Source organism: Ochlerotatus camptorhynchus, unplaced genomic scaffold, assembly GCF_037179485.1.
Source record: "Ochlerotatus camptorhynchus isolate MF236.1 unplaced genomic scaffold, CSIRO-AGI_Acam_v1.1 ptg000002l, whole genome shotgun sequence".
Lineage (NCBI taxonomy): Eukaryota > Metazoa > Arthropoda > Insecta > Diptera > Culicidae > Ochlerotatus > Ochlerotatus camptorhynchus.
In genome coordinates, this window is record NW_027040494.1 from 5,069,936 (window position 1) to 5,142,024 (window position 72,089).

At 38.7% G+C, this 72,089-nt stretch overlaps 2 protein-coding genes across 3 annotated transcripts in view; one reads left to right on the forward strand and one right to left on the reverse strand.

Annotated features, from left to right (window-relative positions):
• Nucleotides 1–9,758, forward strand: part of Srrm1 (Serine-arginine repetitive matrix 1) — a 25,631-nt gene extending 15,873 nt beyond the window's left edge. For both annotated transcript variants that reach the window (XM_065222182.1, XM_065222258.1), the window contains exon 6: nt 7,544–9,758. In XM_065222182.1, coding sequence (XP_065078254.1) covers nt 7,544–9,167 — 1,624 coding nt within the window. In that variant the 3' untranslated portion in view covers nt 9,168–9,758. The remainder of the gene's footprint in view (nt 1–7,543) is intronic.
• A 9,934-nt stretch (nt 9,759–19,692) lies between these two features.
• Nucleotides 19,693–38,996, reverse strand: Cpr76Bd (Cuticular protein 76Bd). Its single transcript, XM_065221015.1, has 3 exons — nt 38,801–38,996; nt 20,540–22,930; nt 19,693–20,465 (listed from the first exon to the last, which is right to left on the reverse strand). Exons 1-3 carry the CDS (start codon nt 38,804–38,806, stop codon nt 20,214–20,216), a joined length of 2,649 nt encoding a protein of 882 aa, XP_065077087.1. The 5' UTR covers nt 38,807–38,996; the 3' UTR covers nt 19,693–20,213.
• Nucleotides 38,997–72,089: the final 33,093 nt, after the last annotated feature.

A 72,089-nucleotide genomic window follows, 5' to 3' on the forward strand; every position in this document is an offset into this window, starting at 1 on the left:
GCATCCTCAGGTTCGGTTGCCAAAGCAAAAATAATCACTGCTCTGTTATTTTACAATAATTTATATGTTAAGAGAAAGGATTTTCTCCGGGTTGATTTTTATTTGGCTGTTAAATTATGAACACAAATTGAGAGCTTGGTGACATTTATTAAATATTCTTATTAATACTTAGTAATGAATAGTGAGTCTAGTTGTGAACAGTAGTTATTCATTATTATATTATAATATGTATTTATAGCCCTAGGCCTATTCACATCCTTTGTAGGTAGTCGGTCATATGTTCTGTAAAAATTGTATTAGTATCAAGTTCTGTTGAACGTGCCATGAGTATGCTATTCTTGATATTTTCGATAGCTTACCCTGCTGTTCATTTTAAACTAACCTTAATTTACACTACAGTATAATAAAGCACATCACTTTGTAGCTTCTTAGGTTAAAATAACGAAGTTTTGTGGACTGGAATTTTTCTGAAAACCGACTGGAAAGTCAGGGAATTTTATTTTCGACTTTGAGTCGACACCCTGTAAAAGAATTCTGGGGTGATTTCTGAAGATACTTCCAAAAGAATTTTTACGGGTCGAAATAAATTCCGACAAGAATTCCAATGGAATCGAATTTTGAGGGTTTATTTGTTTATTTGTTATAGTTGCATCAACAGACTAGAAATAGTCCCAATGATGTGTTGTAAAAAAGTACAGATTATACAGACGACATACATATACTACAGTTACTACAGTTACAAACGAAAATAACTTGGAAAGCATTGTCAAGTTACTAAAAATTTATAAGTCTTAAATTTTACACTTAGCTGTTGGGTATCAATCTCAAAGGAATTCTGAGATGATTTTCAAAGTTACTCTGTGATGGATTTTTTTTTTTGAGAATTCCGAGGAAATACTATGGGAATTATAAGGAGAATACGAATTGAATTTCCAATTGAATGCAGTGGAGAAATCCAAGATTATTTTAAGCAGAAATTTATGACATTTCTGAGGTTAATTGCATGGAAATTCTAAAGAGAATTCAAATAAATTTAAAATGGATCTATGGAAGGAACCTTTCAGGGAGTTCCTAGAAGAATCAAGAATAAACGAAAATAATCTACTTTAACTAATCATGTGTTATTACTTCATGCGACTTAAAGTGGAGATTTTACGATAGATGAGGAGATTAAATTATAGAGTTGATAGTTCCGGTATAGTACGGCAGTAAGAAATTTGTTTATAGAAAATAGAAAGCGAACAAAGGATAATTTTGAGGAAGGTACGAATCGGGTAGAGCATCTCCTTTACCAAGCTCATCCGTTAATAAGAGATAGTGAGGGGTGTTTCCCCCTGCCACCACTGGCAAAAGGGATGATCACCAATTTGCTCATGTACCTCCGATGTGCGGAAACAGTTCTATCGATTGTTTCACACTCAAGTCGCCATCTGACGTAAACATCTACCCGTTTCGTTCGCTCTCAGACAGCCAATGGAAATTGTTCGTCAAATGGTTGCGATAGTAGGACTTTAATCGAAATGATACATTTGCTGCAATGTTGTTGCCTTGGTGGTTGGATTCAGCTGAAGTCACGTCTAATGGTGGTATAGCACCGACAAACCGACATGAATGACCAATAGGAATCACATTCTTCTTTCGCATGCACACTGCGTCGACAAGTACAAGGTTCTAACAGTGCGCATAGCAGTGAACAAACAGTATATTGCTCTTGATCAATCCAATCTTGATCAGTGGTGTTGAGTACTTGGCACTGATGAAGTCTGCAAGTAGTAGACGATATATGCGTATCAGTCAAAAGATAAGCAATTATAGCGGAATTAAAAGGATTATCCAGAAATTATTCCCGGAATGAGCCTTACAGGAATTGGTACTCCCTTGAAATTTTTCTCAAATTCCAAAGGGATATTTCACTCAAAATCTAATTTTTTTCGGTATTCTTTTCGGAATTATCTTGGAACTATTCACTGGATTCACTAGAAATTATTCGCAAGATTTTCTTGGAATACTCCCCAGAAATCCTTTAGAACTGTCATCAGAATTCCATATTCTTGAAGTTCTTCTCGCGATTTTTTTTATAGAACTCTCCTAAGAGCTCTTTTGAAATTCTTCTCAGAAGTCCACTGGAATTACATTTAGAACTCTTCATGATTTTTTTCTCAGAACACCTGAGAAAATGAAATTTCTTTAGAGTTTTAGAAATTTTTCCCGGAATGAGCTAGAAACTATCCTCGGAATTCGCTTGAAATTTTGCTTAAAATCTTTTTGGAATTTCACTCAAAATTTGATTTTCTCGGTATTGTTTTCGAAATTATCTAGAAAATATCTGCAACATGCACAAGAAATTATCCGCCGAAATTTCTTTGAATTTTCCCAGAAATATTTTGGTACTTTCCTAAGAATTCAATATCCTTGAGGTTCGTCTCGGAATATTTTAGAACTTTTTTTTCTCTGAACACCTTGGAACTGAAATTCCCCGAAAGTTTCAGAAGGCTTTCCTCTGTATTCTCCAGAAATTCTTCCCAGAATGAGCTTGAACTTATCCTTGGAATTCTCTTGAAGTTTTCCTCAACATCCCTTTGGAATTTCATTCAAAATTTGATTCTCATCCCCAGAAATCTTTTCTTTTGGAACTGTGCGCAGAATTCAATACCCTTAAGGTTCTTCTCGTAAGTCAAGTTTCAGTTGTCCGTCCATTCACCATAACGTTGTAGTTTTTCTACCAGAAAGGTTCAATAAAGCTTGCCCCTCCATTCACCAGAGCTGTGCAATTTTTACATCATGAATTTTTAATTCAGCTTGCCCCTCCATGCAGTAGATTGTTGAAAATCACAGGGTGGCAAGTGAACCAGGAAAACCAGAAAAACCGGGAAAAAGCCGGGAATTTATTTTCATCAGGAAAAACCGGGAAAAACCAGGAATTTCATAAGTCCACCAGGAAAATAATCTTGTTTGTATAATTTAAATAGGTTTTAATTTTTATGTATGTCAAAGTTTCTTTTTATAATCAGGTCAAAACTAACCATTTTGTTCAAGCTAAATCTTTCACACAGCTAAACATTAATGAACAAAATTTACCCTGAGAATTTAGTAAATATTTTTTGTATTTATTTTTAATTTAATTTTTTTCTCGAATCAATTGCATTTATGATTTGTGCTTAATTGATAGCAGACTTAAGCAGTGCCGACGCGTAACTACTTTGAAGTATCTGTTCAACATGTTCAATAAAAAAGTTCTATTTCTAAAAACTTCAGATAAGGCCTTCGAACTTCATGCAAGTTCTACAAAATTCGGGAAAGTCTTACAACTTTCAGGAAAAGCCTGTGAACTACTGTGATGACGGTTAGGAAATCTCTCCGAACCTTCAGAGAAGTTCTACAAATTTCAGAGAAGTCTTACGAACTTCAGGGAAGTCCTTTAATCTTTCGGGAATAACTACGAATTTTACAGAATTTTCTACAGATTTAATGTAACTTCTACGACATTTAGGCATTTCTTAAGCCTTAAGGATAATCCTATGACACTTATAGATTTTTTTCCGAGCGACAAAGAAGTCTTCAATACTCTTGGGAAGTCCTCTGAACTTAACATAGTTCTCCAAGCTCAAAAAAGTTCCTAGAACTTCCGAGAAGTCGATTGAACTATAGGTAGTCCTACAAAATTCATGGGAGCTCTCCAAACTTCAGGGAATTTCCAAGAAATTGAGGAAAGACCCACAAACTTTTGGAAAACCCTTCGATATTTAAAGTCTTATAAACTTCAGGGAAGCTCTTCTAAATTTAGGGACCTCATATATTCAATTAAGTCCTTCAAACTTCAGGGAAGTCCTCAGATCTTCGAGAAAGTTCTTCGAACTTGAAGGAAGTCTTACGAACTTCTGAGAATTTCTACGAACTTCGTGGTACTTCTACGATATTTAAGAAATTCCTATGAATTTCAAAAAACTCCGAACTTTAGCGAAATCTTTAAAAAAGTCCTTCGAACTTCGGGAAAGTCCCATGAAATTCAGAAAATACAAATTTCAATAAACCCTTCAGGAAAGACCTTAACGCTTCAGGGAAGTTCTATGAACTTTAGGGAGTTTCTATGAACTTCAGCAGTCAGTCTTTTTAATAATAAGAGTTATTCAACCAACGTTGTTTATGAAATCTTTTAATCATATGATTTGAAATCATGTTGTAATCAAAATTCCGCTAAATAAGATCCTTAATCGTTGACAATTTGCGGAAAATTTAAACAAACTGGAAATCCGTAAAATGGTTAGAAGCAAAGGTTTATTTAAAGACTCCTCATTCATATCACACTTCGCAATTTCACCGTGAGATAAACTAAAAATCTCAATAATAAAGTTAAAAAAAAAATCGCAGTTTCAAAAACAGAAATCTCAAGATTTGGGGACATATAGATCTCTAAATTTTAGACATTAGACAATTCGTTGTATCTCAGCTTTTCTTCGTCATACACCCCTAAAATCGCTCATTTTACGGGTTATCACAAATGTTTCAGTGTCAATCGTAATTAATCTTGTAAGCAAAGATGTTTTTGCAAAAAACCTGAGTGAAAACGCTTTGCTATTATATTTTTAGCACATAGAACGGAAATAGGCGTCATGATACGACGAACTAGCGCGACTCCCTACTAGCTTCTTTACAGCAAACAATCAGATAAAGATTTCATGGGCATTCACAAGAACCTTAATACATATTTTGCTTTGTGAAATTCTGCATTGCGCGAAGAATGATGGTACAAGGATTCACTTTATTTTTTTATTAAAAATTGTTTTTTAAATACACGGTTTTTAAAACCAGGAAATTTTTAAATCATTGACCAGGAAAACCAGGAAAAAACCAGGAATTTTAAAATGGAAATTCACTTGCCACCCTGAAATCTTACACCAGCAATTTTCAATAAAACTTGCCCCCAAGTAATTTTACACCAGAAAATTTCAATTGACCGAAAAGATGCAAAGTTTCCACCGTTAATGTTAAATAAAAATTGTTTCTCCAATCTTCTGATTGGTGCAGATTTCCTTTTTTTCATTTTCCACCAGACATTTTCAGCTGGCTTCACTTATCATCAGGATGTTGCAGTTTTTCCACCAAATAAAGCTTACCTCTATTTTCAGATTTTTCATCATAAATTTTCAGTAAAGCAGCTTCCCTCCAATCATCAGAATGGTGAAAATTTTACACCAGAAATTATTATTAAAATGTTTCGAAAAGCTTGCCCATCCGTTTGCCAGAACGGTGCAGATTTTCCACCAGAAATTTTCACTATAGCTTAAATATAAATAAAGCTTGTGCCTTCATTTACCAGACCAGTGCAAGTTTTCCACCAGAAATTTTCTGTTCATTTCATTTATCAGAGCTAGGCAAATTTTGCACCAGAAATTTTCAATAAAGCATGCTCCTCCATTCACCAGAACAGTGCACCATGTTTCACCATACACCTTTGTGGTGCAATTTCCAGGCTTTGCCTCTTCATGAATTTTCAAAGAAGCTTGCATTCATCAGAACAATGCAAATTATGCACCAGAAAAATTAATAAACCCTTGCTTCTACATTCACCACAGTGTTGCGAACTCTCCACCTGAAATTTTCAGTTAAATGTGCACCTCTTAATTTTTAGCATGATTCAATTTTTTCCACCAGAGTTACTCATTTTGATTAGTCCCTCTATGCACCATCTTGACGATATTTTTACACCTGAAAAATTCAATAAAAAGCTTTTTCTTTGATTTACCACCACGAAGGTGAATTTTTCAACCTTAAATTCAGGCGTAACATTTGATAACGGCACAAAAGCAATTGTAAACAAACTTTCTAAGGCCCTTTACACGCTAACCAAAGTACGCCCACGCAAACCAATACCACTTTCGGAAAGGTGATAGTTGCCCCTATCCACTGATGTTGTTGGTTTGCGTGGGCGTACTTTGGTTCACGTGTAAAGGGCCTTAGAAAGTTTGTTTACAAAAGCTTTTGTGCCGTTATCAAATGTTACGCCTGAATTTACCCTCTTCTTTTAACTCTCCATGAAACCTTGAAAAGTGGAATCGATTGTAAACTACCGGAATTTTATACTGTACATGTTTTGTGAAAAATGCTAAAACTAGGTTGTCCTATCCATAAGAGCCTACGGAGAAATACATTTTCAACAGATTTTTCTCGGTTTGCTGTTTTCCCAGATGGGACTGATATGCGTTTATAGACAGTGTATGGGTCTTGAGACCAGACATTTTCTAAATCGTTCCAAACTCACCATACGATAAATCAAATCACATGAGAATTCGAAAATAAGATCAATAAGATTCATGATGTGTAACCAGCACCACGTTGGCCGCACCCGGATATGTTCCGCCGGGGAAGTGGTATCCCCATTTTAAATTAAACTCATCATGCGGTCATATTGAGGGTCGTAAGAACTATATTGACCACATCCGGACATGTTCCAGATACCCTAGAGGAAGTGTCTTGAGTTAAATCTCATTCTCAACATTCTTGATTCTATAGAAGCAAGCCTAAAAACATAGATGTTACGTTGGTTTATAGTTTATTTAATGAAATCATATTTTTTTCTCCATGGGACTGACTGTCTTGTTTTTAATTTTTCTTGAACAAAACACCTTTTTTCAATAGCACAGCTCAAAATACATCAAGAGATAAACTGAATAATGATGCTAACTCAAAATTGATAAAAATGCAGATGGGACTTACTTGCGCTTACCGGCAGTATACGGAGCATTTCAGTGATGTGCCCATTTTTTAAGAGAGGTGTGACGACTCGGTCTATAAAGAAAAAGAGAAGGATAATACTAATTTCCATTTAATTGTATAATAATTCACAATGCGCAGACTTCTTCTACAGTTTCTTGAATTAAGACACTGACGAAATCTGTACATTGTAGACTAAATAAGCGTATCTGGGTATCTGTAAAGTATATGCAATTAAGGTAATGGAAATTACTAATCCTTCTCTTTTTCTTTATATAGGAATACTATAGTACAATACAATAGTATAAATAATACTATTATAGTAATATACCCCGTACTGTATGTACCCGAAAGCATTCATCAGGACTTTGTCTAGCTGAGGAAGTTAAGTTGATATTTTTTTTTCAATGTGTGCAAACGTGCTGGTCCACTTTGGTGAGCAAACCGCAATAGAATCTGCTGCACATGACACGACTTCTTCCTTTAGCTGAAATTCATGTTTTCTCTGCTAACAATGATTTGTGACAACCGGCTGGTAAAGTCTGGGGTTGATAATCTTTCATACGTTATATGCAACGAATTTTAAATGTAGTTTAAAATAGATTCGCAAAAAAAAATCACCGAAAGGTTCTCAGTTTACTAACCAATTTAAACATAGTATCATAGCCTAATTTTCGACTCGTTTCCAGGTCAATCGGTGTCATACTGAAACACGGTAAACTCCTAATGCTGAACATAATCTCTGAGCCGTCAATCTTCATTAAAAGAAAAAAAAAAACGTGTATTCTACCACCTTGCTTACTGTTTCCATTTGTCTGTATTCTCTTTGCAGCGGTAAATTTAGTGGTGGCGGAAGAAGCGCCAGTGGGGCTGATGGCGGGTCAAATCGGCGCCGTTCGCCCATGCGCGGTGGCGGACGTGGCGGAGGTGGTGGTGGCAACTTTGCTCCATCAAGACGCGGCGAAAGCTCTCCACAACGCGAGTACAACCAAGGGAATCGGCGACCTTCGCGAGAGCAAGCCAACCAATGGCGTCGGTCGGATGAGCAGCAGCAAGCTCCACCGAGGGCACCGATGGGACCACCGGCCTCGAGGTTCGACGAAAGACGAGGAAATAATAGTCGACCTAATAATACTAATAATATCAGCAGTAATAATCGGGAAAATAATCGCGAACAACCGCCGGATCCTAGAAGGCGATCAGGAGAAACGCGTCCCAATTGGGACGAGGAGAAAAAAGGACCGCCGTCAAAGACGGGAGATAACACTTTGGATTCGGGTGAATTCTGGGATGATGGTGGAAGTGCTCCAATAATCTTGGAGACAAAACCGGAGAAAAAGGAGAAGAAACCGGCTGTTGATGTTGATGTTGCTGAAGAAAGTAGGAAACCATCTAAGAAGCACGAAGCGTCCAAACGGATTGAACCGGCTAAAAAGGATGTTGTCAAGGTGGAGGAGAAAAAGCCAATTGTTAAAGCCAGGTATAGTAAGAGTTTATCTAGGACGCCGTCTCCTTTCCTTAAATCGCACGAACGAGTTGTTGCTGTCGTCAGTACAGTTAGCGTTCCAACTACTACCACCGTTGTCGCCAATACTGTAGTACAGAAAGAGGAGAGGCCTGTATCGAAACCAGTGGCGGCGAACAAGGTAAAACAAGTAAAAGCTAGTGGTGGCAAAAAAGATACTAGCGATAGCGAAAGCTCTGAAAGTAGCAGTGAATCCGAAGAGGAGGAGAAAGTCTCTCGCAAGAAGAAAATTAAGAAGAAGCAATCGAAGAAGCGTAGACGGTCGTCATCTTCAAGCGAGGATGACTCTTCCGATGATAGTGAGAAAGAGGAAGAGCAACAAAAGAAGCCCCCCAAACAGGACGTGGCTGCTGCGGCTCTCCAGGAAGAACGTAGGAAGAATGCCTTGAGGCTGGAAAAAGAAAAAGAAGCTGCTGTGGCGGCAGCAGCAGCAGCAGCAGCCGCAGCCGCAGCCGCAGCAGCGGCAGCTGCAGCAAAAGCCAGAGAAGAAAACAACAAAAAACGCAAACGCACGATCAGTGCCGAATCGAAACATACAGAAGAGAAAAAGGTAGTAGCACTAAAGGAAATCAAAGCTAAGAAAGTAGAAAAACCTTCCTCGTCGTCGTCAAGCGATTCGGAAACAGAGCGTTCAAAGAAGAAACGACGCAAGGAGAAGAAAAAGCGCGATGCATCGGACGGTAGCTCATCCGATTCGGACAGCACGAAGAAGAAAAAGCATAAGAAACACAAGAAACACTCCAAAAAGCACAAGAAACATAAGAAACACAAGAAGAACAAGAGCAAACAGCGTGACAGTAGCTCCTCCTCGGATGACGATGACGGTGATCTGCGCGGTCCCGGAGGACCTGTTATAAATGATGATTTGGAAAAGCAGCTACGCGAACGAGCTCTCAAATCGATGAAGAAACAGCAGAGTATCTCGGATTGAGATACAGACGTGTACGGTTAGCATACACAGTTAGAGGTAGCATGATGGTAAGGTAAAGTTACTATTGAGCAGATTGCGTAGTGTTAAGGTGTAAAAGAATAGTGCAGTTGTTTCTTATTATTTTCGAAATTGTGTGAGTTACATTCAACTCTCGATTCAAACAGTCTTACAAATCACATAATTGTAATATTCTTCGCCAGAGATAACAATTTGCATCAATTCACTAGGAATTGTTGTTAGATTTGTTTTTATCAGATATTTCCCTGTAAAAGGTATGAATAGGTTTTTTTTTTACTGATGACGAATATTAATATCAGCTTTGATATTGATTCTAGCTATCCTTCTGTTACTATTTAAATACTGCTTAGTTCCTCCTTTTTATTTCATTAGGTTTTACTTTACAAGTTTGAGAAGTAAGATAAACATACTAGAACATCAACAACTGATAACAACATTTTCCTAATTTAGGATAATATTAATAGCAGTCATGAAATATAAAACAACAATATAAATTATACTACCGTAAAGTGTATGCATAACATAACATATTGAGGAGTCAAATAAAATCTTGCTAAGTGTAACATTCACATTTCATAGTATCCAAAACAATCATGATGACCTTTATATTTCAATACATGTATCTGAAACAATCCTGATAACTTTCTTGTCTGCATTCGTTCTATTATGGGTCCTATTATGTAAGTCGAGTCGAGCGTCACTTCTGGTCACTGGTCAGAAGTAATTGTAGTAATAGGGTCCTATTTTAAGCTCTAGAACTCTTCACCGGTATTCCTTTATTTCACGGAGAGCGTAGAGTAGCAAAAGTCGTAATTAAACTGGTGATAACCAGTGTAGGCTGTAATCTTCCAATCTTGCAAACTTTTTTTTTGTTTCAGATGACCTTTATTTTTTCGCCATTTCCAAATCCGGTTGTTGTTCGGAAGGCTGAACAGCAGTATCACAAACGAAGTGACGTGACAGAAGGAGCGGCTCGAAAACTTTGGTGACGAACCTGCTATTGCAATTTTTTTCAGTTTACTACATGGCAACACTACTACCACAAACGAAGTGACAGACGACTAACTGGCGAAGAAATCAATTAAAATGATGTGGTTCACTGTAACAGAATTTTCTTAGAAGCTTGTGCCATCATCCACCAGATGGGATAGTATTTTTGTTTTGGTTTTGCACAAAGTTGATTTTGTGTACAATGATTCTTTGACAGTGTGCAAAGAGTGTATCATTTTGTCATTTTTTATGCATTGTAGTTTTGAGTAGAGTGAAAAAGATAGAACCAAAACATTCTAGTACATTTGGTGAAAATGCTAGTTCAATCCAGTAGTAGTGTTGCCATGTGGTACAATCCAGTAGTAGTGGTGTTGCCATATGGTACACTGAAAAATTGCAATAGCAGGTTAGTCACCAAAGTTTTCGAGCCGCTCCGTCTGTCACTTCGTTTGTGCTCCTACCATAGAGGTAACTCTAAGACTAGTAGGTCCCGAAGGAAGGTGCTCAAATGTATGGCTCAGCTCTGGTCCTATCTTCGGTCCCAAGCTAATCGATGCACCCCTCGAAACATAGGAAAATCCACGAACCCCTCATTTAACCAATCAAACTTTCATAGCTAATCAAAACAAACATTGTGTAGTATTAGAATTTCGACTAGAATGGGGTACGTTAATCGATTTGCTTGGGAACAATAGGCTAGTCAAGTAGTGAGCCAATTTAAAATCTTTACTTTCCACCGGTTGCTACTACTGAATTGTACTAGCATTTTCACCAAATGTACTAGAATGTTTTGCTTCTATCTCTTTGGAAAATTAGCGCAAAGCACGATCACAAACGAAGCGACAGACGGAGCGGCTCGAAAACTTTGGTGACTAACCTGCTATTGCAATTTTTCAGTGTACCACATGGCAACACCACTACTACTGGATTGTACCACATGGCAACACTACTAATGGATTGTACCACATGGCAACACTAAATGTACTAGAATGTTTTGGTTCTATCTCTTTCACTCGACTCTAAACTGAAATGCATAAAAAAATGACAAAATGATACACTCTTTGCACACTGTCCAAGATCATATTGCACACAAAATCAACTATGTTCAAATCAAAACAAAAATACTAGCCCATCTGGTGGCTGATGGCACAAGCTTCTAAGAAAATTCTATTACAGCGAACCACATTATTTTAATTGATTTCTTCGTCATCGTCGATCAGTGGATTATTGGCAAGAGGTGGCTAACAATTGAAGCGAGTTTAAATCAGCCACGACAAGATTGTCCACTGAAATGGTGGAATCAGAATACGAAGACTCGGAAGATACTCTCATGACGGTAAGCTCCAACTCGGATTAATTTTCAATACCGTCCCTGTTTGGATTATGTGCAAAATATATGCATAAAGTCACGTTGATTAACTCTAATGTCGACATCAAAGCAGCCGGACATTCTTGATCGGGATTTAATTCGAGGATAATACCATAGAGGTAACTCTAAGACCACTGTGTCCCGAAGAAAATCATTATTATTTTTGGCTCACTCAGTACCAGAACAACGGTCCCAAGCAGTCCCAAGCTATTTCACTTACCCCTGCATGTTCTGCATGAATCCACACACCCCTGATGTGATCTGTCAAACTTTCATAGCGAATCAAAACAAACATAGTGTAGTAATAGAATTTCAACTAGAATAGGGTACGTTAATCGTTTGCTTGGGACCAATAGGCTACTAAAGTGGTGAGCCAATTTAAAATCGTTAGTTTCGTATTGATTGTTGATAATACCATAGAGGTAACTCCAAGACTAGAAGGTCCAGAAATAATATTGGCTCAGCTCTGGTACTCTCTTCGGTCCCAAGCTAATCGATTCACCCCTCGAAACATAGGAAAAACCAATAACCCCTCATTTTATCTGTCAAACTTTCATAGCTAATCAAAACAAATATTGCGTAGTACTAGAATTTCGACTAGAATGGTGTACGTTAATCGTTTGCTTGGGACCAGAGGTGGCAACAGTACATTTTTTGAAAAACGATCGTCCAGAGCGAAACAAAACAGGCAGCACACGGGCGGCCGTTTTTAACTACATTCCAAGCGAACAGCGGAGATAGAGAATAAATAAAATCTCGGAGCCTGATTTTTCCAAACAGTTTATTGTAATGAAATTTTAGGTGCAGGCTTGCGTGTGACAGTAAATTACCAACTCCCTTATTTACGCATAATTTTAACATCAATGCTTACACGCAGAAAAATGGATTTTTGTTTCAGGGCCTAATGTATTTTGTTATTGATTCAAACATATTGTATCACTATTTCAACGAAACATATTTTTGAATCAACAAAATGGTTTTTAGAACCAACAAACAGATTATTGACTCTACAACCGGTTTGTTGATTCAAAAATATTTTTCTTTGAATTAACCGAATAATATATTTGAATCAATACCAAAAATATATTAGGCCCTGAGCCAAAAATATATCCATTTGAATTTAAAAATCATTTCTCTGTGTGTATGAGTGGTCAGTCTTCATTCTTATCTTTTAATTCCATGCAATAAACATCAAATAAATGCAGTAATTAGCCAGAAATCAGCAAAATTCTACACGACAAATTTATGTCGCGCGTGCCGCCGGTCTTGTCTGCTTCTTTGTGCGAAAATGTTCTGTCGCTGGCAGAAAACAGTTTAGAAATGTCATGACATTTTTGCCGCTTGCCAGTTTGTTTTTGTGTGTCGTCAAAATGGTTATCGCAAAAAGTATCAAATGTTAAGGAAAAAATGTTAAACTCCAGGACTCGTGCCACCACTGCTTGGGACCAATAGGCTAGTCAAGTAGTGAGCCAATTTAAAATCGTTAGTTTTGTATTGATTGTTGATAATACCGGTTGGAGCTTACCACCATCAGTGATTCAAGTAGCGATGATCAAATGAACATTCCGGTTTTCAGAGGTTTCTCTAACGTCTAATCAGCATCATAACAATATACCACTGCGCTATTGTCAAACGCGGTGATAGTAAAATCAACTAACAACTTCCCTTACTTTTCTCCAATCTCGATCATAATTACAGGTAAATACTCATTTTATTCAATTAGTATATTATACTTAGGCTTTGTTCAAATCAAAGCAAAAATACTAGCCCATCTGGTCGATGATGGCACAAGCTTTTAAGAAAATTCTCTTACAGTGAACCACGTTGGCAAATCAAAGTTGGCACTCGTGGAAAATAGAATAACTATGAAAGTGATGATGCTTTCAAAATTTTACACGAATGCAACCTTAAAATGCTTTTATTTTGCAAATGGAGTATTTTATTTAAATCTGGTTGATGCTATGTTAGTAGAAAACTTAAGGACTACTAAATAGACATATAATACAGAAAAAAATAATATCTTTTCAAATTTTTAGGTGTACACATAGATTTAAGCTTTTCTACCACTGTAGCAGCAACCAGATTAAAATAAAATGCTCCATTTGCAAAATAAAAGCATTTTAAGATTGCACTCGTATACTTTTCCGTGGAAAATTTGGAAACCATCATCACTTTCATAGTTCTTCTATTCTCCACGAGTGCCAACTTTGATTTGCCAATACCTCGCCGTGTAAAATTTTGAAACCATCATCACACTCATAGTTCTTCTATTCTCCACGGGGGCCAACTTTGATTTGCCAATACGAGTGCAATCTTAAAATCACAAACGAAGTGACGGACGGAGCGGCTCGAAAACTTTGGTGACTAACCTGCAATTTTTCAGTGTACCACATGGCAGCACCACTACCATAGAGGTAACTCTAAGACCAGAAGGTCCCGAAGAAACGTGCTCAACTTTTTGGCTCAGCTCTGGTAGTCTCTTCGGTCCCAAGCTAATCGATTCACCCCTCGAAACATAGGAAAATCCACTAACCCCTCATTTTATCTGTTAACTCCAAACGGAAAAGTGCAGTGATCCCAACGAATGTCTACCTGAACGAAACGACTGCAGCGTCAGCTACAGAGTCATGCCAGTTGTTCGCCAAGCATTTTTCATCCGTATTCGCGACGAATCCCGCCTCAAACTTGGAAATCGATGAAGCCATCAGTGATGTTCCCGCTGATTTTGTTGAGTTTGGACTGTTTGCTGTAAATCCAGAAATAGTTTCATTGGCTGCAAATAAACTGAAACGTTCGGTTGTCCCTGGTCCTGATGGTTTGCCTGCAGTTATAATATGCCGTTGTATTGGCGCTTTAGCACAACCGTTGTGTGATATCTTCAATCGCTCACTTCAGCAAGCAAAATTCCCTCGCATTTGGAAGCAATCGTTTATGACACCCATTTTCAAACGTGGTGATCGTTACAATGTTGTTAACTATCGGGGAATCACGAGTCTCTCAGCTGTCTCAAAATTGTTTGAGATTATAGTGGGTGGAGTTATTCTCGATGCCACAAAAGTTACATATCCACTGATCAACACGGATTCATGCCCGGACGATCGGTTACCACCAATTTGTTGAATTTTACGTCGAAATGCATAAAAAGTATGGAGGAAAAAGCGCAAGTCGATGTAATTTATACCGACCTGAAGGCGGCGTTCGATAAAAATGATCATAACATACTGCTACACAAGTAATCTCGTCTTGGAGTTTCTATGCAATTGGTTTTTTGGTTGGAATCCTACCTTACAGAGCGTGTACTTCGAGTGAAGGTTGAGGGTTTTGTATCTTCGCCGTTTTCAAACAAGTCTGGAGTTCCACAAGGTAGTAATCTCGGACCGTTGCTGTTTATTCTGTTCTTCAACGATGCTGCTTTCCCAGACAACCAGAATGCACGTATATGCAAAGTTGTTTTCGTGATATACAAACATATATACAAACAAACAATTCGTATATAATGCAAAGAAATGGCTTATACGTACAAAAGTGGAGGCCATATACGTGCATATTTTAATTTAATTTTAAACGAGTTGATTTAACATCATATACGTTTTAATCTGTAATAACAAATTCATTTCGAAAAGTCTTACGATGTAATCCGATTTAATGTGTGATACAGTACGACGGAAAAATGAATCATCGCATGTAAGTCGGAAATGTGCATTCTATACGATTTAACTGAAACATAATGCGAGGTATGCCATTCTTATATGCGATTTTGACTTAAACTGTAGAAATTTACGATACTATCTGTACATTGTTAAACGACTTCTGGTTGTCTGGGTTGGTTTTGGGCGAAGGATTCAAACTGGTCTATGCAGATGATTTAAAGCTGTACATTGTGGTGCGCACACAAGAAGATTGTTGGCTTCTGCAAAACTCGCTGACTTTGTTTGCCGATTGGTGCCAGAGAAACAAACTGACTATTAGTGTGGAAGAATGTCAGATAATCACGTTTCACCGCATGGTACATCCAATTTTGTTTGACTATCATATCGACGGCGATACTCTTATCAGAGTTACCAGTGTGACTGATCTAGGGGTTCAACTAGACACAAAAATGACTTTTGATTTACACCGTTCAGCGCTCATATCGAAAGCAACGCGACAGTTGGGTTGCTTATTGCTAAGCTGTTGAATGGTGAAACTGATGCCCCCGACCTGCTTGCGATGTTGAACTTTCGTGTGCCAAGCAGATCTCTTCGGAATACAACGCTACTGCAACCAAGTTTTCACCGAACCATGTTTGGAAACAACGAACCAATCTCAGCGTGTATTCGTGCGTTTACGGCTGTCGAAGAGTTTTTCGAGTTCAATGAACCAACCGAACGTTTTGCAAATCGGATTAGGTCTGTGTTAAATTAGCTCTAATTTATTCATTAAGACTAAATTGTCAGATGAATTATTTAAATACAAATAATCCTTTTCCCTTTGTCCTACTTTCCTTTCTCTCTTCTCTTTTCAGAAAGCGAGTAATGGCGCTATAGCCATAAGGCATAAAAGTCTAGGACATGAGTTAGTGCTCATGCCCCAACCGTCAGAAGAAAATGGAGCATCACTTAACCTTTCTAGCTTTGATGCTTCCAACGACCAACCAATCATATAATTACCTAAATCGGAACGTACGGTACGAGATGTCCACGTATCATCCAATTATTGGATTCTGAAGCACAGGGTGCCTTCCATTCATTTTGCCTAGAAAATGTTTTAATAAATTATAGAATAATAAGATATTATAATGATATTTTGTATGTGTACGTAACAAGAAAAGATTGTAATGTTTGTGTTTGACGCCTAAAACCTGCAAATTTAGCTTTGGCAGAGTCACAATGAGCGATTTTCTAATCGCCGCTGCGCGAAGAGTGAAGAGCGAAGGGTGGGTGAGATAAATGACAAAATCGCTTATTGCGACACTCGTGTAGCAAAATTGGCAGGTATTATGTGTCAAACACAAACTTCACAGTCTTTTCTTGTTGCTTACACAAACAAAATACTACTATAATATCTTATTATTCCATAATTTAATAAAACATTTTTTTATCCAAAATGAATGGAAGGCACCCTGCTGAAGCATCGTGTTTAAATCTTCGATTTAAACAGGCCCGATATTTTCTGAATCATCTTGCCCCTTAAATGCAACAGTAGGCCTGGCCGTTTTGATTATGACGCATCTTTGATGTGAAACATATATCAAATAGACAAGAAAACTGATGTAGGTATATATATCATTTTCCAGGATGCTTTCAAGAACTGGCTGTGTTGGTGTTAGATTAGATTAGATTAGATTAGAGAGAAATGTGCAAAATACTGCGATGCAATCAATTATTATTTAGCGTAAATCGAATCAAAAATAAAAGTCATGTGAAATTCTAGCTTCTAGCAAGGGTTGCAAGATATTTTAGGTACAAATCCCTGCTGCCGAATTGTATTTTGTTTTCTCCGCCTATCTCTCCCTCTGAGTATTTCTAATATAAATGTAATTAAATATCGTTATAATTTATTTATCATGGTCTCAGTGTTAATTTACCTAAATCTTCATTGAGTTCATTCATAGTTTAGAAGGAGTTTGTTCAATGTTTAGAATCTTACAAAAAGACAAAAGTTTGGTTTCTAAAGAATTTGTCTTTTTTAAATCTAGATATCCTACAATCTTGATTTTTTTTTAAAGTGATTTGTATCTTTTCTACAAGTCTGAAAATACAAATCATTAAGTTCCGGTAGTAGTGAGAGACAAATCTGCTTCCGACTGAAAATTTCCTGGGTTTGCTAAAATGGTTTGCAAAAAAATATTGTTAATTAAATATCGCATCTGTCACCATGTGACATGGTTAATTAAACAAAAAGAAAGAGAAATCAGAACATGTGAACATCAGAAGTCCATTAAAAAGATTCTAAGTCAATTCAAAGATAATACAATCATATTTTATTTAGTGAAAAATACGTTTTGGTTTTGATGCTCATAGATTGAATTCAAGTTGCTCAAAAGGAAGAAAACCAAAGTCGGCGATAATTTCTAAGTGTGTTCATCGATTAGCTTTTGACCGAAGAGAGTACCAGAGCTGAGTGAAAAAGTTGAGCACGTTTCTTCGGGACCTTCTGGTCTTAGAGTTACCTCTATGATAATACCGATACAAATGATTTACTGTTTCGGACAGGAATTAGGATGTGCGCTGTTGATTCCATGGAGGAAGTTAGCCGGAAATTCATAGTTGCAATTATGAAATCAAAAGCTGGATTGTAGCAACAACAATGATTAAAATTTTGACAGATATAGTACAGGGTTGCCAGTAACTTTGAAGATCATAAACATTTATACACATGAGCGGCAAACAGTGTCAATGAGGGTGCCCAGCTGCGCCCAACTGTATTTTTGGCACACTGTGCGGAGTGACCACTCCCTTGACATTGACTCTACGGATATTCCTAGGGAAGTGACCAGTTTATGATTTTAACCAAAACATAGGTGCGACTGTTTAATCGCAGTAAATCATAAATCACGGTTGGATCACAGTAATCATTGGATCACTATGTAACCAAATAACACACACAATCCAATCACAGTTACCATTCGTCACCCGACGATTCATTCCTAGTTATACCCCGTACAGACTATGGCTTATATTATGTAATATAAGCTGTCTTGCAATGAGCACTCATACATCTAGTTTTCACTGGAAATCCTATATATGAGAGCTCATTGCAAGCCAGCCTATATTACATGATATAAGCCATAGTCTGTACGGGGTATTAAACTTCCAGTAAAGATACACTAGCTTAGGTTAAACGGACCTATAGTGGAGGTATGTTAGTGCAATGTGCGGACGCCATAAGCCACTATAGGATCTCATTGTATTAAGGTATTTCCACTATAGGTGCATTTACCCTAATTAGAGAACCATTCATGTTTCATTTTTTTCCAGAGGTACCGGACATAATAATTACGATAGTTGACACCCGTGCTCACAGTTACAAATCATGTACAGTTATTTATCGTGAGCCACTGTGAGTTGATGAGAACAAGCGGAGGATCATTTCTGCTGAGTAGTAGGTTCAACGATGTACTCGACTACCATGGGACATTTTTTGTTTACGTTGGATTTTTGGTGCCGAGGCAGCACGTTAGGCTTGATATAAATCTATAATCACAACCAACAATGGATGTACTCTAGAAGAGCTCGGTTTAGAATATATTTTTCATAGCAGACTTAACTTCTTCTTCTTTAGGCTTTATTACGTCTCCACTGAGACTTTACGCCGCCTCTCGGCTTATTGTTGTATGAGTACTTTCACAGTTGTTAATTGAGAGCTTTCTAGCTTGCACCATTTTTACATTAGTATAATTGTATGGAAGATACAATTATACTCCATGCCCAGGGGAAGTCGAGAAATTTTCCAACTCGAAAAATTCCTAGACCGTACCGGGAATCGAACCCAGCCGCCTCCAGCATGGTCTTGCTTTATAGCTATAGGAGGCCCCAAAGACTTCATTTTTTCAAAATTCAGAGGGCTTGTTTATGTTTTAAAGATCTTAGATCTCGTGTTAGACATTTGACTTGGCAAATGTTACACAGCCCGGATACGTCACGTCACGTTTCAAGATGTAAGGGGTTGTATAATCTAATAATAATCGTTCTTTCAAATAAAACAACAAAAAAAGGTTATCTTCCATTTAATTCCACTTAATTAATTTTGGTATCCATGACAGATACGTATTTCGACTACAATGTGCAGTCTTCATCAGTGTCACTCCTACTAAAGAACTTTTCAATATCTAACCCCCTTAAGGTGTTTCCTCGTAGAGTCCGTTTTTCCATCACACCTCGCAATTTCAAGAGCACACATCTCATGATCTACGAGGTGTACACATCTGAAAATTTCAGACATCCTTTGCTTCTCCGCAGCAAACAACAAGTAATAGTTTCAGCTACGTACATTCACAGAAACCTTATTATTTTAACATGTGAAATTGCGAAGTGTTACACGAAAAAGGACGCTACAGGGAATCACCTTAAGTAGGTATAAAAGTCAAGATCACAGGTATAAAAAACAACCCAATTTCATTACTTCGTTCTTTCTAAGACTTGAAAAAAATAATCAAATGCATTATTTTTTGATGTTTTTTTTTTTATTTCAGTTTTCTTTTCTTTAGACAAAATACAAATAATATTTTATGACACATTTATCACATTGAAATCATGCGTTTTCCATTTGAATGAAACAAATACTTGCTGTTCGTTACTCTTGCTGGCATTCTGGCGTAGAAGTCGATTTTTTTTAGGCGTGGTGTTACGAATCAAAGACAAATGGTTCAAGGAAAGGAGAGAAGAGGGCAATTCATCACTGAGTAAGGAATGGGGGTGATGGACGTAGGTCTTTCGATAGGAATTAGTATTTACACGGAAATTAAAGAATAAATTTGGACTAAACGGAGAATGTAGCTTGAAGAATGATATGAAAACAAACGATCAATTAAAAAATGTTCTTCGTCACTCTTTCTGGCTAATAGCTGGCATATTACTTCGATCAATAAATAATTTGCTTGGGCACTTTTTCGTTACTTACTTCCTAACTAACAAAACATTTATACACATTTATGTCGTGGTTCAATAGGTGGCAAGAGTGGACCGCGCTTACGCTTTCACTACGGCACGTTTTCCTAGCACTTTGGTCGCGTGGACCTGGTCTCGGCTGTTGGTCACAGTGGCGTGGAATCCGGTGGCCCAGTCCGCGTAGTAGTCAACGGTACGCACGTTGCCGTCGGGTTCGACTAGAGAATACTGTCCGCGAACGACATCTCCGTCGCGTTCCTCTCGCTGGTGCTTGTTATCACCGGTCAGTGGATCGTTTACTCCGTACTCGAAGGCATATCGTGGATGGTCATCCTAAAATTAGACAATAAATATTAGGTCAGCAGGTTCTGGTCCGGTAACCCCCTCTCCGTATAGTAATTACTCACGTAGTATTCGTCATGCTTCTCAGCAACGGTTTTCAAAATAGTCGCTGGTACGACGGATTTGACAATTGTAGCGGCAGGAGCAGCGTAGGTAGCTGTGTAGGCAGGGGCAGCGGCAGCGGCGTATCGGATTCCTCCGTAATGGGCAGATGATACAGCTGGTCCAGCATAGTATCCGTGAGAGGCACCAGTAGTTGAGTAGTCAGCATATGCAGGACCGGCAGCGAATTTCGTAACGGCTGGGCCTACCGAGTAGGCTGAGTAAGCTGGAGAAGCGCTGTATGCAGCCACAGCGGGAGTGGCGATAACCTTAGAGACTGCTGGAGTGCTAACATAGCTAGAATAGGCAGGTCCGGACACCAACTTAGAGAAAGCTGCACCAGAACTGTATGCGGAAACTGCTGGACCAACAGCTAATTTGGACACAGCTGGACCGGCACTGTACGCAGAATAAGCTGGACCAGCGCTATATGAAGCATAAGCTGGACCGGTTGAATATTTGGCAACAGCTGGAGCTGAGACATAAGCACTGGAAACGGCTGGAGCAGAAGCGTATTTTGTAATGGTTGGTGCAACATATGCGGACGATACTGCCGGTACGGTGGCATACTTGGTAACGGCTGGAGCCGACACATACGCGCTGGAAACGGCTGGAGCTGACACATAAGCGCTGGAAACGGCTGGAGCAGCAGCATACTTCGTTACAGCAGGACCATAATAGGCAGCGGAGTAAGCTGGACCAGAGGCAACCTTGGCAACAGCTGGTGCCGAAACGTACGAAGTCGAATAAGCTGGACCAGTGGCAAACTTGGCAACAGCTGGTGCCGAAACGTACGAGGCATACGCAGGGCTGGATACTACTTTGGAGACGGCTGGGGTAGAGTAGTAAGATGAAACAGCAGGAGTGGCAGAGTAAGCTGAGATGGCTGGGGAGGAGACATATTTAGCAACAGCAGGAGCAGCGTAGCTAACTTTCGAAACAAGTGGAGCCGAAACGTATGCAGATGAAACGGCTGGGGCATATGAATGCGTAGAGTACGGCGCATAATTAGTCACAGCAGGGGCAGCATAAGTGGCAACCTTTGCAACGGCTGGAGCAGAAACATAGGATGTAGAGACAGCTGGAGCCGCGGCATACTTAGTAACAGCGGGGGTAGAGTAGTACGAGGAAACAGCTGGTGTGGAGACGTATTTGGTAACTGCAGGAGTAGCAGAAGCATAACTGACAGCTGGAGCAGCATAGGCTACCTTTGTAGCTGGAGCATAGGCGGCATAACTGGCTGGGGCGGCATAGGCTACCTTGGCAGCTGGAGCATAGCTGGCATAACTAGCTGGGGCGGCATAGGATACCTTCGCAGCTGGAGCATAGCTGGCGTAACTAGCTGGGGCGGCATAAGCTAGCTTGGTAGCTGGAGCGGCATAGGAGGCATAGCTAGCTGGGGCGGAATAGGCTACCTTGGCAGCTGGACCGGCATATGAGGCATAGCTAGCTGGAGCGGCATAGGAGGCATAACTAGCTGGAGCGGCGTAGGAGGCATAACTAGCTGGAGCGGCATAGGAGGCATAACTAGCTGGAGCGGCATATGCAACCTTAGAAGTAGTTGCGTAAGATGAGGCGTAGGATGCTGGAGCAGCATAGGAAACTTTGGTGGCTGGAGCATAAGCAGCGTAGCTAACGGCTGGAGCAGCGACAGTGGCAACCTTGGCAACAGGAGCGGCGTAGGTAGCGTATTTAGCAACAGGAGCAGCGTAGCTTACTGCTGGGGAAGCATAGGTGGCGACTTTGGCGACTGGAGCAGCAGCAGAATAACTATAGCCTGGAGAGCTTACGAATTTGCTTACACCTGGCGTAGAAACGTAGGATGATACAGCGGGAGTAGCAGAATAGGATGAAACAGCTGGTGAAGCAGAATACGATGAGTATGCTGGTCCAGACGATACGAACGTTTTAGCCGCGGGCTGATATTCGCTCGAAACATAAGCTGGTGCAGCAGAAACCACTTTGGTAGCTACAGCTGGAGCAACATAAGCAGGAGCCGCATATGAAGCGAACGACGTTTTATCAGCGTAGACTACGCCAGGGCTGGCAGCAACGGTCTTGACGGCCGGAACGTAGCTTGAGATCTTCAGGTCGGATCCAAGTCCATGGGCAGAGTATGCTGGGGAAGCCTCGTACGAGTTGTACGACGGTCCAACAGAGGCGTACTTGACGGCGCCACCTACCGAGTAGGATGAGAATCCAGGCGTGACGCTCACGGAATTGATGGCTTTACCCACGGATAGTTGTACTTCTGGTGCTGGGTAGGCGTAGCCATGTCCACCGGGTGGACAATCAGGGGCTGGGTTCGCTAAACTAGGTGCTGCTAAGGCTACAATCAAGATTGCAGCGAAAAGCTGTGAATCGAAACGGAGAAGAGAAAAAAATGAGAAAATTAATGACTATCATTTTCAGGCTCACTTGTGTCGGTCGCCATCGACGTCGCGACTCGTGATGGGGGATGGGTGGGCAGAAAGGAACCATATCGGACCGCGTAGAATATGTATCACGCTTTGAACTGATCTAACTCAAGGAATGTGAACAACCTTGCGTCGATTACATCATTCATATGTGTATGGCAGAGTCAAGTCGGGTTGAAAAAGTAAAAATGGACAACACACTTATTGAATGATATTTGTAATGCACTATGTAGGGCTTGATTTTGCGTGATCCGTTTTTTTTTATATCGACGAGTGCTGATCAATGCGGTTAACGAGCTGGTTTTGAACTTGTATGACCAAATGAGCGCAAATGCGAAAGAATGGCTTTGATTGGTGGCAGCTGTGGGCATGTGACCATCCGGTTCATGACAATTCAATTGGTCTTTCCGTTCTCTTGACGTATTTAGGTGTAACTCATGAGTTTGGATTATATTATGAACTAATACGTTATTTATCAGATTAAGGATCGGTGTTTAGGGCGTCGCTTCGTTCTTTCAGAAAAGACGTAGCTATTATCATCAACTGTGGCGCACTATTTCTACTGTCGATTGTCACTACAGTAGTGTTCCGTTTTTGGCACGTTCCGATTTTGGCATGTTCCGTTTTTGGCAAAAAATAGAGAATTTGAACACAGTTATATTGTATGGATACCTAAGAAACTTTCAGAAATACTTCAGACGATGATATTGATAGGTCCAGAGGTGATTTTATAGAATAATCTACACTACTTTTAAGATGGACCAAAATAATTTTAGGGACGAGTCTGAAGACTTTGAGACAAGTGAAGTTCAGAGTTGGGAGGAAATTCCATACTAATATATCAGCATGAAGCTTTAGTGCGATAATGTATTAGCTAGAGAAAGTTCTTAAGAGAATGCATTGATAGTTCCGCTAGAGTACGACAGTGTGAAAACTGAACAGAAGTTGAAATTAAGCGAAAGGTCATATTAATTCATGTACGTTGGAACATATCGATAGGGCTTCAAAAGCGAGTACAGTGGACTTTGAGAACAGATTTGGGAGGGATCTGGGAAACTTCGAAGATAAGCTTAGTGTATTTCAATTGCAAATCTGGTAAACCGGTAGCCATTATTATGTCCTACTCCAAAGGAATACCAGGATGAGTTTAAAGTGATACAGGGATGTGATTAGAAGATTTTATCGGAAGTAGGGGGAAACTTCGCAGGTCATTCCGGTTCAATGCATATTTAGTGAAAGTTCCAAAACTGATTGGTATGACTTTTGAGGCAAATTGTGTGGATCTGCCATCTCCGATGAGTTTTATAGTATGGATACGAAGCAGTTCTAAAGAGCTTTGGAGATGGTACACTAGGTTCGGAGGTAGATCTCAATCAATATATGGAACAGAGTTCCAGCTCGATAGCAAGTTTAATTAAGTTGTATAACGGGTCATCAGACTTAAAAGACAGACCAAGGCGACTTGTGATAAACTGAATATCCCGTATTTGCTAATCTCTTTAAACTGGATATTTGTTTGATAGCTTTTTCTTATTTTGTTGTTTTAGTCATTTAGACTATTCTTTGAATTTTCTTGGATTTATGTCCAGGATCATAGGCAAGGGGGTGAAGCCTTTTAAACCCCCTCCCCAGATAAACCAGGATTATCGTCTTTTTTAAGTGTGCTAATCTGGCTTAAGTTGTTTTCTAAACTTGCCTTTAAGGTTCCACCGGAGTGTGAAAATCGATTTTCGGGAGTCTTTCAATTCTCTAAAACGGTTAAAGTTAGCACTTTGGTGCTTTCTCATTCCCTAATCAGATCCTAAACGAACGTTTTGGGATCTATTTTCAAAGGATTTATTGTGTCTCCTTCGTGAGAATTATGAAAACGAAAAATTCCACCGGAGCGTTGTACTAGATTTTCGTGTATCTTTCGATTCTCAGTTTCCGATCTCTATAACGGTCAAAGTTAGCGCTATGATACCTTCGCAATCCCTAATCAGATTCCAAATGAACGATATGGCATATATTTCCGGAGAATCCTTTGTGTTCTCTGTGAGACTATGGAGGTTATTTGGATAAGTTTGGAGCTCGTTTTAATCTGAAATCATTGATCTATCTTGATTTTCACTAATTTGGCCATTATTGCTCAGGCATGACTGATCCTAACCTTCGTCTCGTACCGATTTTTTTGTCGATCTTCAGATTAATCATAAGTCTTCAGGCTTATCATTGCTATATTTTACGCTTCAGAAGGAAATCCTCTTAATGTTTGCTGTGGAGGTTCATATCGTCTTGAAGAAATCCTAGTTCTACTAGATTTTTTTTTCATAAATGAAATGCTTATTTAGTTGATACAATATATCACAGAAATTATCTTCTGCACAGAAAAATACGAATAAAACATAAACACTTATTATGTACACAAAATAATGGTAAATGACACTTCTAGGTGGATAAGTATGAGAAATATTAACCTATATTTGAATTTATATAATCAAATTAATAGTTTCATTCCGTTTCCCATACAATTTCCCCTACAAACTTTAAAGTTCTCGCGCAAATCCAGAACGCAACCAACAGTAGTTTGGAACCTCAATACAGATCGAAAGAGTAGTGTGGAGCAGAAAGAAGAAGGAGAAATGCGGTCAGAATGGATGTTCTATTAGTGAGTATTCCGTTCAGAGAGCCAAGGACTGGGAGGGACTGCATACGTACAAAGTGCATAAGGCTCAAAATCGTGACGAACGGCAAAAAACGGTGGGAAAGTCACGGGCCCGGAAACTGTACACCCAGATGCTGACGAAGCCTCATTGTCTCATCATGGATGATGGACTTACGTCAAGGTGGACCTCCGGCAGCTTCCGGGGCTACTGTTCTTCACCGCCCAGCACAAGTTTGATGTTCCGGAGGGAGTAATGAAGCAGAAACTTTCAAAGTTTGCCAAGAAATACATGATTTGGCAAGCTCTGCTCATGTGGCAAACGGATTCGTGACTACCGGGACTGTAAATGGGGAGATCTACCCCAAGGAGTGTCTACAGAAGCGTCTGCTTCCTCTGTTGAAGCAACACGAGGGCCCTACGATCTTCTGGCCGCATCTAGCTTCGTGCCACTATTCAAATGTTGTCCTGGAGTTGTTGTTGTCGTACCCAAGGACATGAACTTTAGTAGGAGTTTTCTTGAGAATTTTCAAAGATTACTCAAGAATACGCTAAAATTGAGCTCTTGTGAAAACTGTTAGAGTTCCTAGCTACCAAGAGGTCCATCAATTTGACCTATGCCGATTGATGTTTCTAGATTCATAACTAGAACTTCTGAATGAGTACAAAACATGGTTTTCAAGAACTTCGTGCAAAAAGTGGACTGGTTTTAGCGAGAATTGAGAAAATTCGCTTTCTTCTTAGAGCCTGAATCTTAAACCCCCTTTGGATCTGACTCATATCTGAGTTCCATTTACTCAAATTCTCATAAACGAAGATCATTCATAGACTGAGTAAACGTTTTCTCAATAAAAGTAAATGCCACTCAAATGTGAGTCTATGTCAGTCTATGAACTAAACTCAAATATAAGTTAGACCCACCGGCCGTGTATGATCCAAAATTTTAATTTCTTCATAAATAGTAATTTCCATATCAACTTCAAGTGGTTTGTGCATAGTCAGTTTTAATCAAATTAATTCAAATTTTCGGAGTTAATCCGAAATCGATTTGGCACAGGTTAAGCACTGTAGAGCGATATGAGTTATGCCATAATTGCGTAAGTACCTTATTTTTTGGTTTTTCGAACCCTCATTCTTCGTTAAATTCAACAAACCCTCCCTTTGTAAAATCTTTCATCAAATATTTGAATGGTTTGTATATGACTTGTTCATGTTAACGTAACATTTTTCTAAGACCCCCCCCCAAGTGCTTACATAAATATCGAATGGCCCCATACTTTCAAAATTTCCATCAGTCTAATAATAAACAGTCCCCCTTTTATACATTTATTCCCGTACAGTTTTCTATTGACGCGACTCTTATATACAGACTCTACAAAAAGCAAAAGAGTGTTCCCATATTTTATGCAACATGTGCCTAACTAACATGTTTCATGATGTAACCGCTTTACTCATTTTATTTAAACAGCCTCAAGCTGCTATCATATGCTATGTGGCAACCTTTACTCATTACATTTACTTTATACAAGCAAATCTGGCGAACTTAGTCAGCTATTTTTGGCTGTTGGTACTAGATTGATACCATTTTCCCGCTATTTTAGGCTTCCCGCGAAAAGGGAAACAGCTGTTGGCAAGGGGGAATCAACTCTGCGCACTGTGCCGAAACACAGTATGACCAACAATCAATTCGAAACTAACGATTTTAAATTGGCTCACTAATTGACTAGCCTATTGGTCCCAAGCAAATCGACTAACGTACTCCATTCTAGTATACATTCCAGTACTACACTATGTTTGTTTTGATTCGCTATGAAGGTTTGACAGATAAAATGAGGGGTTCGTGGATTTTCCTATGTTTCGAGGGGTGAATCGATTTGCTTGGGACCGAAGATAGTACCAGAGCTGAGCCAAAAAGTTGAGCTCGTTTCTTTGGGACCTTCTGGTCTTAGAGTTACCTCTATGGTATGACACTCTGTTCGGCACGTTAAGGCACACACTGATACGTATGACACGATCAATATTATATAAAACGGCAACCCTGTTGATCGCTGAAGTTTTTCTAATTGATTTACCCTTTGCTAAGGTTTGTTTACTCCAAATGAAAATATCCGTTAATACTGCTCCACATCAAGCATATTAAGAACACAAACATTAAAGTCTGAATAAGATAGAGCTTTACACCGGGGGAACCAAGAAGGCCCCTATCAGACAGAAGTGTCCCAACAGCCGAAAAGAATTAAAAAATACTAAACTTTAAAATACAATGCAGTATCCTTTAATAATCGCATTTCTGCTGCCAGTATGGAGGAATCATCACCCAGCATGTCGCGTATGCTATTTGGTAGCCCGTGGAGTTCCCGCAGGTTCTGATACTGAGGGCATACGCATAGAATATCCGGAGTGATTTGAGATTTGGGCGTAATTGCATTTGTAAACAAACATGTCAATCACCGATTTCTCGCGAATAAAAGCTCAATCTCAAAAAGTAATAACACTATGAGGTAGATGAATGATTCCTCTATCATTTGGTATAGTTTGTTTGTGAGATTGAGCTTTTATTCTAGAGAAATCAGTAATTGACGTGTTTGTTTACCAAAGCAATTACGCCCAAATCTCAAATCAGGGATGTTCTGAGGCATAACATCTCTGATCACGCCTTCCTTCGGATGGGAAGTAAAGCCGTTGGTCCCCGGTTCATGAGTTGATGGGTCGATAGGTAGGGTCCAGGTGTGGGAGCTGCCTTCCTGGCACGTCGGTAGCATTGGTGCTCAGCACGGAAAACAAGATCGACGGAAAAAACAAACCAAAGGAAAAAAAAAAAAAAAATCTCAAATCACTCCCTAAATCTCAAATCACTCCGGATATGCTCGATTGAGGCTGGGGTTCTATAACCGACCCAAGTCCACTTTCTCGTCGTCCCTTTGATCCGTCTGATGAAGAGGGAGTTTTGGGCCCACTCCGCTTCCCAAGCTTCCCATACTTTGCTCACGATCCAGCGTTTGACATCGTGTAACGGTACTTCGTTGGTATAGCGAGGTCCTGTCCCAGCCAGAAAGTCAGCTTCGTCGCCTGTACCCAGGGATGAGTTGGGACCTCGGTTTTCAGGGCTTGTTTGACGCGGTGCGAATCCGTGAGGGGTAACTTTTACACCATTGCTTCAACTGGAGAACTAACCTTATCGAAGAATATTCATCGACAAGCAAACCTTTGCGCTTACATTTCACTTATAGAGTCGTCGAAAAAAGATTTATTTTTGTCAAGTAACGCCCTAGTCTATTTGCAAATATTATTTATAGAAGATAAATCTTAAACACAGCTTCTAATGTAATTGTTTCATGTTCAGAAATATGTTTCAATAGCAACTACACCATCATCATCAGCATTATCAACATGATCGATAATAACCTAACCATCTTTTGAAATTTGGGAGAAAATTTAGGAAAAATAACATTCGTTTCCGTTTTTCTTCTTCTTCTTCTTCTTCTTCATTCCTTTATTTAACGTCGGTCTCTGTTCCGCAATCTAGTGCCAATCACCGACGGACATCGATTGCCATCCATTGACGGCAATCGAATGTGCAGGAAGGCAGCTTCCACACCTCCGTAGGATATCACACCCATTCAACACGCACATGGGCCGGGACCAACGGCTTTACTTCTCTTCCCAAGGAAGACGTGACCAGAGATTTTTATGCCTCAGAAAAATCCCACCGACCTCGGCTGGGATTGAACCCAGACCCATTGGGGTGCTAGAAAGCAGTCACGCTACACCACCGGCGCCGGCTTCCGTTTTTCAATGAACCATCCATGAGAGCTTGAAGTTGTAAACAAACAATCTCACAAGTCATAACTGCAGGGTTGCCAAACTCATGGGGTACTTTTTTTTTTCCTCTGTTCGGGACATAACACCACTGCGACCAGTAAATTTATCTATTGTAGTATATCCCATGTCCTTAGTTTAGTGAATGTCGTATTACTCCATCACTATTGAGAAATGATGAAGTATTCGATTTTTTTTACAGTTGCCACTCTTGCATTTATCGCAAGGATCCGACTCTAATTGAAAGGTCCCGCTTTTTATACCCTTCGGAGTGTTGAAACACCCTTCAAAGGCGCGCCCCTTGTGTCAGTCAAAATAGGATTCCTTAGCAACAAAATTAAGGTATGACACCGATAATGACCATGCATCAGAACCCTAGTCTTAACCACTTCAAACTAGGGAACAACGATTAGAAGATTAGGAATCAAATAGATGAAGACAACTAACTCATTTTTTTCCCTTGTTTCAAGATCATCCTCGGTAGACAAAGCCGAGTCTTGTCACTACCAACAAGGCATAAAAAGTAACAAGGACTAAGATGTGTTCCTTGGATTAATGAAAAATCCTGTTCCCCTAGTTTGAAGTAGTCAGGACTAGGAATCGGTGGTAGATCTTACATTCCGTAACGTACCACGAAAAGGTGATCTACCCACGTTACGGGGTAAACTCATGGGGTACTGAGACCGACAGCTTGATCGGCACAGATAAAGTACTAGGCACAGATTGAGATGTGCAGAGTTGAGTACTCCTTGGTGGATGGCTCTTCTCAAGAATTCCTGGGAAATATTTTTGTACAAATTCCAGAAAAGTAATAAGTTGAATTCACGACGGTTATTCATCAGAATTCTTATTTTTTAACTTCTGTATAACGATTTATAATAAAAAGCATAGTTTAACCACTCAATTTTAATATTTTTAATTTCACTGCTCACGAGCAGCTCACAGATTTCTTCCGACTTCTTCTGGATTTTTTACGACTTCCCTCGGGAGTTTTTTTATTTAGCCTAGAAGATATTACCGAATTCTCACAGATGCATCTTCCAATTTTCCTAGAAATTATCATCTGATTTCTTCTGAAGGTTTTCCAGAAGTCCTTCTGGCTTATACGGTAGTATCTTTTGACTTCCGCTGGGAGATTCATCAGACTTTTTCAGCAAGTTTGTTAAAACTGTCATTGAAAGTTTCTATTCAACCGTTTTTAACTGCCCCCAGAGTTTTTTCACCACCTCCGGATGTTTCCCCCTATGTCCATGTTAAGTGTGTTTGACTTCTTATGAAAATAGCAGTTTTACCTGAACATGCCCAGAAATGTCTTCTGACTTCCCTTAGAAAACTCTTCTGACTTAGCCTGAAGCATTCTGGCGATTTCTATTAGAAGATCTTCAGACTTAGTTCCGTTAGGATTTTTTCTTGGTGCCGTTTGGATTTTTTTAAAAATATTTTACGCCCCATTAATGATGATGATGGTCTCACCTCTTACCCCTACAAAGGTTTGAGCTGGACGATTTATCAGATGGTTTCAGTTGCAGATATAAATTTCTTATCAAACTTCAGTTGCTTCACAGCGATATAAAAGTGAAAAAGCTTAAGCATTAACCCTTTTGTCCACCTCAAATATTCACAAGTATTCCCAGCGATGAAGAGTTCATGAATAATCAACCCCGCTATCTGATGCTATCATAATTTTCAGCAATGTCAGGTATGCTCACGAGCCGATCGAAGAGTGCTGGGCTTGTAGATGTTTGCAAAAATTGTTCCTCCGGTCAAAATATTGGATTTTGTGTTGTTCCGGTTTTTTTGATAGTAAAGCGGACTGTGTTGGACGGCCAAGACTACATTCGGGCCATTCCGTGCAAGCTCTACCAGAAACCCGTGAAGCAAACCGTTTACAATTGCGACTTCCCCTCTAACACATCAGGCCAGCTTGTTGTGTTCGCTTGACCAGACTTGGTGAGTTCGTTTCATGTTGTCCTTAATACTTGCAATGAGCACTCATACATAGGATTTATAGTGTAAACTAGATGTATGAGTGCTCATTGCAAGACAGCGTATAGTACGTGATATACGCTGTAATGTGAACGGGGTATTATAATATTTTCATACTTAATTTCCGAGTACTAGTACTACTTCTAGTGATACTACTGCAAATTGGAACATATTTCCGGGAATTGGGAAACGTGATTTTTGGTCAATTTCCCTGGATTTCCCGGGTAGGCAACACTAGTTGGGATGTTATTAGCTACGAAGACATGGTTAGCAGTAGGGGTACCTGAGGTAACATGAACCGTTGCGGTAAAATGCACTTCGTTCGTTTTAAGCCTAAAATACAAAGTAGTTACCTACAAGTTAAATCTATGTTTGCTTTGGACACCGTATCAATTTGGCAGCTCTCTGTAATGTAAATGAAAACAAAAACAAGTTTGCATGGATATGGTGTAATTTCGTCATCCGCATTGTTAAGATTTTTAGCGATTCAAACATTATTAAGCACCGGAGGAAGATCTTACGGAGCTACATCTTTCTGATAAAATACTGATAAGTTTGAATATGTATTTCTATTTTATGATCAACTACATTTTCTTCATACATTCGGAGTAAAATGATCTTTTAGTAAACAATCGTTCCGAAGTCTATTAAGCGGTCATGGACTTTGCATTTTGCCCCATTGTTGGGGTACATCTTGCCTCATCATTATGGTGCGTCTTGCTCCTTTGTTGTAGTGCATTTTGCCGCGATTAGTGGCATTTTCAGATTATTTTATCAATTTCTAAAATCACTCTTGAAGGTAGTTTTTCAAAGTTTTCATATATGTAGCGAATATAAACGACTAAAGAATGCTTAAGAGAATTTAGGCACCGTTGCTTTTAATTTTAACGAGAAAACAGCTTGATTTCCTTGGCTGTACTCAGGGTTAATATTTACAGCGAGCAAATTTAAGTAACTCATATTTACTCAAAAGTGATCAAAGTAGTCTCACATTCGTCAAGAAATTAAAAATTAAATCAGTATAAACATACACTATCTGTCAGAGTGTCAGGGTAATCCTATCCGTATTTTATTTTTGTATTCTTGCATCATATACTCATTAATCCGTGTGTATGTACTTCTTTTCAGTATGAATTACTCTTATATGCGTGGTCTCTACTATCGTGGGCAATAAAGTTGACAAATCAGGAAAAGATATTTCCGATATGATCCGGAGAAACGAATCCATTATTTGGCGTGCATTATTACGGGTTGCAAAGGGTGTGTTCTTTTCGAGGGGGGCGACACATCTAAATCTCAATTCTAGATGCTCAACAAATATAACACTAGCGAATCAATCTTCGAAAAATCTTGTTTCATTTCTCGCATCTACTTGGATCTTGCATCATCTTTTTGCAAGAAATATTCAGAATCGTCATCAATCTTCTTTCTATCTACTCAGCGTACGCGCAGCTAACCACAACAAAATACATTTTTTTCTGCATCGTAGATAAAACCGCCCTTCTCGATTCTTTTGATGGTTAATTTAGCATTCTATTAGCAGTTTTGGCATTGGCTCTTATTTATAATGATCATACATTGAAAAAGTGCTGATTAGACCTATTCCTAGTTTTAAACCTGTTCAAGATTTGACCAATCAAGCAAAATCGATTAAGATTAAGAGTTTAAACACTTTCAAATGTATGATTTAATTTCAGCATCTTATATGAATAAGTTAACATGAGTTGCGAATTCTAGTTTGAATTGTTCTGATTGAGAAGTAAACTTTTATATGTGACTAGACAATGATCTTTCCAATAATCTCGGTTTAAACTTTGTGAAAACTGTAAAGCCCCACGCACATAAGATCCGGATCGGATGCGTTGCGACAAAGTGACAGCTAAATCTATTGTCTAACGTCAAATTTACGTCAACGCAACGCAAACGGATCTAATGTGGGTGGCCCTTAACTCCTCAATGATTATTTCTCTTCAAAGTCGCAAGTGAAACGCGATGCAAAGGAAGAGAAAAACGACCATCAAAATTTCAGTTTTCATTTGTGAGCAATACAGTCCTGGAATCACAAAGCAATAGTCTTTGACGTGTCGTGAAGTGAAACTTGTAAGGGGCACTGACACATTATGCATCTTGTTGGTGGGTATGCAATCTGCCAAAATGTGCATCATCCCCGAGCAAAGTTTAGCATCAAAATGACAGACATCAAGCTGAAATCATAATTTGATTTCAGTTTACACATTGACAAATTTCATACCAAATTTTGCTGTACATTCGCTCTTTAAAAATATGTTGTTACGGGGTTGTTTTCATTACTTTAGCATAACATCAAATTGATTACTTGTTTTGTTATCAACTGGAAAAATGGTCAATTTTGATATTTTAACCGATAAAACGACCAAAACGACAGCAACCTGTGTAATCATTATCAGCGAAATCACAACATCAAATTTAGATTTCAATTTGATCTCAGACTTTGCTCGGGTCAATGCATCACCAAAAAATTAATTCACTTGAAAATCCCATTATTATCAAACGGAGATTTTGCAGGCTGCGACACGGATTTTGTGGATGGCAATCCGGTATGTAATGTTGTTAAATGATGAACGTAGATTTTCCTCGTCAAACGTCTTTGCTTGACAATCGTGGAATGCAGTCAAAACTAACAGGTTGCTATGTCACCGTGCATTGAATATTGAGCAACTTGAGTTACTCAGAGTTACTTAAAATTTACTCCAATACTACTCATTATAAAAGCTGTCTCCGTACTAAGTACCAAGGATGCAAGATTTCCAGACTTTTGTACACGAAGAATGTAGATACCATCTTTTTTGAACAGTTGAAACTTGAATTATAATAAAGATTGTTTTAATCTGTAAGATAGAAAAATAGTACAACAAATGAATTAGTTCTTGCATTAACCGTAGCTTCACGAAGTATTTGATTTGATATTTTATGGATATAATTAAAAAAGGGTGATCACTTTTCTCGTGTACAGAAGTCGGTTAATCTATCATCGTTGCTTAGTACCAATGCTACCGGCGCAAGGAAGGCAGTTCCCACACCTGGACCCTACCTATCAAACCATCTAGACTCATGAACCGGTGGACCAACGGCTTAACTTCGGTGTGATCAGAGATTTTATGCCTCAGAAAATCTCGGCGGTGCCTACTGTTATTGAACCCAGGTCCTTTGGGGTAAGAGGCAATCACGCTTACCACAACACCGTCGGCGCCGCTATCTACGGTCTCATAGCATGGCACCTTTTGCGCATCGAAAGCGATGCAGCAGAAGCACTTCTAACAATCCAGACATGAATCGATGGTTTCCAGCCACTCGTCAACCTAAGTCAGACAACACGATGAACGAGGAGAAATTCATGTTAAAAAAATACTGTACACAACGTGTCGGAGATTAAACTAGGGGCATCATTGCGCATGTAGAAACGATGCATTTTTTGTTCGAACGCTTGTATGACTCTGAAATTAAGTTATACATTAAGGCGATTCCTTGAAGAGCTCCAAGATGACCGTCATGTTGGCTGATATGCCCTACCCTACAACTGCAAAGTTTTTAGAGCACAAATCTTGGCCACTGTTGTGACATCGCTCATGAAACTGGAACTTCGTGTTTGCTGCACTGCATGAATATAATCATCCATATTCAAAAGTAGGAGATAGTATACTTGTAACCCAAGCAACACAGCTAGTTATAAATAAGTTGAAAATACCGTTTAATGACTTCTTTAATGAATCAATAATACTTTAAATTACTTCATTTTAAACATTTATACAAACAAAGAAGCCCAGGAACCGGAGCTTATAGAACTAAATAATGGTCTTATAACATGTTTTGGAAAACATCATAATAACCAATCGATTTGAGCGGCAACCAACATTATTTATAAAAAAAAACCAGCCGAGCATGGAATTCGAACACTAAGCCTAAGAAAAATGTTGAAAATACTGTTCAATGACTTATGGAAGGAATCAAAATTATTTGTAATTACTTCATCTCATACATTCATCATACATAAGAAATGAAATGCACGGAGGTGGAGCTTACAAAACTAAATATTGATCTTACAACATCTTCATGTTTTTCAGAAAACATCATAATATGCAACCGATTTCAGTTGCAAAGAATATAATTCGAGCAAAAAAAAACAGCCTAGCATGAGTTTTGAACACTGGTCCTTGGAGTGGTAGGTTTGCAGCTTCCTAACTAGACCAGCTTCGATGAATGTTAAACATATTCTAAGTTACCATCATGTTTCTTTAAATGGCAGGAAAATCATATTCTCGCTTTCGGTTTGCCATAAAGATGTTTTGTAAAAGCAGCAGAAGCGTCAACATGTGTCACTTAAAAGTATTTTCAACCTCTTCAAGACAACCTGCACTTTTCAGTTGTATAAATGTTTGAGATGATGTATTCGAATACAATAACACTGAGCTGCGTGAAGTGACGGAGGTTTGACGGTTCTGTCAACGTCAACGCCAATTTGGAAAGTAATTAATTACTTTATAAATATAATTAACATTGACTTTGCATACGACAAGTTTTGTAGTGGTAATAATGAAGTAAGATGCACATTTTTATAACTTTTAATGATCAAAACCAACCAATTGTAGACATGGATGATTTTTAAATCTGGGAAGTATGAAGAAAACATTTACAGAGCCTTTATAAAACGGGGATATTTTCTGCAACGCTTATGTAACATTTATATAACTTTTATATAACAATCATTTCAAATTCGATTTCAAAAAAATGTTTCATGTGTTACTTTGGATGCGTTTTATCACACTGATTTCAGGTTAATCCGTCAGTATTACTAAAGTTAACAAAATGTTACTTTTGAATGAGATCATAACATTCAAATTGCTCTAAGAAACATTCTAAAACGCATATAATATATATATTTATTGCAATTCTATCTTCAAAGCTCCTTTTCGATCGTGAGCCCACTTACTCAATGGTTACGAAATGCATGGGGTAAGCGAGACTTATTCTTTAAGTTTTCCATCGAAAATAGTTGTAAATGATTTATTCTGATTTCCATAGAAAAAATCCAGCTTAGTTGTCTTATTGCTACATAAAACATAATTTAAATGATATCAAGATTCAAAATAATAACTTTGTAAAATTTTACTAAAGACGGGCTTTTGCTCGGAATTCTTCCAAGTTTTTTTTAGCATTGGGATAGCATTCAACGCAAACTTTAACATTCTAGTAGAAATCAGTTAAACATTTAAAAGATTTCTATGACACTAACCTTCAAGTCCCAGTTCCTCTAGTGTACCTTAGTATTTTTTTATCAGTGTGTGGCATTTAGGATGAATGTGAGAAATTTCCCAACCCGAATAATTCCAAGACCGAAGCTGGAATCGAAAGTTGCCACCTCTAGCATAGTCGTATTTCATAGCTGTGTCTTTACCAGCTGGGCTAAGGGGCGCTAATCTTTCCCTAATTCGCTGTTCTCTAGTTTGAATTGACTGAAGACTAGACTAAGATGTATAGTCATTATCGGTGTTAGTGCTTGATTTTGTTGCGAAGGAATCCGTTTTTGACTGACAAAGGGGCGCATCTTTAGCAGGTGTTCCAACACTCCGAGAGGTATAAAGAGTGGGACCTATCAATAAAAGTCTTGCGAAAAGGGCAAGAATGACAACCGTAACAAATCCGAATACCTCATAATTTTTGTGTGGAGTAATACGACATCCGCTAAACTGAGGACACCACAATAGATCAAATAACTGGACGCAGTGGATTTATGTCCCGAACAAATAAGGGAGGTCTTCTATGATTAATTTATTTTATTTAATTTAATAAATTCGATTTTAGCAGGATTAAAATTTTAAAATTTATTCGAAATTTGAAAATGAATGGCTTTAAATAAATATTTATAAATTCTTCTATTTGAAGTATTCTTAACATGTAGAACTCTTAGTTCATTCTTCATCATTTGTTCCAAATGTTGTTTAATGAAATTATTAAAAACACAATTTATAATATTGATTGGACTATGGTAGTGCCTCTTAACCTGGAATACCAGGTACTACGCCCCTCTTGTGGTTAAATGCTTTCACACTTGATTTCAAAGTTCGATTGTTTGTAACTTACCATTACGATTCACTTAAAATTTATAAAATAAATTGATATTTTATATTTGCTAAATTATGTTTCACATCTTCCAAAATTCTTCAACATATACGTCTATTGATCACTTCAGTGTTCTCTTCGATATCTTTTGCAAAGTTTTCCGATCATCAACTGGTGACTCACTCGATAAGTGTCCACTCAAGGTCCCTTGTTACAGTTCTCACGGTAGCAGTAGTTCAATTATTCAAATCAGTTGCAGTAATTTATTCATTTATCCATTTGTCACCACGCACTATTAGATCACACTCGTTCAACCCACCAGAAAAAAGGCGCCAAACCACCGTCGTTGGCATGTAGCTTATTTACTCCTGCCGGAATCTGCAGGCGGAATATATTAGCCGAGTAAAGCGTTGCTGCAACAAAATTGCGGCAGTGTATGATTTGCATTTCCTGTTGTTGCGGCTTATCCGCGTGCCTCTAGAATCACCGTTGGGCGTGAGCTTGCTCCATCAACCTGTTCGACAATTATCATACCTGAATCGATCAGATCCCCGAAGCCGTACAAGTAGAACCGCAGTTGCGATTCTAAGTCTTGCAGGCGACGAGCTTGTGCCCAAGTTGACGCGTGCTTTGACCACACCAAACGGCATTCACTTTTGCATCTGTTGGCCACCGGGTCGCTCTAGTTATGGGTAACCTTACTGCTGCTGATCGTGTGCAACCATTGATACGCCTGGTCACTTATCAGGTTTCCGAACAGTATTCCTAAATGGGGTTGTCAGCGCCATGTACGCGCTGGATGCCTTAGATACAACGTTTAAGCACGGATCAACAATCACTTTTGAGTCGATTTTGCAGGCCTAGCGCCGACCTTAAAACTTCACTCGCGCGGTTTCATACGCGCTAAGGCAACTACCGTGGAGTTATGTGGATCAATTAGCCGAGTCACCAGCGAGCTGCCTCCGAAGTAGTTCATATCACTTGTATTTATTGGCAGCAGCCACTTTTTGCACTATCATGTTTCACAGGTTGATCAGGTGTCGAAGATCAAATTCGAAGGTCCATTAATCAAAGTCTATTATTGAATTGCTTCTATCGTTCTTGAATGATGTAATCAATTTGATGTTCACACTTTTGCTACTTTAGCTAATTTTCACTGACGCACTTTGCCGTTCTTCTCTTTTGCGAATGTCCTTGAGTATCCAAATCCTACGGGATCATGTTCAATTTATTCCTCTCCAGCATCCTGCATCCTTTAAACTCACCTTCATGTTGACGACGATAAATTCACCAAATTTTCAGCTGAAATTCGAACGAAACGCACTTTACACGCACGGCCAGAACTAGAACACAAAGTTCCCGAAAACGTAAGGACCCACTCGATCGACGGACAAAACACGCAACGAACGTGAAAAAAGCTCTACGTTAGCGTAGAGCAACCTAAAACTACTACTGATGGCTCGGCCTAGCCCTCTAGTTTCTTATATATACTGGCAAACCGTCATCGGCTTGGAGTCAAAATATGCCGCCAAATGTGCGAAACGCGCCGCGGCTCTATACTGCACAGAACTGTCCCCTCCGCGCACACACGCACAAACGAGATCACCCTTCTCGTGGCGGCGGGCGGCGGGATTCGTCGCCACCGAGGTCCTCGCGGTCAACAGCAGAGCGCGATCGCACCCTCCTGCCAGTTGTGCACTTTGCTCTAGTTGTTCGGATTTTCACGCGCAATGCGATCGTTCTACGACAGCACACCACTTGTTCACCCCGGGTCTAACCTCACGGGCAGATCACGAACCGCACCGCACGAAGATATCCTTCTCTCTTTTCCCCAGTGCCGTAGCTAGGGGTCCTGCCACGACGGACAGGTTCAATGTTCTATCCCGTTCGTTATAGATCCGTTAAACATTTATGGTGGTAAGCTCCAACCGGTATTATCCTTGGATTAAATCCCGATCAGGAATGTCCGGCTGCTTTGATGTCGACATCAAAGTTAATCGACACGACTCTAAGCAAACATTTTGCAGATTATTCAAACAGGGACGATATTAAAAGTTAATCCGAGTTGGAGCTTACCGCCATTAAAGCTAGTCGATAAACTCTTTGTAATATGATCATTAGGGAGCGTGCATTAAGTCACGGTTTTCCTATACCTAATGCATTGCTTGTCACACATTTGAAATCCCTTCCCCTTTCTCCCAGCAGAGCCTGACGTACCTAATGGATGCACCCTTACTAGTCATATTGCCCCGGGATACATCTTAACCCAGAAGCCCTTAATAAAGCTTGAGTAATTTAATATTTGGACGCACTGTTTATTTTACTGCAGTGCTCCTAGTGGTCGGGTCTGGAGTGTTTTGAAATCAGTTTGTTTTGAAATGTTTCCTTTTTCAGTGCTGAAAAGTTTGTCACGATTCATTTACATTACAGCTCTTTGTAATGTCATGATGAATTAACCATTTATTGTAACAAAATCATACTTTTTTAGAAAAATTCTAGATAGAGCTGGAATTAGAGCCTAACAGCTTTTGTAAACAATGACTTCTCTCGATGATTTATAGAAATTCAAGACGCGCCCACGCAAACCAACATTATCATCGGGTAGGGGAAGACTTCCCCTAGCTCATGGTGATATTGATTTGCTTGAAGGAGGCTTGGGTTTTTGGAAATCATCGAGAAAAGTCATTGTTTAAAAAACCTGCTACGCCTTAATTCCAGCTCTATCTAGAATTGTATAATGACTTCCTAAAGCAGTCAAAAATACCTCCGTTACCCTTTTTGTAGACAAGTTTGCATAATTGTTCGGGTCATAATCACTGCGACCAATACAGTGATCTTTTGTGATATGTTTGTTATGGGCAATCATTCAGTTTTTTTTACTAAAATTCAGCCATTTTGGATCTTGTATTTTTTTCAAAATGGCGTCTATAATAACCTTTTTCAATAAAACGATATCTTCACTTCTGATCGAAATTCCATCTTACACAAAGTTGAAGAGAGAAATAAAGTATTTAAATACTAAAATGTCTCAAAATGTCCTTCAATTTTTGATATTTTTTAATAAAAAAAAGCTCAAGAAAAACTCAAACTATCCGAATATTGAAAACCATGAACACTCGAAAATTGACAAAAATCATAAGTCAAGAACTTTTAGTTAATTTTTTAAACTTTTTGTTAGTACGCTTTTTTAAGTAATTTCCACACAGGAAACGATATTCCAAACATTTTGTCCCAGTATATCCCGTAATAAAACAATAGAAGACAATATCAGCTGCTTCATAGCGAGTTCCCGACCAAGCACCCACCCTGGCTACCTTATTGCTCTTTTCTCCCATTAGGTGCAGGGTTCTGTGCTGTTCCCCAGCACAACATTGGCGGTTTGATGGTAGTGCAATACAACCCACCGACAGCAACCACTCATTAGTAGCTGGGTAGGTAGGTGGGTAGGTCGGTACTACCAACACCGTCAACTTCCACTGTGTAGTGTAAAGAATGTCCCCACCTTGCGTGCGCAGAGAGCATAGCAAGATTTGATACACTTTATACTGTCGTCGTGCTACTACCCTTCTTTCCGCACGTGAGAGAGTTCAAACGAGAGTGAAAAGGAGAACGCCTTACGGGCTGCCGCTTCCATCGTAAGTAAATACGAGTCGTCGTCGTCATCGTCATAAAAAAGGGTAATCGCTATACCACAGCAACCAGCCAGCCGGCTCCAGCAGTAAGCCGCCAACTGGTCCGTGGTGCTGCAACATCAGAACGGCTAGAACTACCGTAGTGCCTTGATGGTTGAACTGTTTAGCGGTGCAGCCGAAATCGGGAACTGAGAATCTGTGGACGGAATTATGAGGCAGATCACGTTTCATTTTCAAGCCGCTGTGTGTCTTTTCGACAGTGCTTAGCATGCATTAGCATTAATTTTTTTGTAGAGTTGATTAACATTTTACACATTTGATTCCAGTGATTATTGACTAGCCCAAGTAACAAAACTTGTTATAAAGCAGGCTGAAAGTTGTTATTAGCTCTACAAAACACAGTAGGCTGATTCCTAACCATATCTAAGCTAAATTTTGAACGGCCTTGGATTTTAAAGGTCACCAAAGATACATACGATCAGTTTCAAGGTCCAGTGTATAATAAGTTTTGCATGAGCATGATTGACCGCCCGCGCTTGCTACTCCGTGATTTACAAATCACCTGTAATTACACAGAGAAGCTTGCGATGATGCATGGGATTAGCATTCATCCCCAAAGTGTAAAAAACTAGCATTCTCATTCTTTACAATAGGAAATACAACTCTACTAAATTGAGTACACATTCTTTTCACCGTGAATAGTAAAGGGTGCATTCGTGGAAAATGGTACACACATAAACAGCTGTAACATTTTAACTATTATTTATTTAATTATTTACTTGTCTTCGAATGATATCGTACATACTGTTAAATAATCCTATTTCTAAACATTGTTTTGGAAATATTAATATCAAAATTGACAAACACTTCATTAAACCGACGACAACAAACACCGAACGGATTGTTCTGTCCACAGAGAGTGCGGTGCACAGGAAGGCGGAGAAAATCAGCATGTCGAGTTGTTGAGATGAATGTTGCTCAGCAGTACCGGGCAGCCTACATTGTTGTACAGGATGTCAAATATGAAAAGTCGCTGCAACAGGATCCTCCTATTAGCCAAGGTCGGCAGATGTATCAACGCGGAGCGATGCTCGTGTGTGTGCGGATTTTAAACGGTACACCCTTTAGTGTAGTGGTACGCGTGATTGCCTCTCACCCCAAAAAGCTCGGGTTCAATCGGCGCCACCGGGATTTTCTAAGGCATAAAATTTCTGATCACGCCTTCCTTCGGAAGGGAAGAAAACCGTTGGTCTCCGGTCCCTAAGTTGATGGGTCGATAGGTAGGGCCCAGGTATGTGGGATCTGCCTCCCTGGCGTCGGCAGCATTGGTACTCAGTACGGAAAACAAGATCGACGGATAATAAATCAAGGAAAAAAAAACATTGGCGCTGGATGAATTAACTCTCACCCAGGGGTGCAACGTGTTCAGAGAAAATTGCTTCAATGAGACCGAAAAAATGTCTTCACCGCTTCTTATCAAGTTGGAGAGTGGGTAGATCTCGAAAGTTTTTCAAAGTTACTGATGCTTTAATTTTCATAGAAATTTTTCAATGTCTGTGAACGCTACTGGGCTAAATAGGCTATTAGAAGAAATTTTTGTAAAAAGAAGGAATGGGCTTTGAAATTGTTTTAGATTTTTTGGAATTGAATCAATTGAAATCTGAGACAAATTATTGAGATTTCGAACTAAGAACAATCTCAAGACTGTGAGACTTATGGAAAATATCAAAATCATATGTAAGCTTTGGAAACACGAAATGTTTTTAGGGCATTAGACAATTTTCAAAATCCTGGACCTTAATAAAAGAATAATGCTGCTTGAAGAAATCTTCAAAAATTCATTACCGAAGATTTAGATGTCAGACTATGAAATTTTGCATAGATTTGAAAACAAATATCAAAATAATGAATCTTGCAAAATTTTCAAGATTCTTGGATATGAAGAAAATATTCATGATTCTGGCATTTCGTGGCATTACTTTGAGTATTTCTATGATAATTTCAGACAAATTTTGAAGTGAATATTAAAGAAATTTTAAGGACAGTTTCAAAGAAATTTTGGGGAGTATTGTTAGAGTTCTGATTGGAATTCCATTTTAGCTATAAGCCGAATTTCAGGCGAAATTTAAGTAATGCTTCCAATGTAATTCTGATGACCACTTGATTCCTGGCAACTGCTCAGCAGAAATCCTAGTTAGTTCAGAGAATAGTTAAAACGAGCAGTTTCAACTTAATGTTTAGAAGAATTTCAAGGTGAGAAGAAAATCCTAACGAAAATTCAAAAGAATATTTAAACACAATTACTAAGAAATTGTGTAAATAATTTGATGGACATTCCGAGAGCATTCCAAGAGAATTCTGAGGAGAAATTCAACTGGAGGTTGAAGCATGATTTGACGGGTATTTTGTTTATTTGTATATTTGTTTCTTTCAATGGAAGTGCTGATGATAATTCCAAAAGAATTTTTAATTAAAAAAAAAATTATGAGGGAATTCTTAGGAGAGTTTGAATGGAATTCCGTGGAGTATTCCTATGCTATTACTATGATAATTTAAAGGATGCTCAAATTAGACTTCCATGAAAATTCGGAAGTATATTTTAAGGAATTCCGGAGCAGAATTCAATCGTAATGTAAGGAATAATTCCATTGAAATTTTGGAGGAATGTTTAGAAAATGCTGAGGAGAATTCCGTGAGATCCAAAAGAATTCTGAGGTGAATTTCAAGGTAATTCTACTTGAATTATCGTAAATTCGAGATGAATTGCAGATCAAGTTTCGAGAGTTATCTTAAGAGCATTTCTAAAGTGTTCCGAAAAATATTATGGGGGTGTTTTTCTAGAGAATTGAAGTCACAAGATGAATTTCTAAGATGTATTTAAAGACATTCTTGACAAAATCTCAACGAAATCCCTTGAAGAACTCCAAGATGAAAAAATCAAGATTTTGACTTGAGAACAAATTTTAATTATGAGATGGATAAGCAGAAAAGCAAACGAAGTCGAGTATGCGAAGAAATGAGCTCTCTTGTTTTCTTTTAGCCAATTCATATCCCGAAGCATGGAGAGAGCAGTGGAGAAAGCACAGGTCTGATAATCGCAACGTTCGTGGTTCGAGTCCCCCCCGTCGGCGCTTTTTTTCGATATGATTAATTTCACTCACTAATACACTCCACATTTTTCTTTCTCCATTTTCTTGCATTGGACTGCAGCTCGGTATATCGCATCCTCAGTTCATGCGGTCTCCACTAACATCCTCTAATGATGAATCCCACATAATTGGAAGCAAATCTTACATCCCCTGGTTGGGTGTACATTTTTTTAGATCTGAGATAAAAAAAAAACACGCGTTATTTCGAACTGAGTAAACATTTAAAATTTAAGTCAACGAAATTATTTTTGCAACAGTTTTCACTTCCTTTGAAATATTATCACTTCATTCGAGATTTTGTCCCATCTATTATTAAACCTGATTACGTCCTTGTTCGTAATTACCGTTTTCAAGAAGCTTTTTTTAAATATGATGTCAAAATTTCCCAATCTTTTGTGTGCTCCAAAATCTTTTTCATTTTCAAATTGCATCAATCATCTATTTCTGGCCTCTACACATCGTTCCTCGTTACAAAAATATCCATATTGTGGGGTATTGGTGCTTTTATAGTATTTAAAGCTTACACAGGAACTTCATGGCACACTACTGCCACGTAGTTAGAAATTTCTGAACTAATATGGCTACCGTCTGAAAGGACATGGCCACCTGATAACTTTACTCAAGATAGTAACCTTATACACACTTTGAAATGATTATCGACCCCGGTAATTTTAACCTAACTTAATACAGCTGAACTGTTCGGTAAAAATCGGCTATTTTAATTCATTAGTTTTAAAGCTTTAAAACAAAGAAAACTACACTACAATGACAAGAGTCGACTATTTAAACAAAGCTGACAGTGTTTTTAAATTAAAATTGAGTGAAACAACTTTTGTAATGAGGTTGCAAGTTTGGTAAAAAAATAATAATAATAATTTCTAATTGTGTAGTGAGCTGGTTCATAACCGGGAAAACTATGTCAAAGAAAGTATATTCTTACATAGTCAGGATGTTAAGATATAGCAGCAGTATGCTCCTGCCCGAACACTCCGAGCCTTGCTACATGAAGTACTACATGTAACCAACTATGCTGCAAACAGTTCCTTTGCCGCCATGATTCATCAATTCAACGAAGCATCTGACCTTATTGACTTTGATATCAATGGCTCCAGATTTCGTCATAGTTTGCTGTCGGCCAATTTCAATTTTTAATGATTGATTACATTTAGATTTAAGTGTTTAATTGAGACAACCAAGTCAGATGGACTATAATAATAATAATAAATAAATAAATAAATAAGCAGGAAGATCATATGGACGCTAGTGCCACGTAGTGAAATAATTATGAACTTTATCCGGACGATCTTGGTCACCTGAAGAACTTTTCTGAAGACAGTAACATTCAATATGGCCATGTTTACGAGATATCCCGTACTGGAAATATAATAAACATGTACTTCTTTCGCTCGCAACGTTTCTTTTTTTTTCCTTCGGTTTGTTTTTTCCGTCGCTGAGCACCAATGCTACCGACGTGCCAGGAAGGCAGCTCCCACACCTGGACCCTACCTATCGACCCATCAACTCATGAACCGGGGACCAACGGCTTTACTTCCCATCCGAAGGAAGGCGTGATCAGAGATGTTATGCCTCAGAACATCCCGGCGGCGCCGACTGGGATTGAACCCAGGCCTGCTGGGGTGAGAGGTAATCACGCTTACCACTACACCACCGGCGCCGTTTGCAACGTTTCTGGTTTACGGTAATTTTTTTCCTTGATTTGTTTTACGTCGATCTTGTTTTCCGTGCTGAGCACCAATGCTACCGACGCCAGGAAGGCAGCTTCCACACCTGGCCCTCCCTACCTATCGACCCATCAACTCATGAACCGGGGACCAACGGTTTTACTTCCCTTGGCGTGATCAGAGATGTTATGCCTCAGAACATCCCGGCGGCGCCGACTGGGATTGAACTCAGGCCTGCTGGGGTGAGAGGTAATCACGCTTACCACTACACCACCGGCGCCGCTGCGGTAAATTTTGATCGCATTCAAAGTAGTGAGGGAAATGAAGGCTTCGGCATGACAGACTATTTTCGGCAACCGGAAAATTGAAACGCTAATTTCATTGGATTTTCTTACGAAAACACTTCGCTGAATGCATTCAAACTATTCTTTAGGCTTTCAGCTTCAATTTGATTATATTTTAACCGCTGAGAAAAAGCAACCTAGCAGGCTTTTCTTGAAATGAAACACACGCACTACAAAATGCTGCTGATTTCGAGTTGCCGATGAAAGCACAGCTGTTTAACACGCAGTTCAAATAGAAAGGTTGCCGAATAAAAAGATGTTGCCCACAATAGTCGCTCTCACTAGAGAAGGTTTGAGCTTTGTAAAAGCGTTTCAAAACAGTTTTTGACAAGTCTTTCGACTGAAATTGTTAGAGCAACTGGGAGAAAAAAATTGTAAACAAACCAATATTTATGTGTGAGTTCTTTAGAGAAAAAGGATGTAGAAAGATAATCGCTGCTTAGGTTGCCAAGGATACGTAAATTCCCCTACATGTTCATCAGGCACAAAACTTATAAAGTTTTCAGCCAAATTTAGTTATTTTGTATGATCACATTCATTCAACTCTTCTGTAAAATTTACTCTAGTTTAGTACCATTTTCGCTCGCAACGGTTAATTTATTCTGGATTATATGCCTTGCATACTTTGAACACTATAAATCATAATCACTGGAAATAAACTAATCATTGAATAATCATGCATTGGTCAAGACAATCCGCAGCACTGCTTTAATGAATTCTAGGATTTTGTCTATGAATCTCCCAAGAACTTCACTGAAGCTTGCGCCCATAAGTCTTTTCAAATTTCACTCGCATGAATTTGCCGAGAATAGTTGAAATTCACCTCAGAAAACTCTAGAACTGCTTCTGGAATGCTCTTGCAATTTCCATGTGTCTCTTATCAGAATTATACCTGCAAAATTTGATTGCATTGGTATTTTTCTCGGAATTCCATTGGAGCTCTCTTTACTTTTTACCTTTTTACTTTTTTTTTTTTTTGAAGGATATTTTTTTTACCCTTCTTACAAAGAAGGGTATAGATATCACTTGAAAAACCGACTATCGATCCGAGGCCCGGAGGGCCGAGTGTCATATACCATTCGACTCAGCTCGACGAGATCGGAACATGTCTGTGTGTGTGTGTATGTGTGTATGTGTGTATGTGTGTATGTGTGTGTGTATGTAACGAAATGAATGCGCTCACGTTTCTCAGCAACCGCTCAACCGATTTGGACAAACTCGGCGCCAAATGATAGGTCTTGGGGTCCCATTGAACGCTATTGAACGGTTTTGGAATCGGTGAACCGGTTCCGGAGATATGGTCGGAATAAGATCCGGTGAATATGGGCCTTCACGCTGGATTTAACGGAAAACGTATTAAAACCATCAAGCGACACATCAAATTACTACAGAATTCAAAAATAAGATCAATGCAAGTCGTGTTAAGTGTTCCAGACCACATTGGACACACTTGGACATGTTTCGGGTACCCCGGGGAAGTTGCTTGAATATGAATTGAATTAAAACCCATTAAATCACATTAAAATACGATGATAAGGTGATTGGTAGCCTCACCAAATAGACTACACCCGGATATATTCCGGGTTCCCCCAGGCAGTGGCGTAGCGTCACTGGATGACACGGGGGTGGGGGGCTTGGTCACTGATAATGACAATAAAATAAATAAACTTAAATAAGTAAGAAGGGTCTGATCACACCATAGGTGGATAAATTCGGGTTTTAAATATATATCTGAGAAACGTATATGCATGTATTTGTACTATTCTACGTCGGTTTACGTAATAAATAAATCTGAAATCATAAAATAGGGCTCAATATAAGGGAAATTTAGGCCGACATTTGGAACATTAATCACAGCAAAATAATAGGATTCATGAAAAAATACACATTTAAGTTAACCGCGATAGAAACTGTACAGTGCAGCCTCGGTGCCAAGTATGGTCCCTAGAATTCCCTCTAAATATTTCCAGAAAGTCAATTGGAATTTTCATAACATTATTCTAATTAATTATGCAGCGACATAGGGGAAATGGCTCTAATGTTGGCCTATGGGTCTAAGATTGGGCCAATCGCTAAAAATCTGTTGTTTATCAATTTTATCTAGACGAACGCGTCATTGGGACGGTACTTATGGATATTTTTGGTCGCTAATGAAAATCTAGTCGATTACTGAATTTATGTATGGGCCCAAATTTGGGGCATTTAGGCCTACATTACACCCATTTTCCCTATCGTCATATTCATCAATTGTAGAACATCAAACTGTAATCATGAAAAAAAAAATCATTGGATCTTGAAAATTGTAAGATGTTGGATAGCTTTTCTGAATTCCACAATCTCAAAACATAATTTTTTAAAGATTGTGAAACCATTTAGGGTTCCAGAATCTTGTGTTTTTACTTAGTTTTATATCCCGATATTGTAGTTGAACTGCAACCATTTGATCAATTTCTATGGATGACATCAAAGCAACCGCAGTGCATTTAGGTTTACTATTTATCTCCTCTGACTTCAAAACACCCAAAGGGCTTTCGGGTGACTATTGATTTCGTCTAAAAATTTGGAGTGGTTGAATTGCAACAGGATGGCGTTTAGGGTGTTTATAGAAATTTGATTATATTTTGGATGACACCAAAGTAACAAGAGGACGTGAGGGGTGGCTAATGATCTTCTTTAAACTATTAGGGAGGTTGAATAACAGTAGTAAGACATTTGGAGGATTTTTATTGATCTGCTCTAAATATTTTGAGTGGTTGCACTGCAACAGGATCGCGTTCGGGGTGCATCTACAAATTTGCTAAAATGTTTGGATGATTTCAAAGCACACTAAGAGCGTTCGGGATGACTATTGAGCTTCTCTAAAACAATTGAGTGGTTTGGATGACTTCAAAGCAATAGGAGGGCGTTTGGGGTGGCTAATGATCTCCTTAAAAAATGTAGGCCAGTTGAACTGCAAAAGCGAGGCATTTTGGGTGTCCACAGACATTTGCTTATGTTTTGGATGTACACTATTGTGGGTAAACATTACAACAAGGGGTAGTAATGCGCCATATAAACTTGACCCACTCAAATGTACACCCAAAGAGCTGATGGGTTTACTATTGATCTCCTCTTAAAATTTGGAGTGGATGAACTGCAACAGGAAGGCGTTTGGGGTGCCTCTAAACATTCGATATTTTTTGAATAACTTCAAAGCAACCAAACGGAATTTGATAGTCACTATTGATTACCTTTATCAATGTTTGAAGGAAGAACTGTTAAGAGAAAGGTGTTTAGAATTTCTATAACAATTTGCTAGTTTTTTTTTGCTGAAGGAACAAGAAGGTTTGGAGTTAATATTTATCTTCTCTGTACATTCTGGGTGGTTGATTTGCAACACGGTGCTGTTAACCATCAGAATTTTCTTCATCTTCTTCTTCTTCTCATTTCAAGGTTATATTGCTTATCGCATATACGCTTATTACGTGCTCTCAACATAGTGTCAACAATCATACTCTATTTCCAGGGAAGTCGGGAAATTTTCCACCCCGAAAAATTCCTAGACCAGACCGGGAACAGAACCCAGCCACCTCCAGCATGGTCTTGCTTTGTAGCTGCGCCTTTACCGACTGAGCTAAGGGAGACATGAAAGTTGCATAACTTAAATTGAATCAGCGGGTGCGTGAAGAGTTTATTGATCTTTGCAATTTGTTTCTAGCATGATAAGATTGTATGAAATATGGTTTACCCTATCAAACATATTGGGTTAAATTGCGCATGGGATATCCATGACTCTGGAGGAATGCCAGTGGTCAAGCGTGCTAAAAGAATATTCCTGTGCAGTAATTTAATTTAAAACACTCTTCAACAACAACAGCGCTACATACTTTAGTTTGACAGTTACAGTCCGAGATCTTAAATCTAAATTCATCTAGAGAAAATAGAGAGAGTGTTCCCAAAAACGTGACGTGTTTAGGAAAAACATATTCCAGACTTTTACTCAAGGGACTACAAGAACGTCAAATATGGTCAGAATTGTCTGTCCCAGAGTGAGGCTTTCAACCAAGATGGCTAGCTCTAAGCATGTAATATTTTTTGATGTTTTTTTTAAGTGCAGTATGTCGTTTTAAATCATGCCAATGAGCAATACCTACTTGCCATCATCATACTGCGGCTGAGCTGGAATGATATAGCAAATGCGTTGTAAATAAAGGCACTGACAATTGATCGCGGTGTCTGTTCAGCATGGGAAAGGATAAGTGGAAGCTGCTTGCTTTGCTTGTTGTCGAAGGGATGTTCAAACCTTACTGCTGATTTTACTGAGTTTATTGGGTCTGGCTTTTACGAGTCATGTAACAAGGCTGCCACTGACAATGCGGATGTTGGAAAGGTGATGGCAATTAGAGCAAATCTTCAACGATGCCTTGCTATTTTCCCATTGCATAATGAGTGACAAGTGAGGTTTTCGGATTCTCGGAACATTCATGTTCCATGATATGGTGTGGTATGAGTGTGGCAATTTGTTTATTTAATCGAGCTTACCACTAGATTGAAACATTCTTCACTGCATACAGGAAGGACCATTGGGTAGCGTGGGTTAAGTTTCTATGACGGGTCACAAGGATTGGCTCCTCAATGCTCATTCGATTCACCTGGAAGCCCGTAATCAGTGTCACATTTAAGGAAATTCGGTAGCGATCTGGATTTGCGTTAGAATTTTTAAGTTCGTATGGAAAATTGTATGAGAGACGGATAGAAAATATATCCATTTCCTTGTTGATCATTTCACCCATGCATGAGAATATGATAGGATAAACTGTCCTGAACAACTTTTTCCCAGACCGCAAATCGATTCGAATTCCGTGAAAAAATTATTCTATTTGAAACGCGATTAAAGTTCTAGTCCAAAATAATAGTGGTTCAACTACAGCCGTTTTAAGAACCAACTTTGTAAGACTTGGAGTATAGTTGAAGATGCAAAGCATCAAATAGGGTAGAGAACTACTTCGGCCTAATCGCCCATTTTGGGCCTATCGAGCAGAAAACTTCAAATAAATCCATGATTTCAGAGTCAACATGCCAATTATGCATTTGGTACGATACTTTAGTTAATAAGCTACCAAACGAAGTCAATGAGAACGCGTGATATTAAGGTTTTCACCCATATTCCCAAAAACAAAAGAAGCGCTCCGACCGAATCAATTTTTATCTTCATCCGATAGGCCGAAGTAAATTCATTGGCGTTTCAATGGCGTTTCAATGCGTTAGGCCGAGTTTAGAATCCGTAGGCCGAGTTTGACGTCAAGAAGTAGTGTTAGACTTTTGACAATATCTTAACGATTGGTTTCTCTTTATCAAATCTTACGGTACGTAAGGAAAGGTAAATTAATTTGGAAGCCATCAGTAATAATAACATTCCGTTTGGTGCTAAACTGCGCTAGATTAAGAAAGACTAAGTGCGAGTTGTGCTTAATAGGCCGGAAATGGGGTAGTTAACCCTAACAGACTTAAAGTGGTAATTTTATACGATAGATGGAGGAGTTGAAAGTATAGAGTTGATAGTTCCGTTAGAGTACGGCTGTGTGAAAATTGTATATAGAGAATAACCCGATTCGTACCTTCCTCAAAGTTGTCCTTGCTCGCTTTCTACTATCTATATACAATTTTCACACTGCCGTACTCTAAAGGAACTATCAAATCTATACTTTCATCTCGTCCATCTATCATATAAAATTACAGCTTTAAATTTGTTATGTGACGCTTAGCATCATCAACTATGTAAATCGTTAACTTCACGCTTATTACTACTATCCCTAGTAAGTAGATTGCGTGGGTGAGCGAGAAATAGGCGTTAGAAGTAATTGTTCACAAAAGTGCATTCGCCTATTTAAAATGATGGTGCTGAAATTTTTCGGTTAGCTTTCGTGATCTTGAACCTAATCATGACGATGGCGTTGTTCCAAGTTATGATCGTGAGCGGTTGAAAGTGCATGTTATTCATTTATTAATAAAATTTAATTAACATTCACAAACAAAGAGCGGTTGCGTTCCTGTCTCGTGTTCGACGTTTGACATCAGTCCAATTTTTGGGGGTGGTGCCCATCGAGTTCAACTATGTGCCTTGAAATGTTTTGGTCAGGTTTTTTTCTTCTTCCATGTAGCACGGTCATTAACGACACCTTTGAACTTCGGGTGATTCGTATTGGGCAGCTATTTCACTGAGGGAAGCCGAAAACAATAATTTTCATTGCATCGAGTACATATTCGTACCCAGCGGAGGTGAAACACTTCAAGTTCTTGATTGAATTCCTGAGGCGCGAATTGTGTGTGCTACGTTTTAAGTCTACTGCACATACCTACATAGCTGTGATCAATCAGCTTAATGGCCAATCGACAGTTTGCTTTTCAAGCGTAATGGGCATTTATGCTTTGAGAAGCGTAAGTATCGGCGTGGTTAGCCACCCATTTACACGCCTCTATTTTTCATTGTGCGGTGTTGATTTGCGGTTCCCCGTCAATTCAATTTGTTACAAGAGGATACTGTGTTGAAAATCGCCCCGAGTGGTTATCGTCAATGCGCCTGAATGGATTAATACGACTTTGGAAGCAACCTGTTGGTCAGACGGTAGCTCTGTAGCAAATCTAGGCGATCGACAACAACTTTAGTATGGACTACATTTTTCGCTTTATTGGGTGCACATTCACTAAATTGTTGCAATGCTCGTGTCTCCACGGGCTACATAATTTGATTTCTGTTCGGATAGTTGCTGATTAATTTCATGCTGGGTTAATTTTTTATATGTCAACAATCGGACCGCGACGTATGCAGTTAGCACAGCTCGTTTCTGTGCAAGTGATCAGGTCATTTGGTGCATTTTTTAGAAAAAAAAAACTAGCAGGAGCTACCAGTCACTCAGAGGCAAGGTTAAACAAAAGTTAGTACAATGTTGCTTTGGTACTGATCAGCTTTATACCAATTTTGGCTGAATAAGTGCGTTCATACATTTATAGATATTGATTCCATTTATTTTATAGATTTGGATGAATTTGATACGGATACAACGCACTTTACATGTAGGCCCATTTAACCATACATGGTAATAATCTGAAATTCGATTGGCATTCGCCCGAAAAAAAAATACTGCGAGAGCGCTGGAGCTGCATGGAAATCATGAATAATTCATCGATTATCGGCGCAATCTAAACGATTGCAGTGGCTCAAGCACAAGCAAAGAACTAGAGCAACTTCCAATCAGCAAGCACGAATGTTAATTTTTTTAAATTTAATTACAAGTTATCGTGTGCAGTTTAGCGCAACAAGGAGTGTACAATTTACATCTACAATACTTAAAAAGTGTTTGATCAAATAAACGGCAAGCTTGCGCTTGACAGTAGCGATATAAAACTTAGAACATTACAAAGTAAGTAATGTAAAAATGGTCTCCTTCAGGACACCAACTAACAACATTGAGTTAAGAATGTGTATTATTGGTCCGGTTTTCATTGTTTACGAATTAGTAAATGTCGTCAATGGCAAAACGAGTAACTAAACGTTGTAGATCGGTTTGGAACCAAATTGTATCTGAACTCAATAAATCGAACAGCTTAATTCGCATCCGTCGGCACTCTACCGATCGTCCTTGTTTTATGATCTAACATTCATTGTGGGTTTCCTGTCAATATCTGTCCAGTTTTTTAGCCCCTCTATTCCAACCGAACCAAATCGAACAAATCTTTTCCATTGCTGCTGCTCGCACACTGCCACCACAATAATCTATCAAACATCAAAAGAGCATCATAAAAAGTCAACCGCCTTGTCCGCCTCGAAGCAGCCTGCTCAAGTCAATGCACTCTAGCCCAGGCAGCAACAATTTCATTTATCTGCCAACAGTAGCTAGTACCAATCCACGGCTCTGGTTGTTGCTGATGGTGACTAAGCAGCAGATCTGACTGACCTGCTGACTGATGGGAGATTAATGCAGTCGTGGACGTATGCTCGAATGTTTCGCAACATCACACCAAAGACACGCACGTTTCGAATTTAGTGCCAATAAGAAGCACGCTCTAGTTCTTGGTTGACATTGCTGGAAAATCCCTAGAGGTTTATTAATTAATGAATAAATAATAAATCTAATTAATTATACCATTAGTATATGTATGTCACACAGCTGCGCAGCTACTGCTGCAGTGCGTGTGTTTCTATGTGCAACGTAAATGCATTTCGAAGGCTGAATTGAAGCTGTTGCTGCTGGCTTGGAATAAGATTGCGACTTTGTGATACGGAGTTTTATTCTCTTCAGGTGGCGATGCCTTGCCAACGATTCACACTTTGAGGATTAGGAAGACAACCGATTTGGAATCATATGTTCTTAAATAAACAATACATACAACTGGAGTTCAACAAATGTGATCAAATGAGTTTTTTGAACGCACTCTTACAGTTGATAGTAACATTTAAGTATTCTAATAAATACTATGCAATTTTGTTGAAACATGTACATATGAAGCATAGCATTTCCAACAAAAAAAAATTGAGCTGAGTAATGGCTGAATAACAGAATAGGCACATTTTTGCCTGAATAAGCTCTTATTCTGCTTGTAATGTTTGTTGGGTTTCTCTATATTCACAAAAGTCGAGAAAATATCCCGACCGGTGAATCGTCCCCACATCTTACATGGTAGCTCTAAGCAGCGGCATAGCGTGATTCGGTGACACCCGGGGCGGATGATTTCGGTGTCACCCCCTAACTGTCAACCATTTGTGTTCACTGCAAAAAGGCTTACTTACCTTACCAATCAGGCAAGGCCTTGATGTCCTCTGCTGTCCGAAGAAGACGTCTCCACTCTATTGGATCCATCCACACGTCGCCAGTTACGTAGTCTGCGAAGGGTGCGTAGGTTGTCTTGCCCGCCACGATCTTCTTCTTCTTCTTGGGTCGTTTTTGATAATTATTTTCACTGGGTCACCGCCCGGCATGGATGGTTCTCCCAGCAGCTGGTTCAATTCGTGGTTCATTCGCCTCCTTCACGTTCCGTCATCCATCTGCATTCTACCGTAGTTGGTATGCAACACCTTCCGTTCGAAACCACCAAGTTAAGTTGGTCCGCCACGAGCATACTCCAGGTCTCGTAGCTGTAGTGGACCACCGGTCTAATCTTGTAGGTAATCAACTTCATCAACTTCCTCCGGAGTCCAAAGCAGGTACCATTCCCTCCCATAACGCATCTTTGAATTTCTCTGCTGGTATCATTTTCGGCGGTCACCAGTGATCCCAAATATACGAACTCGTCGAACACCTCAATTTCAACACCTCAACAACGACAGAAATCAAGGTGGGAGGCTAACATTGTCTTCCCTAGAACCTCCTCCTCTCATGTATTTCGTCTTCGATGCGTTGATGGCAAGTCCAATCCGCCTAGCTTCAGCCTTCAGTCTGATGTTCATTTCCTCCATAGTCTCAAAGTTCCGTGTCATGATGTCGATGTCATCGGCAAAGCCAAGAAGCTGGATGAACTTCCTGCAGATCGTGCCAGTCGTGTCTATCCCAGATCTTCTTATCACACCTTCTGACGTGATGTTAAATAGTAGATACGATCACCTTGCCGTAGCCCCCTTCAAGATTCAAAGGGACTCGAGAGTGACTCCGATACTCTAACAACGCACATCACTCGATCCACCGTCGCCGTTTCAAGATTCTTGAACCTCCGAATTAAAGACAAACTCTGAACCAGAGTTGCTACCTATCACAATTAAACAGCTGATGGTAGTAACGCTTGATACATTCCTATTAATGTGTTTGTCGAAGCACTCTCCTGACCATCCATCAAGTTGACGAAAGGAGTAAAAAGCAACTGGCGAATGACGTCTTCGGTGGTGATCCATCACCGATCTGGTCATTCCCGACAATCACATTTGAAGCAGTTGCTGCTTTGCTTGCTTAGGTGAGTGTGTTGGTGGGTAAGCCCAACAGCTTCCGTTTGATTTTGCCAGCTTTGCTTGTAACTCACACAGTCGCGCGTGCCTAGACGAACTTGGAATGCGTAGGCATTGTTTGCATTTTCTTCTGTCGTTTCGCTTTTTCTCATCATCGTATTGCAGAAGTCTTCACTGTTTTCGTTGTGCTTTACATCATCAGCATCAAGTGTTACGTTTTGCTTGTGAGTACCGACCATTACTGGTGATTGTTATTTGCCATGGCTCTACCTCTCACTGCGTGACAAAACGTTCTGTCAGCGATAGTCGGTTGATGCGTTGACGAGTGTCGAGTGAGTGTCATGATATTTTGCACCACTGCTCTAAATGTTTATTAAGTAAAACCAAGTAAAACTGCAAGCTTAATACAGGGCTGATAGCAGTGTGAAGAAATAAAATAGTGAATAAAAAACTATCGGAAATAGAATCATGAAAATTGATTTGTCAGTCATCCAAAAAATGGCAAGAATCGATTTCCCATCTGTATGCATTCGTCAAAAGTTTGTTTTGCAAGATCTTGCACAACTAGATTAACAACTAACAACACGGTGTAACATTGAAAGGCAGTCAGAAAAGAGATATTTTACAATATTCGAAATTCTTATGGTCTTCTGAATTAAAGTCTAGAATAAGAAAACAATTTGTTTTACCCTCCCCTTGGCTAGTTTTTGCACCTTGCTGTTGGTGGGTGGGATCAATTTCATGCTAGTGGAGTTTTGGCGACGGTAGGTTTATGGTCGGCGTCATGGGCAGGCAATGGGGATTACTAAGCTTCGCCTCTCTGATAAACCACTGCATGAGAGAACCAAAGATCTAGTCTAGCAGTGATGGTATCACACTTGTTACTCCTTTAATTGAGAGCCGCGTCGTAGTACGCTTACGTATAGGCACTGACGTTGGGTGTGATACTGGCGGGTTTTGCCGCAAATCACTCTTATTTTATTTATTTTTACGCAGATAGATTTATTTGGGTTTGCAAGGGAATTATACTATTCAAATTTTTCAGAAAGTGCCCAACGGTGCTCCTTCTATTTGCGTGACAAGCTTTCATTGTTGTTTTCATTGAAGTATTACTCAGGAAACAATGTTAAACATCATTTTTGTACATGGTATTGTAGCTAATCTTATATGTGCTTCATTTTGATTTGGGATAAGTGTTTGAACTGTGGTTCGGGATTTCCACTGTGGTGTGCTTCTATTGTGACATACCCATATGTATTTTTGTGGTGCCACATAGTGGAGGCGTGAGAGCGTAGTTGGAACATTTACCCTATACAATATACAATTTAAAATTAGCTTTTCAAAGTGAAGCATTTTAGTCACTTGAAGGTGTCACCTGGGACGAACAAAGATATAATTAATATATGTCAAAGCCAGAAGTACTTGAAACACGTTAAATTTTAGTTTAAAAGCATGGGTTATGATTGTGTAGGTAGATTAGAGATTTCAGTTATTTATTAAATAAACTTCAATTATAGAATTCAGAAAGTTAATTAACATAAGAGATAGGACGCGGGGGGTCCGCTTAAGGAGGCGACTAGCCTATGAAGTTGTATAATAAATCTTCCTATTTAGTGTATTTGTTTGTCTGTCAATAGCGAAAGTCATATCTTCAACCAGGTGCTTACGAACAAGTGAAGTTTTAGGAAAGATGTGTTAAATATGTTGATAGGTTTGAAATAAGAATTAGGATTGTTGTGCTTTAGTTTTCGGTAGGGTATGATGTGTCAACAAAACCTTTTTGAGCAAATTTTCAAACATCAAATTGATTGAGTGATTTATTGAAAGACATTGCGTTGCGAAAATTGACGATTCATACATCTAACATAGTAGTGGTAGCAGTGTCGCATAATCTTATCACAATTGCTGCAAATAGTGCTGGAGGGGCCGGCAGGATCAAAACTAACATAACTACTAACTATAAAATGATCCCGGAACCAATACTTTTAGTTATATATTAGTTTTATTTTTCTACTAAGTCATCTATGCTTCTTTCTATTGTTTGGATCAAGTACAACTAATACTAATCTACCTTTATGCATGTTTTACTCCCTTTTAACCCATTATCTGTATGAATGGCGAATCATATGACGTGAGACACGTACAAGCTGGAACTCAAAGAATTACTTCGAACAGGATATCAAACAAATTCAGGACCAATCCAAATGAGACCAGAAACCAAAAAGGCATCGGGGCGTTATATACTCGGAGAGGTATTTGATAAATAATCAAAAAGTGGTAAGTTAAAATCATAGTGGAGCCAAGGATCATGAGAGGTAATTGTCAATAATTCATTAATTAATAGAAATCTCGATAACTTTTTCAAAGAAGCGTATCGGCTTTTGTAGGCGGTGCGTTTGGTCGTCGATTTGGCGTAACTGGTGGCTCGCCCGCGCGTGCTGGCACTATCATCAGATAGGGGAAATTTTCCTCTACCTGCTGGTGGTGTTGAAGGGCGTGTGCGAGCTGCCGGGTGCGCCGGATCGACGATCGGATGCATTGTTTGCAGTGGCTGGTGCTTCCCTTTGAGAAAGTAATCGAGAAATAACCATATTATACTGTAATTGATATTACTATTTTTATATATCAATGAAATTAGTCATGACAGAGTAACAGAACGAGTTTAAAAACAGTTGGGAAGCACAATAGACACAAGTTGACACAATAAACAAGACAAGTGGGGGTTAATACACAAGACAAAATGACAAAATAAGTGACGACAGAAGACAAGACTGGGACAAAAATCAACCTTTTAAAAAAACAAGAATGCGCAATTATATTATCAAAACTATTTGGATCAACACAAAAACAACAGTGACCAAACGGGCACCATAGCCTAGGAACGTCTGTGTGTTGATTTAAAATAGAGGCTCATAGAAGCAAAATTTATCAATAAAAGGGGTCCAGTGTAGAGTTTAAGCAAGTTGCTGCCACTGTGATTACCACAAAAAAAAAAGAATAAGAAAACAATTTGTTTTAAGATCTCTCACTAGATCCTGTCTTGGCTTCGGAGATTTTTTTTAGATTCTGGGACTTCGATTATTTGTAAGCTTTTGAACTGTGTGGAAATTGGATCGATTTTGGATTAAGTTTTAATAAATTCCAATTCTGATGTCAATTACATTTTAAAATGCCAGATTGAGCAGGGTCTTCGATTAATTTGCAGTACCTCTCAACAAGAAATTAGGAACATGACACAATTTAGAAGAACCGGAGTGATTTTTTTTAAGTATTATAAGCCTTTAGAAATTTACGAGATGACGGCATCAAGGAGAACATTGAGCACGAGAGATACTTAAATCAAAGAGCCAGATTCCAGATGATTTTTTTATGTTGTTGATAATTATTATAGCTTATTCAGGGTGTCTACTAATTTTTCTTAATAAAATCCCCTGAGTTCTTCAGAATATGTACGAATTCTACCGGTTCTACCGTAAGCGATCATAATTTCGAGCACGTTATACTCTAATTTGAAAAATTCAAACACTATTTCAAATGAGAATATTCCTTGAAATATGATTGCAGTATTATTGACTAATTAAAGGAAAAAATATAAATTAAAAAAATAATACAATACACTACAAATTGTTAAAAAAAACGCGAAGCTAGTCAACGTGCGGAAATATTGAAACGGTCAAACGGTCGTTTCATATAGAAGCGTTTGAGTTGGTGGCTCCTAGTGATTGGGCAATAGGTAAATTCGAGTGCTCGAATCAATTTGGTTTGAAATGACGATAATAGTGGGGTGACTTTGTTTTCACCCATGTTAATGATTAATGACAGGAAAATCTAATGATGAATTCTAAAAATCAAGATAGAACCGGTAACAAATCTTGGAATACTGGAAAGATGAAATGAATAGAAGCGAAGTTAATTGGTTGGTCAGGGAGAGCTATTTGGTCTTTGTCCTTTGGACCGCCGAATAAAGAAGATCAGTTACAAAATTTTAAGAAAATCAGTGCAGTGAAAAACCATTAATTAAAATCAAGTACGGGAAGAAAAAAAAATTGAAGTGTTTTAATGTGGAGTTATTATTTTTTTCAGAATTTATTAAAATTTGCGTTGAGAGTTGTTTATAAAAGTAAGCGAAATTAATTTACAAAAGTTGCTTATATTTTCCTAATCAGTTAAAATTTTATTAAGCAACAGAAAAACAGGCTAAGGTAGCTTAAAGTGAGTCGGAGTAAATTAAGTGGAAAATTTGAAGAAAATTCAGGTAAATTAGAAGATAAAAACATGTGTGATTTGTTTCTGAGGAGTTTTTTTTTGTTATTTCTACAGAAGCCCTTGAGCGGTGACAACAGTAATTTGGGCTTGTAGCAGGAACGTTCACTAAGCGTACTGCGGTTAGCGTTCGCGGAGTGGTTACCCTGAGTGTTCCTATCGCCTCGTGGTTGCGAACCACTAAAGGACATTCGGAGACATCGGAAGAAGAACACGGCCCACGTGCATCACCCGCCTAAAGTGATTGCCTGTTTCGTGGGAAGGTCCACATGGGGAAAGGCTGCCAACGCCAGCGTAATCCGCCCGACTCACGTCCTGAAAACCGGAGGCCCTCCGTGCGATACCACCCCACAGAAAATCGCCTATTGAAGCTAGTGCACATCGGGACTATTCTAAACAGTGAATTACCGTGTCTAGCGAGTTCCGCCGTCAACGCCACTTGACGACAGCCGCCTAGCCCTGTGCCCATCGCGCTATTGATCGCAACTCTGGTTACGCTCTCTCATCGTGTTCCATTTTGAGGTTAGGGTACGGTGTTGTTTGACCCGGAGAATCGTTGCGGTCATAGCGATCTCCAACCGTCGCCTCTTCATCTCCAAGATAACCCATGGTCGCAGTGAACAACTCGACACCGAAGCGTCGAGCATCATCGGGCCGGTCTGGAGATAATTGGTTCCCCTCCGGCGACCGTCGGGGCGATTATCTTCGTCCATCATCATATAGATGAGCCACCCACTACCGGCAAGTGTGGCCCGACCAGGTACCATTGAGCAGCAACTGTAAGTACGCGAAGCATTATCCTCACACACACAATCACACCGATTAATCAGTAGGGACCCTAAATTATACCCAATAGGGGAAGACGGCTTTCCTAGGGGTTAGAGCGACTCACAAGGGAACACAAAAAGGAGGGGGGGGGAGTCACAAATAGGGGAGAGATAGAGCAGGGATTTGTTAAACAAAAAAACAAATTATTCAAAGAAACTAATTCATAAATGGTTTTTTTTTTATATTCCAAACCCAGTTTTTTTTTAATAAATTAAATTTAAATTTACCGAACTTGATTTTAATAAACCTATTTCACATGCATCGTATTTAAAATTAACTCAATTAAAAAAAAATGGAAAATGTAAGATAAAACTAGCATAAAAAAAACTGGGCGAAAAGAATTATTAGATTATTGGACTTGGGACGTCGATGATTTTTTGGTTTTTGGAAAACTCTAGTGGGTGGATTCTATTAGGTTAGGAAAACGGCTAGCTGGGCGAACATATCTGTAATTCTTGGCAGCCGACAGGATCATCCTTACAATATGACACTTCAGTAAAAAACAATCTAAATTGCCACAAAACTATTAAAATCTATCAATCAGCTTTTAAGATTAACGATTTTCAATCGAAACCATTAGCTGAGGTTTAATATTTATTTAATTTTACTAAGTATGTGATCTCAAAGAAATTCAGTGTTTCAAATTCCAAGTCTAAGTTCAAGATCTTGATTTTATTTGTTTTTTTCCTTGATTTGTTTTCCGTCGATATTATTTTCCGTGCTGAGCACCAATGCTACCGACGCCAGGGAGGCAGCTCCCACACCTGAACCCTACCTATCAACCCATCAACTCAGGAATCGGGGACCAATGGCTTTACTTCCCTTCCGAAGGAAGGCGTGATCAGAGATGTTAGGCTTCAGATCATCCCGGCGGCGCCGACTGGGATTGAACCCAGGCCTGCTCGGGTGGGAGGTTATCACGCTTACCACTACACCACCGGCGCTGCTGATTTTATTTGTTATAGTTGCCATTGCACATTGGGCCAGAAATGCAATCTAGCGGAGCAAAATTAATAACTCCAAAACAAAGCATTTCCGCTACTTGGTGTCTTCGGCAAAGTTTCTCATCATAATAAGGACCATCTATTGACATAAACAAATAGTTCCAAACTCTTCCGCAAAGATGGTGCCACAATCTAACTGTTTTCTCTAACATTTTGGAGACTTGATGTCTACGGCAAAGTTGTTTATCATGACAAAATAAAAAAAACTCTTTTGAAGATGTAAAATTTCCAAAGCCTACTGGTTCCGAGTTATATGGAGTTAAAGAAAACATGTCGAAAATATGGTTTTTTTCTTTCTGTTTCGGTTTTTTTGCTGGCAACCATATAATGTTTTATTTTTCTCTTATGCAAGTGCATTAAATAAATAACTTTTGTGAAGAAACATACTGGTTTAAGCTTAAAATTTCAAAGATATTTGACAAATAGTTTCAACCTCTTCCGCAAAGATGGCGCCACAATCTAACTTCTTTCTCTGACGTTTTGGAGACTTGATGTCTAGGGAAAAGTTGTTTATCATAAAAAATAAAAAACTCTTTTGAAGATGTAAAATTTCCAAAGCCTACTGGTTCCGAGTTATATGGAGTTAAAGAAAACATGTCGAAAATATGGTTTTTCTTTTTGTTTCGGTTTTTTTTTGCTGACAACCATATAATGTAATATTTTTCTCTTATTCAAATGCATTCAATACATAACTTTTGTCAAGAAACATACTGGTTTAAGCTTCAAATTTTAAAGAATATTGAAGAAAGTAAAAAAAAAACAACTCAACAACAAGCAATACTCGATAAACAAAATATCAAAATTTGAGAGAGGTATATTTAGGTGTTGTTGAAATTTCATTAGTATAGTGGAACATGTTTTTTTTCTATAACTTTTTTTAATGCATTGAAACTGGAGTTTTGAAGACTGGACGACTTAGGAAAAGTTGTTTATCTTTATAAAATAAACATAAAAAATTTGATGGATAAGGGGATTTGAGGTATGCCCTCAATTCCACAGGCAAAAGAGTGCGCGTTTGGCTTGCTCATATGCTGTCTGCAGCTGTGGAATAGTTCTAGCGACGTTTATCACTACTAGAAATGCTTTCGGTAACGTGAGGTTTTAGGTGTGATAAACGTCACTAGAACTAGTCCACAGCCACATGCAGTATATAAGCAAGTCAAACAAACACGGTAAAGAAGTGTGGCCTTTCGCTCAATGTCAACTTCTGTTCAATTTTCACGCTGCCGTGCTCTAGAATGTCAATCTATCCTCTTCATAACTTTCTCTAAATAATAAATTATCGCTCTACAACTTCATGTTGATATAATTGTAGCATTTACTCCCAACTCTCCTTTGAAATGCTGCTCCTTTGGCACTCTCTTTTGAATTATCTTAAAAATTATCACTAGATGGAATATTCCTAAAATTGAAATTTTCCACCGATTTTTTTTTGAATATTCGTAAGAAATCCTTTTCCAGAATTTTCATTGAATATATTTCTGAATTACATTTGAATCTTGCTCCTTCTATTGGAATTCAACTCCTTACTATGGCATTCCCACCTAAAAACATAATTACAGTTCTCCTCCTTAGATTTCTCCTTAAAATTGGGCAGAACCCTCTTGGGATTTTTGGACTGAATTTCTATAGAAATTATACTCAGATTTAATAGTAATCCTCCGTAGCATACCCAGGCATGCAAAATCATTTACATTTATTTCATGCATTCATTTACATTCATTTGCCTCTAACTGTTTTCATCAACAGCATTCCGCTAAACGATGTTTAGAGCTTTTGTAGGTTTTGTTATTAGCTACAACTTTTACCCGTAACTAAAATCTGTATCTCTTATGCATCACGAATTAGAGCGAGCAGAGCTTGTTACTGTTTTTCAGTGAATGTAAAATACATTCGCTGAAAAACAGTAGTGGCTTCTGTTCACTCTGGTTCGTCATGCATAAGAGATACGAATTTGAGTTGTTAACAAAAGTTGTAGCTAATAACAAAAACTCCTTACATTATTTTGCGGAATTCGGTTGATGAAAAAAGTTAGGGGCAAATGAATGTAAATGAATGCACGAAATGAATGTAAATGATTGCCTGAGCATACCTTCAATGAATTCTTCGAAACTCACATGGAAATATGCTCCGGATTCCTTTTCTCGCAGAATATTCCAAAAATTATTATCAGAATGTCCTTAGATTTGTCATTTGTTTGAGTTCTCCTCAAAATTATCATGGCATAATCATAGATGTAACTCTAAGACCAGAAGGTCCCGATGAAACGTGCTCAACTTTTTGGCTCAGCTCTGGTACTCTCTTCGGTCCCTAGCTAATCGATGCACCCCTCGAAACATAGAAAAATCCATGAACCCCTCTTTGTATCTGTCAAAATTCCATAGCGAATCAAAACAAACATAGTGCAGTACTAGAATTTCGACTAGGATGGAGTAGGTTAATCGATTTGCTTGAGACCAATAGGTTAGTCAAGTAGTGAGCCAATTTAAACCCGTTAGTTTCCATCGGTTGGTATAATCCTCCTTCGCGTCCAAATTTTCTCACATTTCCTTAAGAATTAACGTCAAAAACTTTTATAAATTTTAATTAAAATTTATTTTGAATCCTATTCAGGGTTGGATTGGAATTCTACTCACCTCAACCTTTTGTGAGTGACCCCAAACTTATGATCTATTACTTTTTTATTCTATTTTAAAATATTCTCTAAATTATTCCACCAAATTTTCACGAAGGATGGATACAGAATAAGGGTTCTACTACCACATTTAATTTAAAAATTCAAAGAAACTCAAGCATGATTATACAGTGTAAGCTTTGGAAAATTTTGTAATTTCAGGTATTTTGAAAAAAATAATAATTAGCAAAATACGTTCGAAATAAGTTTAAATCAATACATTTCAAATGACTTTTAAAGATCTAAAATTGGTCGTAAAATGACAGAGACATGAACAACAGTTATGTACGAGATCCTGAACCATGAAGTATTCCCTCGCACATCTGACCAGCTCATCGTTTCTTCATCGTAGTTCCCATCAGCGGTAACCGACATTGGAACGTGACGATGAGACCGGACGCATTGCGGCGCTAACGACGGTTCACAGCTGACCGCATCAATCTAGATTAGGATGCTAGCTTTCGCGACGGTCTTAGCTAGGAGCTTCAGTTAGTTAGTTAGTGAGTCTCGAAGAGTAATGTAGTAAAAATAAGTTTAAGTGAAAGTAGTGAATAAAGGGTGATACGGTCAAAATTTGGTCAAGGGAAAACGCGTGTAAATCGGTGAAATCGTTTATTTAAAAAATCCAATTAAATTTCTTTTTCAAGTTCAATTAGTATAAAATTCAGGAAAAATATTCAGTTAGGCTTCCGCTTTTCCAAATCCGAATTGCCGGGCCTTACGCTTGACCCCTGCCATCAGATTTTGTACAGCCACCTTGTCCACCTTCTTCGCCGCAGAAAGCCAGTTTGCCTTGAACTGCTGCTCGCCCTTAGCAGTTTTTTTGGTCTTCTTTAGGTTCCGCTTGACAATAGCCCAGTATTTCTCAATTGGGCGGAGCTCTGGCGTGTTGGGAGGGTTCTTGTCCTTGGGAACCACCTGCACGTTGTTGGCGGCGTACCACTCCATGGCCTTTTTACCGTAATGGCAAGATGCCAAATCCGGCCAAAACAGTACGGAACAACCGTGTTTCTTCAGGAAAGGCAGCAGACGTTTATTCAAACACTCTTTCACGTAAATTTCTTGGTTGACAGTCCCGGAAGCTATGAAAATGCTGCTTTTCAAGCCACAGGTACAGATGGCTTGCCAAACCAGATATTTCTTTGCGAACTTTGACAGTTTCATGTGCTTGAAAACATCTGCTACCTTTCCCCTTCCTTTTGCCGTAAAAAACTCCTGTCCCGGAAGCTGCTTGTAGTCGGCTTTGACGTAGGTTTCGTCGTCCATTACCACTACCTTCTTGTAAGTCGATAGTCCGGCTCGTTTTTTGGCTCGATGCACGGTTGTAGACGATACACCCAGCTTATTTGCGGCATCTTGGAGAGAGAGGTTAGGGTTTCGCTTGAAACTACCGGCAACTCTCTTTGTCGTCTCAGCGGCTTCCGGTTTTCGATTTCCCCCCGATCCAGACTTCCTGGCTGTCGACAAACGTTCCCCAAACACTTTAATTACATTTGTAACGGTTGATTTGGCAACTTTTAGCGATTTTGCCAACTTTGCGTGCGAGTAGCTCGGATTTTTGCGATGCGCGAGCAAAATTTTGATACGCTGCTCTTCTTGCTTGGACGGCATTTTGACAACTGAAGAGTGAATTCCAAAATCAAAATAGGAGCAACATTCTACACACACACACCTTTAAAATGAGGGGTGTTCAGGTTTTTTAAATGCAAAATTGAAAGAAATACGTCAAGTTGATATTGACCAAATTTTGACCGTATCACCCTTTAAACAAATAGTGCTAAGTGCAAGATAGATAGATTTTCCAGATCAGTTTGGTAAGAAGAGCGTGTCAATCACAATCAATAATGTAAGTAAATGAAATCATAAAACAAGATTTACAGGTATTGCAAAACATGGTCCTCAGTACGTTTACTTTTCAACTTTTACTATTACTACTGTTACTCCTACTATCCCTTACTTGAAACACTATTCCTCCCTATCCGGCATCTTAAGCAGAATTCACTTGAGCCCTGCGATTATTATTCTGTGGTACCAAATCTTTACCTCAACCTGGCCTTATGACCCCCTTCTGTGCTTGAAAAGATAAAGAAAAGAGATACGGACCCTTTTTCCCAAGGACAACAGAAACATGTTCTGATGAGTCCAATGGCTTCTGGGTACTCAATATGAAAACAATTTGCCATGTTTCAATGTCTCTGTGATTTTATCATCATAATCACAGAATTCAAAAGCTCTGCCTTTGATGTATCGAGTTATAGAATAGAAATAACACTACATAGAACATTGACCAGAGGAGGCATCGAATTGTGGAATAATTGACTTATGGAGAGTACGATACATGGAAAAATGAATGGACCAGCGAATTCATCGAGTTAAAGAAAATATCGAGTTGTGGAGAGTTGACTGTATATACATAGAACCTGATAATGGGCTGCTTATATCCTGTTGCTTTTTCTGAATGGATCGAATCCGGTTGGTTGAGAAACATTTTTTTTTAAGTCAGATATAGCTGGAATGTAAACAATGATAGTGATATTTCAGTGTTGCTAGTTTTGATTAAATATCATGTAAATTTCTGAACATGAGTGCCAATTAGTGTGCTCGGGTGTGCCCAAATTGTGCCGAATCAGTTTTCGGCACACTGTGCCGAGTATCCAACTCCTTCAAGAGACACCAATCTGAAATGTTCACCAGTGAAAGATAAGATGTATTGAAGATTGAAAAAAAAAACATTAGACCCTGACAATGGATTTTCCTTATTTTACTTGAGATTTTCCTTCACCACCGTGAACATTTTCGTGAACAACATTTTTCAGACTATATTTTTTGACGATTTTTGAGATATATATATTTTTAATTTCACTATACAAAGTTCAAAATTTGTTGATGAGTTATGACATTTCAAAATACGTGAAGTCAGGGAATATCCGAAAACTTCAACTAAAATTTTAAGAAAAAATTAACCACCTCGAATTTTTTGAATTTTTTCGTTCATCTAAGCATAAACTCATTTGCATTCCAGTTCAGTTCAGAGCTTTAGTTTGTTTTTGTCCGTTGACCTGCTAGAACGAGTGTCATAATTCTGGTTTTCGGGTATCTGATGAAAATTTGTTAGAATCTGGTAAAACCGAGTGTGGTTGTGTGTTTTGTTGAAGTAAGAATTTCTGCGGACAAAATGAGTGAACTCAAAAATTCGGCCGACGATTCCAGCTCCAGATTCAGTTTCAACGAGGATATTTCTGCCGAAAGTAATTGAACCGAAAGATGAGTTGTTGGTGAATAGTTTAACCGTGGAAAAGATACGCGGTCCAACTAGGTAGGGGAAATGGCTCTAATGTTGGCCTATAAATCTAAAAATCACCTGTTCTTATTTTTTTCGTACAAAAATGTGTCATTTGGTCACCACAAAAGGATATTTTTGGTTGCTAGTGAAACAGTGTCAAAAAATGCTTTCCTTGGTATTTTACGTGTAGGCCCAATATTAGGACACTTAGGCTGACATTAGGGACATTAACTCTATTTATATTGGAATTTAACAATCTAAGAGCACTGATAGTGTGTATCATTCTGAGTGAGGTGTGGTGTGGATAAGATTTGACATAAATGGATAGACTTGATTGAACTCTGTTTGGGTGGAGCACTACTTCAGCATATGGGACCCATTTCCATCATAGGCGTCAAAAGCAAAGACGACAAACAGCTGCAGTGTATCGCAAAATTGAGTGGAACATTTTTTGAGACATTCTGAATAGATATATTTTTTTTTAATCTTGGTTGGTGGTTAAACAGATGACTATTGATTTAATGTTTAGTTTTGGATCTTATTCGATTAACCTGTATGAAGCTAGATTATTTTTAGTAAAACGCAAGATTTTCAACTTTTTACCTAGTGGACGAATTTTAGTAAAATTAGTGGAATATGAATGATCTTTATTATGACTAAAAATAAGCAAAATTTCAATAAAGTTTAGATCATTATATTTCAAGATATTAAGGTTTTTCAAGGAAAATGCGTTTTTCTCAAACAGCTCCTACTTTTAATAAACGCAACCAATAACCCAACATTGTACCAATAATTGATAAATTTATGATGGTTTAGCAGCCAGAAATTCAGAAACGTATCTCTTTAAATTGTGATTTTAAAGTTGTTTTTCTTAAAATGTAAGGACTGTAATTCCGAGTACTGTAAAAACAATAGTACTGGGCTGTCGGAAGACTGATTTAAGGGGGTATACCGAAGTGAAGTGCGATATGCCGAAATGATGCCGCACCCTATATGCCGCTGTGACATACACTTCAAAAATATTATGAGTTGATTATTACTCGCTCGATGATCCTATTGATTAATATTTATAACTGAAGCGAATAAAACTTCCATAAGATGGAGATCTCAACGGAAACGATAGTTACTGGAATGAAGAATAGATGGGCATGAAAACATAGTTTAGACTCCTTTTAAAATAACTGAAATCGATAGCAACTCATGAGAAGAAGGTCAATTATTGTATTTTACATTGATGAATCACAATAAACAACCTGGATTTATCCACCTATGTTGAGATCGGACCCTTCTTCTTCTTCCTCGTGTTTCAAGTTTATTGCTTATCGCATATTACGTGCTTTCAGTGTTCTAGAGGCACTTCCACAGCTATCTATTGAGAGCTTTCGATGTCTGTACCATTTTTACATTAGTATAATAATTTGGTAAGCACAATCATACCTTATGCCCAGGAAAGTTGAGAACTTTTCTAACCCGAAACATTCCTAGACCGGACTGGGAATCGAACCCAGCCACCTTCAGCAGATCTTACCGTCTTACTAATAAAAATTCCTACAAAATTCAAGTCCGCATCCGGAGAAAAGAAGTATGCTCAATAATATTGTTATTGAATTTTCATGTAATACGTTGTGCCGTATGATGGTTTATGGCTCATGATACTCATATTAATTTTTGGCTTATTTCACGAAGGCATTCAAAATATACCCAGGTGCGATCCATGTTCACCATCAAGGAACTTAATATGATCACGAATAATCTTAACCTTTAATTCTTATGTGATTCAATAAGTACCAATATGAGTTTTGACCCAAGACAAAAACTGATAACTTTCCATGATGCATCCGAAATTCCATTGTGTTCCTAAGTATTTTATACGATTAGCATTCTTGTTATGATCTATATGATTAATACAATATGATATGATCTCTTATGTAATGGGTTTTGACCCAACTTAGGAACTTGTCCCTGCATCGAGGCCACCCGGAACATGTCCGAATGTAGTGTGAATTTGTTATGACTTCCATTGATCCATTGCATTGTTTTCCAATGCTCATGTGTCGAATGATGGGTTTGGCATGTTTTAGATCGGTCTCATAATCCGTATTCACTGGAACATGTTCCGGCCATGTCTGCGCAACTAGTTGTTCGTTTTCAAAAATACACTAGTTGAAATTAATCTAAAGCCTTTTTAGAAAGACTGGCTTCTCCCAATTGTTGGAATCAGGGGAATTCTAAATTATGTGCGTTTGGAAGCCACATTATCGTGCTTCAATATGAGCCTAATAAAGAACCAATTGATTCAAGTATGTAGGAGACACAAATGGTAGTGTGATTTCTCCTTCGGACATAGAGATAAGGACGTAATTTGAAAATCATTACGAAATTGTTCGTTTTCAAAGGACGATCTAGCATGTTAAAACTTATTGGGGTACCAAAACAATCAAATAGCAGCACCGTACTCAGCAGATGGTTTAGGTATCAAAAACTTTCAGAGAGGCGGAAAAATTGCTGCAAAGTTCCTTAATCTTTACTTCTTGAACATTTCCTCAACTTCTACGAAGTTTCATCAAATTCTTCCAAGTTCCATCATGTTTTTATAAGTTCTTTCATCTCAGACCAACCAACCAACCATGATCTCAGAACATCCATGACCTTCTCCAAGCATCAGGAAAGACATTGAACCTTTTCTACAAATTTTCCTAAACATCTGGGGTTAAACTAAGTCCCCAAAATTTCCAAATCAAACCCTGAAGCAGGGTTGCTTCCACTCACTTGTTATAACACATTGTTTTTCGTAATTTTGAAATCATCATCATTGAGTGTTCACTCTGAGTGAACGCCTGGAAATCAGTCTACTGATCATTTTTGCATGAAATTGATTCCAAACGTTAACAAACCATGGTTGACTTCGATACTCAGAGGTTGCCTTGCTCAAGAAAATCTTTTTATGTCAAAATTCAAATTCATGCAGGTATCTAAGGTTGTCTACATTTTCAGCTAAGTTGAGTGTAGGAAGAATGATTTTTAGTAGAACTGCTTCATAGACTATAGACTTAATAATGTTTGCTCCTTTTGAAAATGTTGGTTACGAATAATATAATTAAAATCTGTTTTTATATATAATAATATTTGAGCGACCTGATAATGCACAATACCTTAGTACAATTAACTAAAGCTTTCCTGATTCACCTGCCATTTTGGGAGAATATCTAAGGGACGACATTTGAATGTACAGTTGAAGATCTTCAGAATAATAGATGATCAGCCTGATGTTATGAAAAAACATCCAGAGGACTTAACTGAAATCAACTGAAGATCTTTTTAGCACTCCATGACCTGCTGACTAGGGAGCTTGATGTTTATTACTGATAGTACAGTTAAAACTGTATTTTTGAGCGTTATCTCTATATATTCTTTGATGTTTCCTAGCAGATAATATATATTATATTGATGTTCGCTGATTCAATAACATTGAGCTGTCCATAGTCGGGCGTTGTTGAACTTGTGGTACTAGCACAAAATTTTATGTGAGTACCCAAGTAACCATATACTCACAAAATAACTTTAAATGTATGTTCAGAGTGAGACAATGTCAGATGAAACTATTACTTTAAAAACTAATCCTTGTTGTACCTCTTTTTCGTTTGCATGTAACTCTATTTGATATTACTAATTGCACCGAGCGTTCATTCCGGGTGGTGAGCGAACCTGAAGAAGAAGAAGATGACTATACAGGATGAGTGGTACCATACAGCCCCTTCTCGGAACGAGTGTATTGTTAATGG

What these genes read in the sequence shown, in the direction of transcription:
- Cpr76Bd (XM_065221015.1), bottom strand. An exon ending in AGAAGCATGACGAATACTAC is followed by an intron (nt 20,466 to 20,539) that starts GTGAGTAATTAC and finishes GTCTAATTTTAG; the next exon opens with GATGACCATCCACGATATGC.